General features: G+C 35.6%; 2 protein-coding genes across 4 annotated transcripts; one reads left to right on the top strand and one right to left on the bottom strand.

The window, feature by feature from the left end:
- Positions 1–13,482: 13,482 nt before the first annotated feature.
- Positions 13,483–38,321, top strand: LOC131144375 (DNA polymerase alpha catalytic subunit). 3 transcript variants are annotated; one of them, XM_058092987.1, is made up of 31 exons: positions 13,483–14,804; positions 15,293–15,463; positions 15,619–15,702; positions 15,828–15,902; positions 16,137–16,201; positions 17,054–17,144; positions 17,291–17,476; positions 18,344–18,507; positions 18,639–18,753; positions 19,340–19,519; positions 19,600–19,713; positions 29,465–29,584; positions 29,705–30,025; positions 30,160–30,252; positions 32,290–32,408; positions 32,533–32,605; positions 32,718–32,774; positions 32,896–32,988; positions 34,523–34,645; positions 34,787–34,884; positions 35,014–35,059; positions 35,445–35,555; positions 35,642–35,725; positions 35,875–35,988; positions 36,092–36,181; positions 36,272–36,348; positions 36,716–36,935; positions 37,300–37,353; positions 37,444–37,563; positions 37,661–37,735; positions 37,926–38,321. In XM_058092987.1, the coding sequence occupies exons 1-31, from the start codon at positions 13,641–13,643 to the stop codon at positions 38,070–38,072; spliced, it is 4,644 nt and encodes a 1,547-aa protein (XP_057948970.1). In that variant the 5' UTR covers positions 13,483–13,640; the 3' UTR covers positions 38,073–38,321. The 3 variants fall into 3 exon arrangements, with proteins under 3 accessions (XP_057948970.1, XP_057948979.1, XP_057948989.1); XM_058092996.1 differs by having other exon boundaries at positions 17,054–17,149; positions 17,296–17,476; XM_058093006.1 differs by lacking the exon at positions 19,600–19,713 and having other exon boundaries at positions 17,054–17,149; positions 17,296–17,476.
- A 1,241-nt stretch (positions 38,322–39,562) lies between these two features.
- LOC131144368 (nicotinate phosphoribosyltransferase 2-like) lies at positions 39,563–68,109 on the bottom strand. Its single transcript, XM_058092976.1, has 15 exons — positions 67,529–68,109; positions 67,077–67,224; positions 66,355–66,474; positions 66,069–66,203; positions 65,928–65,989; positions 63,576–63,651; positions 60,500–60,601; positions 55,914–56,030; positions 55,127–55,185; positions 54,101–54,275; positions 43,859–43,993; positions 43,678–43,776; positions 40,718–40,826; positions 40,082–40,194; positions 39,563–39,984 (listed from the first exon to the last, which is right to left on the bottom strand). Exons 1-15 carry the CDS (start codon positions 67,681–67,683, stop codon positions 39,907–39,909), a joined length of 1,683 nt encoding a protein of 560 aa, XP_057948959.1. The 5' UTR covers positions 67,684–68,109; the 3' UTR covers positions 39,563–39,906.
- Positions 68,110–72,089: the final 3,980 nt, after the last annotated feature.

Raw genomic sequence — 72,089 nt, 5'->3', positions numbered from 1 at the left:
AGCTCAAACCTTACTTGTAAACTCTAAAAATAATTTCCCCAAAAAGATTTTCAAGAAGAAGAGTAGGAAAAATAAGCTTTGATCTTCAAAAATGGAGTATAAAATATGTTTGGGAAAGAATGAATATGCAATAATGCTCTCAAATGGTTTTTCTAACATTTTTCAAGTATTTTAGGCTTGTATTTATAGGTAAAACTCATTACTAACCGTTTTATGACCATTGGGATATTAAAATATAATTTAATTTGAAAACTAGCCATTTTTCGACTATTGGGGTGCTTTCTGCGCGGATATGTTTCGGTTTTTCAGACATAAATTTTTGTACACAACTCAAAATTGGCCGTCCTTAGTATCAATAGAAAGCTAAGAAAAAATTTCACAACTTTCATATTGACCACTTTTTAAGATAAGAAGTTTTCAGTAGAGAAAATTGCTTATTAATGAGACAAAAGAAACATGAAGAGAATTTTTATGTTGTGGACACGCTTCAGTATTTTGAATTTAACCTTTTCTATACGACTCCAAATTGAACTTTCTTGGTATCAACAGAAAGTTAAGAGAAAAGCCCACAACTTTCATGTTGAACACTTTTTAAGATAAAAAGTTATTGATATAATGTCATAACCCGATGTACCCCATAAGTATCTAAAGATCCACTTGACGACTTCCTAATGTTATCTACCTGAATTAGAAAGAAACTTACTCACCACACTCACAGCATGGGCTAAGTCTGGTCTTGTACACATAATGACATAAATTAAACTCTCCACGACGTTAGCATAGGGGACCTTTGACATGTCCCGGATATCATCATCCATACTTGGGCAATCTGCAACAGACAATTTAAAATGACTCGCTAGAGGTGTACATACTGGTTTTGCATCAATCATGTTAAACCTATCCAATACCTTCTCCACATAATCACCTTGAGATAACCATAACCTCCCCGCAGTTCTGTCTCGGCGAATCTCCATCCCAAGTATTTTCTTGGCAAAACCAAGATCTTTTATGTCAAACTCTTTATGTAACAGTTCTTTTAACTAATTTACCTCAGTTAAATCTCTGACAGTTATCAACATGTCATCGACATACAACAACAAGAAAATAAGAGAACCATCATCAAGTTTGTTCACATACATGCAGCAGTTATACTCACATCTTTTGAAACCAAACTTGATCATGTAGGAATCAAATCTTTCATACCATTGTCTTGAAAACTGTTTCAACCCATAAAGGGATTTCTTCAACTTGCAAACTAAGTTTTCTTTCCTTAGTTCACTAAATCCCTCAAGTTGTACCATATATATCTATTCCTCCAAGTCACCATGAAGAAACACCGTCTTCACATTCATTTGTTCCAAATGTAGATCATAATGAGTTACCAACACCAACACTATCTTGATAGAAGTGTGTCGGATCACAGGTGAAAAGATTTCATCATAATTTATTCCCTTTTTCTATGAGTACCCTTTTGCCTCTAACCGTGCCTTGACTTTTTCTCCTTCTTTTTATAAAATTGCTTCCTTCCTATATACCCATTTGCAGCCTATAGCCCTCTTCCCATCTAGAAGATCCACCAATTCCCAACTTTGATTCTTATGTAGTGATTATATTTCCTCAATCATCACACCCATCCACCTACCTTTCTCCTGGTCATGCGCTGCCTCTTGAAATATAGTTGGATCATTACAACTGGTAAGGAAAACATAAGATACTAACTCTTCAAATCCATACCTTGGTGGTGGTCTGATAGTGCATTTGGATCTCCGTATAAGAAGATTGTCAACTTGCTGGTTTCCCAAGCTAGAACTCCCTGCAACCAAAGGACCATGATCATTGTCGATGCCCTGAGTTTCTAAGTCCACCTGCACAACATGTTCGTCTCTGCTCCAGTTTTCTGGCTCCTGCTTCTGTTCATCACAATCTTGAGTACGCTTCGCCATAGCCTTCTCATCAAAGACTACATCTACACTGATCACCATCTTGTTTGCCACTGGATCCCACATCTTGAACCCCTTCATACCCTTTTGATATCCCATCTCCTCACTAGTTTACTGCATTTTCCGTCCATACTTCTTTTGCCACTTTCCCCTCTAGTGATGCCCTTGATAATCGGTTTATCACGAAACAAGCTGTAAAGACCCGAAATATTAAAATGATTGAAATAATAATAAAAAAATAGATAAAATAACAAATAAATAAATAAAAGAAATGACGTGGGAAAAAGAATAAAAAAATTAAAATTAAATAAATTAAATTAAATTAAGATAAATTAAATAATTAAATAATTAGTTATTAAATTAAACATTTTAACATTGGATTTAAAAAAAAAAAACTAATTAAAATAAGAGATATATATATATATATAAAGTAAAAGAAGAAAGAAGAAGAAGAAGTCAAAATTTTTTTAAAGAACAGAGGTGGCCACCCCCCCATGAGATTTCTCCTGTGCGGCCACTCCATCTCCGTCTCTCTCATTCTCTCAATTTCTCGACGAGTTTGCGGCAGATCGGGAAACGGAAGGTGCTATTAGATTCCTGGTTTCGTTACCGACATTTCTACTGGAGTAGATTTTTCATGAGAACAGCATAAGCACTACTCTTGGGAAAAGGTAATTTTTTCCCATTTTCTCAATTTCGCTTTAAATATGCAGTTAAATTGACAATCGGGTACCACCACGTGGTCCTAATCACGGTTTTCGTCATTTTGGTGTAGGTAAACTTCCAATTGGGGTTTTCTAGGCCCCACTCCAAAGCAAGAGTGGGATTTGGAAAATTTGGCAATTTGGGTATATTTATGGGTATTACTATTTATTTAGGAATTATGGCTCTAGGAAATATTTAAATAATATTTTATTCACGAATAATTTATTGGAACTAGGAATTTAATTTTAGGGTCTGGGTGAGTGCCGCAGGCATCTTTTCGGGGGTCCTTGTTAGCGTAGTGCAAGAAACCAGGTAAGGGGAAAATTTATATATTAAATCAGGTTTTTCATGAATTAAAAATGACTACATGTTATTTATGTATATATGTTTTTATGTGGGTTTAAAATGTCAGACATGAAATTTATGTTTTCTGAGCCTAGGATTGTCGATATAGTTGTGTATATGTGAAAGTGAACGAATGGAAGTGAAAAGAATTTTCTGATGAATTAAATAAGAAATGAAATGTATTTTGAGCAGGTAAATGTTAAATATGGGTTGACTTATTTTATGAGAAATATGTATGAATTTTACTACTAAATTGTGTGGCATGAGAATCTGTGCAAATTATATGTTAAATGTATGAGATGCAGGCTAAGTAAGTAAAGCAATGAGAATAAATTATGATATGAACAATGTTGCCTGTGTATATTAAATGCAACCATGTAAAGGTACGACAGCTGAAAGCCGGGTTAGCAGATTCTAGCGCATTTCTATGTGGACTAACTGTAGTAAATTCTAGCGCATTTCTATGTGGACTAACAAATGACGGCTAAAGAGCGGCTGTAGTATAAATGAATGAAATGAAATGACAAGGAATGACAATGCAATGAAATGAAATGTGAAATTTGAATGATACAAATGGGAAAGAGTCACTTAAAGTGAAACACAAGGAATTGTTAAGTTATGAACATGAAAGGATGTGAATGATTGAATAATGATAGAAAGAATGATGTATTATGATATTAGAAATATGTACGTACGTAGAACATGCTATAATTGGGTGAGGCATACCTTTCGCCTGAGGGCTTGCTGAGTAAGGCGAGTGCACTAGTAGCAATAGATGTGGCAGTAGCCGCATAACGTACTAAGACAGAGGGAACCTACTTGTATGGACGGGTAGATTTCCCTATTCTTAGGGCCTTTGCCAATAAACTATTGTTGAACTGTGTGAGTACGAGATTAATTTTACACTTGAGGGTTTACTGAATAAGGTGAGTGCTATGGTATGTTTTAATTGTAACCTTAGGGTTACCTAAGTACCAAAGTAGAGGGGTGCTACTTGTATGGGCGGGTAATGTAACGACCTCAAAATTCTTATCATTTTATATATATATATATATATATGTATATATATATATATATATATATATATATATATATATATATATCTGTAACCATGTATCTAAAGTCATACGATAAGCATTCCTACGCAGCGGAAATAAAAAGCATATCACTATTACAACATAACTGTACAATACCAGAATCCAATATATACAGGTCATATCCATACAAAGTAAACCCCTCTATCCTCATCTTTCCCAAAAATACAACTCGTCAAAAACTCACCCAAAACCCAAGGTGACCAAACTTTATCTCTATCCGCGAGCCTGATCTGCTCGCCTATTTGGCTCATCTGAAAAATGTTAGAATAAAGGGGTGAGTCGACGCTTAGTAAGTGGAAATATGCTATTACTAGTGTGTGACAACTAAGTTAAGAATACTTTTAAAATAATGACTGAACTGTAATGTAATAAATCATCTATAAATCATATCTTTCAAGCATATCTTTCTTTCTTTATTTAAAACATATTGTATCATCTGTTTTCTACTTTTCATACTGGTAATATCATACTATACTGTAAAACTGTAACTATATATATATATATATATATAACTGTGCTTTTATCCCTGGGACTCTGTACGTCATGATTTAACCCCTCTTGACAGGGTTGTGCGGCCCGTAGGCGGGACTCTATCTGGTCAGCCCTCCAGATAGGTCATCATACTCTACACTACCTCAGCCCGGCCAAACTGCATCCTCTCCTAAGCTCGGGACTGGCTATTACCTCGTCAAACCGGCCCCCTCAACCCAGTGTACTGGGGAGTTGCATACTCTCCGAGCACGGCTGACGGTACCCACATACTATCTGAGTTATGTGGTTGCACTCTATCTATATCTAGCAACGGTACCTTGTTTTGTAATCTGTATCTGTCTGTGTAACTTTCCTCAGGGATCTGATACTATATGCATATATATACTCTTTTACTGTTTTCATCGAGTTCCCAAAATTATCATAACTCTGTCTTTCTGTACTGTAAACACTGTATCTGTAGCATCTTGATGCTACTTCTGTATATCTATCTATGTATTCTGTATATATACTCTGTCTGTGTTCTGTATGTTATGGTAATAGGAAAAACATGGCATGTTATAACACTGTATATATGTATATATCGTTCTGTAATAAACTGTAATATAAAATACTGATCTGAGCATTTGTATACATGTATTTGGATATATGTATATAACCATTTCATAAACTATTCATATAAAACTGTATATGCATGTACATTTCTCTGCGAATATAAATCTATCTCTGTATAATCTCATATGCTGGAAAACCATATCAAATGTATATACTATCTATATCTTTGTATTTAGTATAGTATGATGTTTCATAACAACTGTATAAATTTATTCTTCACATGAAAAGTCTACTTAGGCCACACAAACATTTATGCTCATTTTCTATACAAACTGTATAATATAATGACATAAAAATATGCTTATGAAATCTCTATTAACTCTATTAAAACTCCTAGCATAGCATATTTCCCTTACCTCAACTTTGAAAAGCCCCTATAAAAATCTAGCTCTATACATGCAGGATTCCTAACCCAACATTCTGAAAACACAATGTCTCAGAATAAAATATTATTATTTTTCCGCCTATGTCATTTCTTATAACTACCATAAGGCCAAAAACTCAATAAAAGACCTTACCTAGAATTTGAGATGAAATCCAACTTTGTTTTCCTGACAATCCGCTTCGGCAATCTTGTAGAGAACTCCGCCAGGAGCGTCGTGGTAGTTTCGGATCGTCGATCCGGCAATTGGTGGGACCGAAAACGAAGAAAGAAGGGAGAGAAAGTTGTAGGGAGAGAGAGAGAGGAGAGAGAGAGACTTTTTAAAATGAAATGAATCCCAGTTTCCGTTTATATATATAACAGGGGATTTCGTCGACGAGACCCTGTATTCGTCTACGAGTCCTTCACAAATTTCGTCGACGAGGCCCTGTATTCGTCGATGAAATTCAGGCTGCCTCAGAACCCCTCTCAGTATTTTCTTGTCGATGAAATTCTGAAGGCCTTTGTCGATGAGACCCTGTGTTCGTTGACGAAGCTTGGTAATTTTTTATTTAATATTATCTCCAAAATGCAATGCGCGTTCGTCGACGAAGTCTACGGTCTCCTTCTGTTTCTGTATCTATTTTCCTCTCTCTTTAATATTTGAATATGGATATTTTCTGGGTCGTTACAGGTAATCACCCCTATCCTTGGGTAATCTCGTGGGTTAAATATTTGCGTGTGATTGTTTAGGTTCAGAAAATGATTTCAATGTTATATGATGATTTGTAAATGAAATAAAAATGATATGTATATCTCATGTTGGCCACACGCTGTTTTAATATGTATGTTTCTTCCCTTACTGAGATGTGTCTCACCCGAATATAAATGTATTTCTTTTTCAGGACATCCTCGAGGTCGAGCTTTGAGAGCTCGAGGTTTTTATAGCATTATTGGGAAATAGAAAAAGAAAATGGTATATTTCTATGTTAATTTTGGGGAATGTAAATATTTATTTTTTATGTTTTTATGTTTTAAGGCTGTTGAGTAAGAAATGATTGTGAAAGTACTGAAATATTTGAGAGTTATGTAGATTTATGGAAATGCAGGTGATTGATGGTTTACTATGGATTATAGATAGAAATTAGTAAACTCTGGTATTATGGTATTGTGGTGTATGTTATATAGAGATTATGGTTATGTTTTTCACTGCGTATGTTATGGATCATGATTATTAGTATATTATCAGGTATAACACACCAGACCTGGGTTTAAGGGTTTGGGGCGTTACACAAGCCATACTAACTGCCTCAGCTTAGAAATTCTTCGGTGGCCCTGCATTAAGCCTAAGACACCAAGCTCTTTCAGTTAGAGTTCGATTCATCCTTTCAGCCACACCATTTTGCTAAGGTGTTTGGCGTACAAAGTGTCTCTTAATGCCCTACTTCTCACAAAACTCCATGAGCCTAGAATCAGCATACTCAATCCCATTGTTTGATCTTAGACATTTGATTCTCCTCTCCATCTGGTTTTGCACTTCAGCTTTCTACAACTTAAACCTAGCAAATGTATCAGACTTGTGTCGCATGAAGTATACCCAAACTTTTCGTGAGTAATTATCAACAAAACTCACATACTACACATGTCCACCTTTTGATGCTACTCTAACTGGACCCTAAACATCGAAATGTACATAATTAAGAATGCCTTCCATCGTGTTGATTCTTGTTGCTTTCAAATATACTGTGTGTGAGAATTATATTTCAGTGTTTCATTGTTTACTGTGTTCATATATTCCACTGTGCAATCTCATACTCTTTTTCACTCACAATATGCCCAGAAAGACATATTTAACAACCCCTTGAAGGCTTCCCTCCAGATACCCAACCGTCCCAACGTCTATATTCAAAATTTGAATTATTTCTCACAGCCTCGAGAGCACTCGTTGACGAACAAGGTACACTCGTTGAAGATCGGGGTTCACTCGTCGGCGCATGAGGCCCACTCGTCGATGAGTCACTGAATGTCTAAGATTTGCCTGCTCTCGATATATTAGATGTCTGAGATTTTCTGGCTTTTGGTATCTCCACGACGATTAAGGTCCACTCATCGACGAGTCACTACTGTTCAACACAAAGACTTCATTCATATGTTTTTCCTCCTTTGTTTATAAACTCCATTGAGTATAAGAGCCACACAAATACAACATTTCATTATATCTATCAATAACTTTTTTAAAATTGTGAGTTGTATCCAACATCATGTATGTAAATTCCGTTTAGTAGGCACATCGAAAGACAAAAAAACTTTTTACAATTAACCTTCTCCTTATTTGCATACTCTTTAAATTTTGCAGTTCTACCTATTGATTGCCTAACATATTTCATTGCTTGCCTAATTCAAAGTATCGAATCTCCTAAAAATATCTATCCATATTGCACAACTAAATTAATGAAATGTGCAACACATCTCATGTAAAAGAACTCATCATTTAGCACACTACCCTTCTAATTGTTCACCATCATCTTTAAGTAACAAACTTGTACCATTAGAGCTCACATTGTCCATAATAATGGTAAACAATTTATCTATTTCGTAATCTATCAAAACTTTCTTAATAGCAAAACCTACCCTCGATGATTAGGAACTGGACCAAAACTAAAAAAATAAAAAATATATTTTGTAACCTTCATTCATTGTCAATAAAATGCACAATCAAACACATGTAACTAACATTTTGTAAAGAAGTCCAGGTGCTTGTTTTAAGGTAAACTCATTGAAAATTATTTTCAAAAATTTTCTCAATTTTTTTTTTCTTTTCCACATATAAAAGAATACAACCCCTAACCATTATCACCCATGGTGGAACCATAAATGTATGTTCCATGAGGTTACAAAAATATTTAAAACTTTGCCCCTCCACAAATCTAAAAGGTAGTTCATCTACTATCACCATTTATGTCATGGTCTTTCTAAGAATACCAGCATCATATTTTTGGCATGTTAATTAATTTTCTTCCAGTTTTGTTTATGGTTTGAAGTTAATTTGTGATTGATTACAATTGTAGTAACCTGATCAAATAATAAATAAATAAATAAATAAATATTTAGGAAGAGATATTTTGAAAGGAAATATTTTGAGATATTTATATATGAATATCTTGGAGGAGATATTTATTTTGATTACTTTAAGGCTAAGTTAGGTTTTCTTTATAAACTCTCATTCTATCTCTCTCTCTCTCTAGACATGAACTTCACTCTCTCTCTCTCTCTCTCTCTCCAAATTTTTTGGGTTGTGTGTTGCCGGAATCGACGATTCGACGTCGCTACTTGGATTAGGGAAGGAATCTCTACAGGTTCTACATATCATAATTTCATTTCGGAGATTTCCAAGTTTTTCGCAAAATTTGAGGTAAGGGTCGGTTTTTGCTTTTGGTCCAGTAGATCTGTAGTATACGAGATTATACTGAAGTTTTGTTCTTCGAGTATTAGGTTTTGGGATTTATGTGCCGTTGTTTTGAACCGTTTAGGTTCGAGGTTTGGAAAGCTAGGGCTTGAGTTCTGAGTCGTTTCAGACTCTAATTCACACGCAAGTAAAGAGGTTATGTTAATACAGTGATTTATACAATATGAATCGATTGAAATGTTGAAATAACTTTTAGATATCGAGTTACGACAGTTTTAGAGTTTCCAGGCCTCGGTTCGGCTTTATTTTCAAAACCAACTGGTCAAATTCAAATGTTATATTTTTAGAATATTGTACTTGTCATTTCGGACCTTTTTACCGGTTGGAAATGTTGTTTTCGTTGTTTAAAACCCGTAGTGTGATATTAACTGTTTATATTTATTTTCGGGTTGTTTCCGAATGTGGGAAACTATGTGGCAGGTGTTGATGTTGTGAAATACTGGAATTGTTGTGAAAATGTAGGAAGTTTATTTCACAGTTACGAGCCGGATTTCACGTAATGATGTGTTTTGTGAAATGATTTCAAAAGAGTGTTTAAATTGCTTAAATTGCACGATATGCTTTAAGAACCCTAGAAGCTGATAGTGTAGGCACATATCCGTTGCAGATAAGGGCACCATACTTTTGATTTATATGAACCCAGGCTGTATTGAGACAATAGGGGTGGTCTTAGTATGAGTTTGCCTCTTGATCGTGTACCTAGGTTGTATTGAGACAGTAGGGGCAGTCAACCCCGATTGTGGGAATTTATACATGGTATAGAGTTTTAGGGCGTGTACTATCTTGCATATCTATACATTTATGTAGTTGTTGTTATATACTATAAAATTGTTCATATGATGAAAATGGGCTACGTATTTTACAATTACGGAAACGATGATTATATATGTTTATGTTTTTGTTAAACACTTAAAGCATGCTGGCCACACACTGTTAATGACTTAATCATCCCTTACTGAGGGGTGTCTCACCCTATCATATAAACTGTCTATTCAGGTCCTTATCGAGGTTGAGATTAGCAAAGACTGGGGCAGGGTAGCGACCTATTTTTGAGTGAGTGTCTCCACAAGCTTGATTTTGTAGGTTATGTTATAGGTTTTCAGAACTTGTAAAATGTTGTAAGACTCGAGAATGCGTCAAGTATCATACAATATTGTATATGGATGTTGGAATAGCTGTATGTATCTATCAGGCAGTTAGAACTCTGGTAATAGTTTGATGGATGTTTATGTTTTTCGCTGCATATATATTTGTTGAGAACTATATTAGGTACACAGACGTCACTACAGTAACACTCGGACCGTAAGTTGGAACTAGGGTGTTACAACAATCACGAGATTTCCTATAGGGATACTTAACATATGTATTCAAGTAATTCCACAAAACAATTGTTCCATTTCTTCTTGAATCAACACAAAACGCTTTTAGACAATATTTACATCAAGCTTTTAGCTCTCAAGTATCATCAACACACAATCTAATAAAATGATCTCATGCCTCTGATCTTGATCTAAACTTTTTCTTATCATCCAACTCTGTTTCTAAAGTAGTAATTTTATCTCCTGATTCTGCATTTGCACTTGGGCTTGGAGTTAGGTTTGGGTTTTCTTGTTGTATTGAGACTTGTGTTGTCCATGATTTTAGATATCCATAAATATCATGTATAGCTAAAATTTAAACACTTACAATTTCAAATGAGATAAACAAAGAATTGATTTTTTGAAGGAAATAAAAATAAGTGATACAAAAAATAAGACACTTATAATCTCACGTGACATAAACAGAGAAATTTGGTAATCTTTTTATTGGTTTCCTAGATGATTTTCTGGAAGACCCCATAATATATTTGGTTGTCTTATATTATGCACAAATAGAATATGAATTTAGGGAGCACCCAAAACTAAAAGATTTAAACTCGTACAAATTCATGCACTTTCATATATTTTATAGTCCTAATAAATACAAAACTGGCCATAATAACTTTTTTCAATAAGAAAAAAAAAGGATCAATGCCTAAACCTTGATTTAATATCTCTAATGCATAGCATGCCACTATTCGACGATGCGTTTTGTCCCACTTCCTTCTATTAATCGTAACCTTATAGAAAAAATTAATGATTTTCTACAAACGGAAAACAAACATATGTTTTTGCGGCAAGAAAGAAAGTTTGCGTCCTAATTTTCTTATTTTCCAATCAACATGGCACTTCCTTGGATCAAATGGTTGCATTCTTACAAGGTCTAGAATGTAAGTTAATGTTCTTACAAGGCTTGTGGTGAACACGTTGGGTTAGGCTACAGGGCTTAAGTTAACTTGAATCCAGCCCACTCATAATTCTTTGTGTAGTATATAAAATCAAGTAATTGGTTGGTACTTGGGTTCTTATTCGTTTTTTGCTTTTTAAATTTTTGTTTTTGTAGCAATAGGGTCTTAAATTTGTGTCTTGTTCATAACATTCACTTTGCTTAGTGAGCATAGAAGAGTAAAGAGGTGTAAATTCTCATAGCTTTAAATCAGCTGGAAACCAAAACTCTTTTAACTGGATAGGTCAGGCTGGCAGTGATGGCTGCGAGTAGGGCTGCAAACGAGCATGCTCAAAACTCAACTTAGTATAGTCAAATCTCCACTCGAACTTAGACCTAGGTTCGATAAATGACCTAATAATAATAGTTTCATCCACTTTTTTTGTTTGGGTTAAAATTTTTGCATATCTTTTTGGGTAATTGAACTATTGGACTCTTGGGATTTGGTCAACTTAACGAGCCTATTTATGAGTTTATTATTGAGCTCCTTAACGAGCCCAGTAGAGTGAATTATCGAGATGCTTACGAGCCAAGCTTGACTATGTTTGCACTTGGCTCGTTTACAAATCGAACCTAAAAATTGGGTTTGAGACTTGTTCATTTAGATGATAAACGAGACCGAATGAGCCCTTACCGAGCCAAGCTCGTAAGCTGCTCGTGAGCAGCTTGGTTTATTTGCAACCCTAGCTGCGAGATTCTCATGTTCACTGTTACAACTTAAAAAAAAAAAAAAAAGGATTTGCGGGCAGTTTGGTAATTTAACATGTTTTATGGTAATCTCGTTGAGGGCAAAAACTCTTTTAACACACCTATTTTATTAGGTGTGTTATAAATGGGCAAATGAACATTTACATGCTAGTTTTCGGTCTAAAATTTTGGTTCAACAAGTCCCGACCATTTTCATAGTGTGTAATTACCGAATACGATTCATTTAAATTTTTTTAAAAAATAGATTAGGTAATTTTTGGTTAGAATTTGTGTTCTTGGAATTGGGTTGAAAGTAGGGGTGAGCAAACGGTTGGTTCGGTGAAATTCAATTAATTAACCGAATTAATCAAAAATTTCGGTTAATTATTTCCATTAACTGAGCCGACCAAATAAGGTGTATTAACCGAACCTCGCCCAACCAAATTATCTGTTCGAGTAATTCGGTTAACTGAATTTAACCGAAATTATTTAAAACTAATTATTAAAAACATAATTTTGGTGAAGCTTAATTATTTAACATATATTAATTTATATTTTAAATTTAATTAATTATTAAATCGGTTAATCGGTTAACCGAATTTATATTTCCTATTCACCAAACCGAAAACCGATTCACCGAATGTTGGTAAAGCTTAACTGAACCGACCAAACCAATTTTTTTACTCGAACTGAACCGACCAATTTCGGTAAATTATGCTCACCTCTAGTTAAAAGGTGTGTGTAAGCACATGTTTATCTCCACTAGATTTCATGTACAAACCTCAATAGAGGATGAAAATTATATAAATCTTAAAAAAAGAACAAGGAGGAATTGAAATTAGATATGAGTAATCTCCACTATGCAGGTCATGCTTAGTGGATCAACAAAAGAAAAAAAAAAATTCTTTACATGTCAACCTTACTTTTTTTTTTTTTAAATTAGTGAAATAAATGCAAAATTTTAAACTAATAAAATATATTTTACTATTGCTAGTATCATGACTAGGGACAAAAGTAAAATATTTGTTTAAATTTTGGATGAGGCCTTTATAATTTTGACCAAAGACATGTAATGACTAGGGGTGTATTTGAGTCGGGTCAATACAGTAAAAGACTCGAACTCAACTCGACTGAAAAATATTAAGTTTAAAACTTAACTTGAACTTGATTTGACTACAAGTTCATAAAACTCGAGTTCGGATCAATTATAAATTAATATTTGATATATATAAATATATATAATTTACATAAAATATAAACCGTATTTAGAGAATATATATTATAAAAAAATAAAATTAAAAAATTAGGTTAGATTTGAAACTTGGCTTAATTATTATTATTAATTTCAAATTTAAGTACTCAAATCCGAGTAAAATTAAAATGACACTGGTTAGAGGGCTCCGAATAACGCTCGAGTAAGTTTTACTTATAACCCACCATATATGAATCATTACAACTGACATACACAGGCTACCGAAACGACGCCATTTACTATAGCTCAAATCAGTAATGAAATTATCAAAACCCTATTGGCGCCAAAACCTCGAGAGTTTCGCGCCATTTGATACTCAAAACCCATACCCTTGCACTCGTGCCGAGGGGGGAGAGAGAGAGAGAGACCTAAACGGAGAATGGAGGACGAGCAGCCCATAGTCGCCGGGAGGCGGAGGAGCAGAGGAGCCGAAGCGACGGCGCGTGCAGAAGCCCTCGAGCGCCTAAAGAATCTCCGCCGAGGTGGCCGCCGTTCCGAAGGTGGATTTCAGGTAAAGATGGAAGATCCGATATACGACACCGTCGGCGATGCCGAGTATGATGCGCTCGTTGCTAAGCGTAGAGAGGAGGTTCGCGGATTCATTGTGGACGACGACGGTCTCGGGTACGGAGACGAAGGAGAGGAAGAAGATTGGTCCCAAGCTGGTCTTCCTCTGTCATCAGACGAATCAGATCGCGAAAATGAAAGGCCTAAGAAGAAGAAGGCAGCGGAAAAGAAGGATCCGCAATCCAAGAAGCCCTCTCCCCTATTAGCGGCGGCGGCTATGATGGGTAAGCATCGCCTCTCCTCAATGTTCACTTCTTCGGTTTTTAAGAAGAGTAGGGACGATAATAAGGCCAAGGGATTGTCATGTGATAGTCTTGTGGATGATGTAATTGCTGAATTTGCACCGGATGAAGCTGATAGGGAGAAGCGGCGAAGGAAGCAACTGGGTTTGCTGTCGACTGCCAAGGGTTTAAGTTCTTGTATTCCTCATGTGAAGACTGAGAAACAGCCACCTATTGATGGACTTAATTCGATAGTTAGGCCTGAATCCACCAAGGTTGTTTCTACAAATGGCGAGTCTTTGATAGCTCATCCCCATAATTGTGACTTGTTTGAGGAAAAGGATGGGTCTGAGTGCTTGAATGATGAGAAGAATTTGAATTGTGCAATGCGTAGTGATCCAATCATACAGTTACAAAATTCTTCTACGAATGGAAATGTGGTTGAGGAGATCCCTCCAGATGTTGTAGAAACAAAAGTAGAGCCTTTAGTGAAGAGCGAGGAAGTTTATTCTCTCAATGCGAAGATTGATGAGGAAAAGGACCCGGCAATGAGTGCGACTGCTGGATGGCAAGCAGTAAGGAGTGGAGGGAATGTGGACGTTGGCTGTGATGTAGGGGAGGTGAATCCTAGTTTGAATTGTGAAGATAAATCTGACTTTGAGCTTCATCCCGATGGGTCACTGCCTTTCTACATGATTGATGCTCATGAAGAGATTTATGGTGCTAATATGGGCACTGTCTATCTTTTTGGGAAAGTAAGTTGACATTTTATAGCATGAACATGCTATATAAACATGAAGTGCCCCTTTATTTCCTTGCATATCACAATCATGAAGGTCTTCAGTGTCTCATAAATTTCTATGCACCACTAATCCTTTCTGTTAGGGCTATGCTTCAAACATGTTATGATTGTAAAGTTGGATCCAAACTAATTGCTGCAAGGTTGCATATGTTAGGGTAAATTTTGCTGCCTGTACTTGGTTATGAAGAATATGATCAGACGTGTTTATACAGTCTTGCAATTGTGAGGTCAAAACTCTAGGAAGGCATGTATGATTCAGATGCTAGTAGCATTCTGGTGTGTAGTAATTTACTACTACTTCTCCACATTCAAACATGTGCCTTGGTTTTTTATTTTTTATTTTTTTTTGTTTGATTTGTTGCTTTGTTGGGATATTTTTGTAAATTCATATACAAACAGTATTTTGATTGTTGATGGTTAATGTTTGTCACCGTAATTAAGGTTAAAGCGGGAACTACGTATCAGAGCTGCTGTGTGATTGTAAAGAACATGCAGCGATGCGTCTATGCGATTCCAAATCATTCTGTATTTCAAAACGATGTGGTAATTAAGCTTGAGAAAGATGTTGAAGAGTCGCGAATTTCTCGTGCAGCTTTTCTGACAAGTCTGCAAGTAATTTTTACTTATTTACATCCATAGATCATCTTCCTCCCTCTTCCCCCTTTGGTTTCCTGTTTTTTGATTTTTGTCTTCTGCTTGTTCACTTGTTTGTTTTACCCCCAGTTTTGCTGCTGTTTTTGATTCACTTTGGTCATTTTCTCTGTTAGGATGCTGCATCTGGTTTGAAGAGTGAACTGGCAAAGCATTTGTTGGATCTCAATGTTTCGACTTATTGCATGGCACCGGTTAAGGTTTGGAGATTCAGTTGTTTTAATGTGTCATAAAGTGCAGTGCTCGATTTTTGTTCTCCTTTTTCATGCTTTTATATATTTTGCTTGCTCTTTTTTGGTATGTTACCTTTATTGTGATGCAACAGAGAAGTTATGCATTTGAGCGTTCTGACATACCTGCTGGGGAAAATTATGTTCTCAAAATCAACTATCCATTTAAGGTACAATCTCTTAGTCTGCAATTAAAAAAAATCAGTCAGGTGATCTGAGCAGTCAAATATAAATTTCACTCTTCACATCTAACCTTTCTACATTTGGCATTACATGCAAAGTTGCAGTTGGGTAAATTGTATTTTTTTTTTTTGCAAAGTTTTCTGTGAGCCATATGATCAATGATGCTTGTATCTTTTGCCTGATATATTACAGATTATTACTTTATGATTCTATCATTTCAGGACCCACCACTTTCATCAGATCTAAAAGGAGAAACATTCTGTGCTCTGCTTGGAACTCATTGCAGGTATAAGTAGTTGAAGTTGGTTCAGCAAGTTTGTTGTTCTGTGTACGGATTCCATCTCTATTTGTGTGTGTGTATATTTAATGATTTCTAGCATATCTGCACATGTGTAGATTTTGAATCTATGTGAGGACATGATTTTAGCTTCTTTTGTGGGCTTGATTAATAGAACCTTATTGGAGAGCTTTTGATTATTTTTCGTATTTTAGAAGGGCATCAGTTTTGAAATGCAATCATATTAGTTGGAGGATTTTTTTCCCTACTCCTATGTACAGTCCTGCCAAAAGCTTTCTTATACAAAAATTGCCATTTCCTAGACAGAAGATGTTGGTCTCCCATGGAAATTTAGAACCCCAAGTAAACAAGAATTAATCAGCTTGTAATTCTTCACAAACTGATTTGACTTTTCTGTTTTATTATGTTTTATAACTTTTGAGCTGAACAATCACATATTCCTAATAAGGGTCAGAACTCAGAAAGTTGAAAACTAGAATATCTGAAATCTAAATGTTTTTCTAGGTATGTGTACTGGAGTTGTCCCAAAAGATTGCCTATTATTATGAACTGCCTAATAAAATAGGTTCTTTTTTTATTATAACTCAAGGTTATGCTTTGATGATCTTGAGAGGAGGTTTTAAGTTCCTACATGAGCACAAGGGTCCTGATTAATTAGCTATTATATGCTCAATATTTCTGCAACTGTTCAGTTTAGGAGTTAATCTGAAGTTCTTTTAAAACATGCCTATTTTTATTTATTGTCAATTTTTTTGACATGTTCATTTTGATGAAAGAAAGTCATATAAAAAGTTTCCTTTGATGAAAGCAAGAGCAGCTCACTTGAATCATCATTTACAGTGCCTTGGAGCTTTTTCTTGTTAAAAGAAAGATAAAAGGGCCTTCCTGGTTGTCAGTTTCAAGCTTTTCTAGCTGTCCTGCTCCCCAACGGGTGAGGTTTTAATTCTTTGAACACACTTTCATTTAAGAAATGCTAGTGAAGTCTAATTGCATATTCTAGTTTTTACTGATTGATGAAGTCCATGCTTAGGTGTTCTAGTCTTTTAACTATTCCAATTTGGTTGAATATTGTTGCAGGTGAGCTGGTGCAAATTCGAGGTTACTGTTGATTGTCCAAAGGACATAAGAGTTTCAACTTACAAGAATACAGTTGAGACTCCTCCTGTGGTTGTTACAGCAATAAATCTGAAAACTATTGTCAATGAAAAGCTGAATGTAAATGAAATAGTTTCGGCATCTATCATCAGCTGTCACAAGGCCAAGGTATTTTCCATATGGTTATCTGGGAATGCAGTAATTTTTTAAATTAAACAAATATGAAAACAGTAATTATCGTGTTTTGCATGCAAATATTGACATGTGAGACAGCATCAGCCTTGTAATTCTTAGAGAACTGAATGATGTGAATTCTTGGTAGATGCATTTGTATATATGTCATGCCTGGATTTGGAATATGCTCCATCAGGTCCATTTTTATTTAGTGGATGCTCTATCCTTCGCCACTAGACACTATGCTATTGAGTTTTGATGAGGGCATTTTTAAAGATCATTCGAGAGGTTAAGTGAATAAAACATTTTTATCACCACATAGGCAAAGCTTCTTCAATCTGTGAATGCCATATCACTGGCAACCACTTAAAAAAATTCTCGTTGCATCACTTGCATGTGTATATAGATGATTTGACCAAAGAAAAACCATCACATCTGTGCCGCAAGATTCAAGTACGTCTTGGTAGAAGCACTACATCTTGAGTCGTAACTGAACTTCATGAATTGAGGATATGGAAGGCATCTTTTAGTGGCTGAAACTTTGCTGATTTTCTACTAGGTTTCATGAATTGTCATTCACAGTTTAAAAATTAAAACATCTCCATTGGCTAATACACTTCTGCAGTGACTGAAATTCTATAGTAAAAGCTCTTAGGTGTTCTTTATATCCATTAACTTCCATGTTTATATTCTCACTGCACCCTGCAGGAGTCATTAAACTTTAAACCAAAGCAGCTATTTTCTGGCTGGTTATTGCTTGAATAGAAGTTTTTTTTTTTTTGACAGTGACTCTAGTTTGTCCTATATAGATTGACATATGGTACCAAGACCACTGACAGCTTGTACTTTTGAGCATTTCAGATCGACACTCCCATGTTGGCCACAGAGTGGAAGAAACCTGGTATACTTAGCCATTTTACCGTCATGCGCAAGCTTGAAGGAGGCATTTTTCCAATGGGATTTGCTAAAGAGGCTGCTGATAGAAATTCAAAGGCTAAATCAAATGTTTTAGGTTTTGAAAGCAGGCAAGTTATCATTTTTTTTTTCGGTGTCAAATATTTACTTTCAATTTACTAATGAGGTACCAGATTTACTCATAATATCAGTTCTTAGGGCCCCAGTAATTTATTTATTTATTTCAAACATTATTTTGCAGTGAAAGAGCTCTGCTAAACCGTTTGATGATCGAATTGTACAAACTGGATAGTGATGTTCTTGTTGGACACAATATTTCAGGATTTGACCTGGATGTTCTTCTCAACAGAGCTCAGGTGGGAATAAACTCCTGTACATTTTTATTAAGGAGCAATCTAATAAATTTTAAACATACTTTTTTGGTCAATTGGGCGGCTTATTGGGCATGGGCTACTCAAATGGGGTATTCCACTCCCCATCCCAAATCCCTTCCCAATATCAGAAATAGGACCTCTAAATATGGGAGTTCCAAGCTCTAACCATACTTTGCTACCATTTTCAGTTAATGATAAACTGGAAGTATATTGTTTGGCATTCTGCCATGAGTAATAGTGTAATACTAATGAAAATAATTGCGATATGGTTGGGGTGGATCCGACTGCTGACTTGAGCTGTTCATTGTTATACGTGCCCCCCTCAAAATAGGGGGCAGAAATGCTTCATAGTTGAGTAAATATCAAACAGCTCTGTATACGCTGAAAAGCCTGATAATGATTTTGTACATTTTATCTTGTTTTTCACATATTGAAGTTTTATGTTTATTATATATTTGTTGGCACACTCCCAATTTCAATGCACGAGACAGGAACAAATGCTGAATTTTTTTTTTTGAATTAGCTGCCATCCCTAAATTACTCATGCATATTAACCAAAATTATACAGGCATGCAGAGTGCCAAGCAGCATGTGGTCCAAGATAGGTCGTCTCAAGCGTTCTGTGATGCCCAAGCTTACAAAAGGAAGCACCATTTTTGGATCAGGAGCAAGTCCAGGGATCATGTCTTGTATTGCTGGTCGGCTCTTGTGTGATACATATTTGTGTTCCCGTGATCTCTTAAAAGAGGTATAATACTTTGCTGTTTGCTGCCCTTGGTAATATATGTATAGTTTGATGTCTCAACTATGCAAATTTGGTTCTTCCAGGTCAGTTATTCTTTGACGCAACTTGCTAAGACTCAACTGAACAAAGATCGGAAGGAGATCACTCCACATGATATTCCAAGAATGTTTCAGACTTCAGACTCCCTTATAGAACTTGTAGGTTCTCATACTTGCTTTTGGATGGTAGTTTGAATATTTTAATCAAGAGTATGGTAAAATTAAAAATAATAAGAAAAGAAAAAAAAGAAAAAGAAAATGCTTGCATGATGGTCAGTTGTTGTACTTGGTATGGACAAATCATGGCTTCTAAATGACTTAAGTCCAATGGCGGATTGCCATGTTGAAACTTGTTTCCATTATCTTAGTCCTGTACCTCCTGTATACATAGCCATCAAAATTGCACGATTCTCGTGGAATCATACGATTCAATTCACTAGCCTATCTATTTGAGTGTAGTAGGGAGATCGAAATAAGCGAGAATTGACCTTCCTCTATACGTTTTTGACAAAAAAGTCCGATTCTCAAACCTAATAATGTGATTCAATTTGCGAGTCTATCAATTTGATTCTAGTAGGAAAATCAAAATAAGCAAGAATTGACCTTGGATTGTTCAGTTCTTGATTCAAATCTTATGACATGCAATTGGAATCTAATGTTTCATGAGTTCATGACTCAGTAAGCATTCACATCTGACTCAGATCCAATCCATCTAATTGGTTCCTAATCAAACCCAACCATTTAAAAATCCAAAAATTCACTATTTAATGCAAAGATCCTTAAAACGTTGTCCAAGGGCTTTTAGAATCAAAATGGATAAAGTGTTTCTACTTTAATCTCAATTTTAAATTGTTTTTCTAGATTTTGGTTTCCTTAACTATGGAGTTTAACAATTCAATTAAGACTCCATTTGTTTGATTTTTCTCAAGAAAACTTTATTTTGAGATTAGAAGTGGATATATAGGGCATGTCAAAATTTTTATATTTCAAGCGTGAGTTACTTCTACATTTCAATTTTCTAACAAATTGAATACTTTTCATCTGTACACAGATGTGCATGTAGGCATGTTAGGATTTAAAGTACATTGTTAGAAGGGAATATGTTATTTTAGCAATTAAATTGTGCTAGTGGGGGGGGGGGGGGTTGTCCTTAAGACTTATTATTATTGATATATAAGAGGGCAGACCTGGAGCTGTACGTAAGACTCTAGGAAACTGCTGCCTCCTTTCTCCTGCTTTCTTCTTTTCTTATCTTCTCCTTTTTTTCTTCTGCCCTCCTCTGACTTTACAATGGTATCAGAGCATTAATCTCCTCCAAATCTGTTTTTTTGATTTATTTTTTTCTTTATTATCTTCCCTAATCAACTCTCAAATCTGACTTTCTGTTTGGTCTGAGAGTAGTTTAAGGTCACTTCTCATCTTCGTTTCGCTGTGCAGCATCCTTGGTAGGATGCTGTTTGTGTTCATGGTCATTTGTTGATGTGAAGTCACGCCCTGTTTCTGGTATACTGATGTTGCTGTGTTATTGATTGCTGGTTGGTTGGGGTGTGATGATCCTGAGTGTTCACAATTGATTGCTGCAATCTTGTATCAGTTGTTGGCGGTTTTGATTGGTGTTCAATGACTTTATTTCCTGCTCTTGTTGGTACTCAATACTAGTAGCTGCCAGCCATCAAACCTGTAGTTGCCTTGCTGCCTGGTTGTTTATCAAGTTGCTGCAGTGCTTGTTGTGGTTTGCCCACTTTTGCATGGTCCAGTAATTTCTTGTAGGATATTGTAACTTATGTCCCACGATCAAAGCAGCCCTCTCAAAGTTCTGCTCTGTGCTTGTGTGTGCTACATGATTTCGCATTGTTGTTTTGTTCATTCTTGATACTAGTGTGCACTTATTGTGGCGTATTGGGGGTGGTTTTGATGGCCTCTATGAAGAGATCACAACCATCAAATTGTTTGGATCCTCCAACTACCTATTCTGGTCTCAGGCAGTGCATGTATATTAACGTGAAAGAGAAGTCCACATATTTGCTGCATTCTCTGTTTCCAGAATCCAAGGATTATGAAGATCAGATGAAAGAGAATACCACATTTGTTGTGTGGTTGTCAAATAGCATGGAGCCATGAATTGCTGTAAATGTGATGTTTCATAGAACAACCAAGGCCATATAGGTTGATCTTCATGAAAGCTTCTTGCAAGAGAAAAATCAAACTTGTGTTTTTACCTATATGAGAAGTTTTTCAAATATGACCAAGAAGGTAAGCACATTAGTGAGTATTAATGCACTCTGATGGGTACGTGGGTGGAACTCTACATTTATGAACTAGTTAGTTCTGACATTGAGATGATTAAGTGGCAAAGGGCATAGTTCTTGGCTGCCAAGTTTTCGTTGAGTTGAGTCTAGAGCTTCAACCCATCTGCAGTTAGATTATTGCATTTGAATCCATTCCATCTATGACTGAAGCATATGCTAGAATCTAATGGGTCACCAAATATGGCTCTCAATTTTCTTCTCAAGATTCTTTATGTGGTAGTTTAGCATGGCTAGCACTATGTTAAATCATGGTTGGGGAAGTGTTGGAGGATGAGGATAAGGTTTGGATGGTGGTTGTGGCAAAAGTAGTGTATTAGGACAAGGAGTTCATTGTAACAATTCTCTAATGCACATTGTGGCAAGGACAATTATACTTTTGATCAATGTTGGGATCTCCATGGGAAACCTACTTGGATCAATAAGTCTCTTGCTGAGGCTGATTCCATTGTTGAAGGTTCAAGGGCATCTAGCCACTTCACTAGGAGTTGAGTACATCATCTACCATGTTTCGAGAAGAGTGCAACAATCTTACCCACATGGTTCAACAACTCTGAACTCATTCTTCTACATCTAATGCTATTGTGGCCTATTCAGGTACAACTGGGCGTCTTGCCTCTTCATCTTCTTCTAGTGCCTCCTTCCACATGACAAGTAGTCGTAATTTATTTCAGTCCTTGAAACCCATTACTTTACTTTCTAAGATTACTCTTGCTGAAGGTTAAGTTAAATTAATTTCTAGTTGTGGCAAAATTTTCATGTTTCCTTCTATGCCTTTTTTCTCTATGTTGTATGTGCCTAAATTTCCCTAGAACTTATTATCAGTTAATTAATGAACAAAATCTTCTTTCCTTCTCATTGTGTTATTTAGGATTTCTAGATGAACAGGATTTGTGGAGGGCTTGAGAAGGACGACTTGTACTATTATGATGGTGGTGGTGGTGGTTGCTCTAGTTTTTGTTGTTCCGCTTCCTTAATGTCTACTTATGGTGTTTCTCTTGATCAGCGGCACACTCGTTTGGGTCATCCAACCCTTCAAAAACTAAAATTTTTTCCCATGTCTAAGGTTTTTCGTTTTGTGTGCATTGTATGTTAGTTGCAAAAGCATGTCAGGATATCTTTTTTGTCAAGAATGAGTCTTCGATTTGAGTCAACATTGTTTTATTTTATTCATTCAAATATTTAGGGTCTGCGTAGAGTCAAGAATTTGAGTAGTCATCAACAATGTGTCCTTTGTGGATGATTTTTCGCGTATGACTTTGTTATTTTTTTTTTTGGAAAAGGATATATTTGAAATTTTGAATGCATTTACTTTGTTCTACCAAGAAATAAAAAATTAGTTTGGCATTGGTATTCAAAATTTTCAATTTGATAATGCACTTAATTTGTTCAAGATGAGTTTCAATCTTTTTGCTTGGACAAATGGATTATTCATCAAACATCATGTATACATACCCCTTAGCAAAATGGCATAGGTGAAAGAAAAAATAGGCATTTATTTGACATAGCATGGTCTCTGCTCCTTCATATGGATGTTCCTAGAACCTTTTGGACTGATGCTCTTCTTATAGTATGTTTTTTGCTCAATAGGACGCCCTCCAATGTTTTAGGGGACAAATTCTCTTCTTAATTGTGTTTGTTCATGTTTTTTGTGGTGCCTCGTGTCTTTGGTTGCATATGTTTTATTAATGTTCCACATACTACACAAGACAAGTTCTCTCCTTGTGATGTTAAATGTGACTCGTCGGGTACTTAAGTACTCATTAAGGTTATAAATGTTATGATCCCCACAATAATAGGAAAATGCTAGTGCAGATGTCACCTTTTATATGTTTATTTATTTTTTAAGGGACCACCGTATTTCTCTAATGCATGGTCCTCTTCGGATGAATCTATTTTGAGTCCATCAACGATTTCTAATTACCCCTCATGTGCTGACCCTTTGTTTCCTTCCGTTATCCCACTCCAAAAATCTTCTACTCTTCCAAATCTATTAGATACAAAGGTGGGGAAACAATTGAGTATTTATGAATAATGAAAAGCAAGTAGAGAAATCACTACCACCATGCAGCCGCCTCTCTTGCCCAATTTCGATTTTTGGTTGCGGAGATCCATCCTAATGGGACTTGGATTTGCCTATTGCTCACCGGAAAAGTACTCAAACCCATACCCAATCCTTAGTTACTTATCCTATTGCTCATTATGTTTCGGTTCTTAACCTTCTTACTCTTATGCATTTTTTTGCTTTGTCTATTTCCTTTGTTTCTGTCTCTTCCTTGAACGTTGAAGCCCTTGCTAACCTTGGGTGGAAGAATGCAATGGATGTAGAAATGGATGCCTTGACTACTCAAGGGACATGAGACTTGGTGGATCTTCCTCCTAGTAAAGAGTTGGTTAGGTGTTGTTAGGTCTACACTATTAAATATCTTCTTGATGGCTATACTGAATGGCTTAAGGCTTGATTGGTTGGGAAGGGATACATCCAAACATATAACAACAACAAAACCAAGCCTTAGTCCCACTAAGTGGGGTCGGCTATATGAATCCTTTTCCGCCAATTTATGTGATCATGGACCATTTCTTTTGATAGATTCAAAGATATTAAATCCTTACTCACTATCTCCTCCCAAGTTATTTTAGGTCTACCCCTACCCCTTCTACTGCCCCCCACAGCAACTAAGTCACTCTTCCTCACAGGTGCACTATAAGGCCTACGTTGCAAGTGTCCATACCATCTGAGTCGTCCTTCCCTTATCTTATCTTTTATAGGAGCTACACCTAACTTACCACGAATATGTTCATTCCTTAATTTATCTTGCAATGTTATACCACTCATCCATCTAAGCATCCTCATCTCGGCAACTTTTACTTTTTGGATATTATGTTTCTTCGTCGCCCAACATTCTGATCCATATAGCATAGCTGGTCTTATAGCTGTCCTATAAAACTTCCCTTTCAATTTTAAGGGTATTCTACGATCACATAGAACACTTGAAGAACTTCTCCATTTTACCCAACCTGCTTTAACTCTATGCATTACATCATCTTCAATTTCTCTTTCAGCTTGCATAATAGATCCAAGGTATCGAAATCTACAAGTGCTATTTATTTTTTCATCATCAAGTTTAACTTTGTCTCCAATATTCCTCCTATCATTACTAAAATTACATTTCATATATTCTATTTTATTTCTACTTATCTTAAAGCCTCTAGATTCCAAAGCTTCTCTCCATAATTCTAACTCAGCCTCTACTCCATCCCTAGTTTCGTCAATTAAATCAATATCATCTGCAAACAACATACACCATGGAACCTCCTTTTGAATACTCTTAGTCAATTGGTCCATCACTAAAGCAAAAAGATAAGGACTCAAAGCAGATTCTTGATGTACACCTATGGTAATTGGAAATTCTCTAGTTTCTCCATCTATAGTCTTTACACTAGTTATTACTCCATCGTATATATCCTTAATGACATCGGTATACCTACAACATACACCCTTTTTTTCTAAAACCCACCATAGAACTTCCCTAGGTATCCTATCATATGCTTTCTCAAGGTCAATAAATATCATATGCAAGTCCCTCTTCTTTTCTCTAAACTTTTCCATTAATCTTCTTAAAAGATAAATAGCTTCTGTGGTAGATCTCCCAGGCATAAAACCAAATTGATTTTCTGAGATCTTCGTTTCTAACCTTAATCTTTGTTCAACTACTCTTTCCCATAGTTTCATCGTATGACTCATAAGTTTAATTCCATGATAGTTATTACAATTTTGAATATCTCCTTTATTTTTGTATATAGGTATTAAAGTGCTTTTCCTCCATTCATCTGGCATTTTCTTAGTTTTTACAATTGTATTAAATAAATTAGTTAACCATATAATTCCGTTATCACCCAAGCATTTCCAAACTTCAATTGGGATGTTATCTGGTCCCATAGCTTTCCCATTTTTCATCTTTTTTAGTGCAAACTTAACTTCGTTAACTCTAATTTTTCGAATAAATCTTATATTTTTAGTCTTTTCTTCATTTGACAATTCTAAATTTAAGCCTTCTATTTGGTTTTCGTTAAACAACTTACTAAAGTAACTTCGCCATCTTTCTTTAATATCTTCGTCCTTAACCAAGACAATATCATCCTCACTTTTTATACATTTTACATTTCCTAAGTCCTTATTCTTCCTTTCTCTAGCTTTAGCAAGTTTAAATATATCTTTTTCCCCTTCTTTTATACCTAATCTATCATACAAACTATTAAATGATCTATATTTAGCTTCACTAACGGCCCTTTTTGCATCTTTTCTTGCCTCCTTATATTTTTCAAAGTTATCGCTGTTTCTACATTTTGGCCACGTTTTATACCAAATTCTTTTTGTCTTTATGATTTTTTGTACATCTTTATCCCACCACCAACTTTCTTTGCTATTTGAGAATCTTCCCCTTGATTCGCCTAAAATCTCTTTTGCTATCTTTTTAATAGAGCTAGCTAATCTATTCCAAAGAGTATTTGAATCTATCCCATCCTCTAAGGTCTAATCCCCATCTTTGATCATTTTATCTTTAAATTTTATTATATTTTCTCCTTTTAGGTTCTACCATCTAGTTCTCCTACACTGGTTTATTTTATCCTTTTTCTTCCATTTTTTAATGCATATATCTAACACTAAGACTCTATGTTGTGTGGTTAGACTTTCACCTAGAATAACTTTACAATCCTTGCATGATACACGATCTACCCTCCTAGTTAAAAAAAAAATCTATTTGACTTCTATTTTGTCCACTTTTAAAGATTATTAAGTGTTCTTCTCTCTTCTTAAAGCAAGTATTCATTATACTAAAATCATATGACATAGCAAAGTCTAAGATCATCTCCCCAGACTCATTTTTGTCTCCATATCCATATCCTCTATGTATCCTTTCATAATTTTTATTATCTCTTCCAACTTGTCCATTCAGATCTCCTCCTATAAATATTTTCTCAGCCCCTGGTATGCCTTGTATAATACTATCCATATCTTCCCAAAATTGTCTCTTAAGATTTTCTGCTAAGCCAACTTGAGGAGCATAAGCACTAATGATATTTATTATCTCTTGTCCTAATACCATTTTGATTTTTATAATTCTATCCCTTACTCTAGCTACATCCACAACGCTATCTTTTAAGTTTTTGTCTATAATAATGCCTACTCCATTCTTATGTTTTTCTTTTCCAGTGTACCAAAGTTTAAAACCTGATTTATCGATTTCTCTTGCTTTCTCCCCCACCCACTTAGTTTCTTGAAAGCAAATTATATTAATTCTTCTTCTAATCATTGTATCCACAATTTCCATGCTTTTACTTGTAAGTGTCCCTATATTCCAAGTTGCTAATCTAATCCTAGTTTCCTGAACTAACGTCTTTACCTGCCCACGTCCAGAATGATGCAGGAACCCTCACATATTTGACACCATACTCGGGCGCTGACACGGCGCGTCGCTTCGGGCCGAGGACCTAGCCCACCCTCGCCCACTTTTCGCTACACCCGGGTGGTTCAAGTGCAACGCGTCACTTGTAGGGGACGCCCCAGCAAATATTCGGTAAGGATTCATATCATAGTGATCTGACAAATTTTACGCTGGCTGTCAACTACCTAACGCAACCCTCCTCCTTAACCCAGGCTTGGGACCGGCTGTGTATGGAAAAATTAGGACATTTAAGTGCATCAAAGGCGGAGTTATACATCCAAACATATGGTATTGATTATTTTGAGACCTCTTTTGTTGCTTGACTAAAATTTGTTTGTGTATTGATCTCTTTGGTAGTTAGTTTTGATTGGCCCTTGTATCAGTTTGATGTGAAGAATGCCTTTTTATGTAGAGATTTGAAGGAAGAGGTATACAGGGAGTGACCTCATGGGTATGTTGCCTGGGGGGAGGATGGTAAAGTATGTAGTTTGCATAAGGCCATTTATGGTCTCAAGTAGTCTCCTCAAACCTGATTTGACAAATTTAGGGCGGTGGTCTTTACATTTAGCTTCATCCCATTCGGTCCTTTTTCGCAAAAAAGAGACAAGTATGGTACTTCTAGTAGTTTATAATCATCATCACTGGCAGTGATCAGAGCAGGATTGTTAAGCAGTGGCTTCAAGTTGAATTTCAAATCAAGGAATTGGGTAGGTAATTGGTATTGAGACTGTACTGTGTAGGAAAGGGCTGAGTTTATGTCAGTGAAAATATACATTGGACTTGCTAGGTGAGACCGGTTTGTTGAGAGTAAACCAATTGATACTCCTATGGATCATAACACAAAGCTGTCTAGGGATGTTGGACTGAACTGTGAAGACTAATGTCAATATAGGTAGTTGTTTGGCATGTTGATCTATTTGATTGTCATTACGCCTAAGATATCTTTTGCAGTGGGGGTGGTGAGTCAGTTAAAGGAATATCCCAAACAACCATATTGGAATGCTGTTTGAAGGATTTTCAGTATTATAAAGGCTCTCAAGGCAAAGGTTTGATATATAAATGTAATAAAACGGTATCATGGGATACTTTAATGCAGATTGGGCTGGCTCTGTTGATAATTGAAGGTATACTACTGGATACTATATGTTTGTGGGAGGTAATCTTGTAACCTGGCTTAGAAAGAAACAAACTACTGTAGCAATATCTTGTGTTGAAGCAAAATACTGACCTATGACACATACTGTTGGTGTGCTTGTGTAGTTGAAGTCTCTTATGTTAGAGATATGGTTTTTAGTAACAAAGCCAATGGATAAGTTTTGTGATAATCAAGCTGCCATTTTATATCTTCGGCTATCCAGTATTTCATGAGAGGATAAAACACATTGAAGTTGACCATCATTTTGTCAGGGATGCTGTGTTGTCTAAGAACTCCTTTTGTGAAATCTGTGGATCAATTAGGCAGTGCTTTCGCCAAGCCTTTGTTGAAGCCTTCCTTGTGTAATGATTGTAAAAAGTTGGGGTTGGGTGATATTTTTACACCTTCAGCTTGAGGGGGAGTGTTAGATGTGAATATGTTATTTCGGCAATTAGGTTGCATGACTGGGGGTATTTTTTCCCTTAAAACTTTCATTACTATTGATAAGAGGGCAGACCTGCAGCTGCATGTAAGACTCCAGGAAACTGCTGCCTCCTCTCTCTTGCTTTCTTCTTTTTTTTCTCTTCTTTTTTCTTTTTCTCTCCATATCTAACTTCACAAACATAATCATTCAATTTTCATCAATATTTTTCATTTTTAATATATTTTGTTCATTTCAGATGTATACATTCGTTGTATGACAGATTTTTAGAATTTTTGCTGGCTGACACACGATTCAATTTGGTTCTTGATTCACTATGATTTCAATTCATGACTATCTGGTTTGACAAGTATGCCTCTGAAAAAACATTATACAATTTGTCAACTACTAACGTGGATAAGTTGATATCGACATTCAGTAGCTTGATGCATTTAATTGAGGTATCTTCGGGCCGCACAGAGTTGTTCATCTTCTGGCCTGAAAAATGGTTCAACTGGGCAATTTTATTTACCTACTACATTGCTGCTTATTGCCTTTCCATGCGAAGATTCTTACTGTTTATTGTTTCTAATTCATTCAGATTGAATGTGGTGAGACGGATGCATGGTTATCTATGGAACTCATGTTTCATTTAAGTGTTCTTCCCCTTACACGTCAGCTGACCAACATCAGTGGTAACCTCTGGGGAAAGACTCTCCAAGTGAGTCTTGATGATGTTCTTTATTTACTTATTTAATGACTATATTTTGAAAAAAAGAAACTTCTTTTTACAGACACTGCATATGAATTGTAAGCTGTCTCGTCAATAATGTTTTTTCAGGGTGCTAGGGCACAACGAGTAGAATATCTTTTGTTACATGCATTCCATGCAAAAAAGTACATGGTCCCAGATAAGACTTCTTCTCATGGGAAGGCAGACAAATTGGCAAAACGGAAAATGAATCATGGCCTTGAGGATGGAAATGCTGATTTAGATATTGATGATGCAAATTTTGAAAATAATAGTGCACACAATGATCACGGAAAAGGCAAAAGGGGTCCTGCATATTCAGGTGGGCTTGTTTTGGAGCCAAGAAGGGGTTTATATGACAAGTTAGTACTACTTTTGGACTTCAACAGTCTATACCCTTCTATCATTCAGGTTAGTCAGCTACCCTCTCTCCCTGAGCATGAAACTGGTGTTAATTGTTTGTAGTTTCCAAGGGGATAACAATTAGTACTGGTCTATTTTTCATTTGTTATGGTTCATGAACATTTTATGTGCTTTCTGCACAGGAATACAATATCTGCTTCACAACAGTTGAAAGATCTCCAGATGGATTAGTTCCACGTTTACCGTCTAGTAGGATGACTGGAGTTTTACCGGAGGTATACTCCCCTTAAATCTAGTGCATCCTTCTTTGTGACTACATTGATCATTGAAACAAATATTTCAAAGCCTTGGACTTACTATTTGCATCTTATGGAGCAATTGACGCTTCTACTACAGCTCCCATGAAAGAAAAAAAAGGGAATAAAGTAAGAATGAATATATCAATTCAAATATTAAAAATTTATTAACTCAGTACAAGCATTGCAAATTATTTTTGGTGGATATTGTTTTTCTAGCCATTGGCATGATTTGGTGTAATGACTTCCATGTCTGATGTGCCCCTTCTAAGTGGTAGATCATTCAATCGTGTAGTATGCATTCTGAAGCTTTGAATGTGCCGCAGTATAAGAAGAAAATATCGGGTTTCAGCATTAGGGTAGTTTGTGTAGTTAGTTCTTTGCATTTCTTCTTTGGATATGTTGAATTTTCTTTATGAATATTTTGGTTGAATCAAGTGACTTTTAAAATGTTCTAGGATTAGTCTTTTGATGATTATTCCCCCTTACGTACATATATTTTTTTTCTTCGGTTTTGCAAAAACGGACCTTATTCTTTGATTGGAGCAGTGTCTCCCCTTGACACTGCATATTGGAGCAATGTGCCCTAGTTAAAAAAGTCAAGAGGAAATTGCACTTGTGAGAAAAGGAGCTTAGTTTGTTCAGTCCCAATCAATTCTTTATTCTTCTGGCTGAAGAGCGTTTTTTCTCAGCCATTTGAACTGCCCTTCTCACTGCCTGCCATCTTTGTGAGAACTAAATATGGAGCCGTAGTCTCTCATTTCTCTAATCAATAGGGAAACAATTGATTTTAATTCTTAGCCTAATTTGCAGCAAGCTAAAATTTTGACTTGATCTTGCTTTCTTATTGAAAAGTAAGAAGAAAAATGATAAGAGATAGATAGTGACCCTTCCAGTCAGTCAATTCAGAGTAAGACACTGGCTTTGACTAGATTCCTTCATCGCTCTGCTGGCCAACAATATTAATTTCTCTATTTCATACAAAAGCTTCCTGTGCTGCCTAAAAACCCGGTCACCTCTACATGCAAATGAACTCATAGTGCTAGTGTAGTTTATTGCAATTTTATAGCTGAGGGTGCCACTGTCATGGTACTATTGTTTAGGGGAACTGTTACTCCAATTTAAGGATGAGGTTTTTTTTTTTTTGTTTTTTTGTTTTTCTAAAACCCCAATAAGATAAGGACTTGCTCTAAAAATACCTCAAGATATTATTCGTTTTTAAGGTGCAGTGAACTATTTACAATTTAAAGTGCATCCATTCCTCAATTTCTGAATTCAGGAAACTTCGTAAGATTTCACTGACCTTTGCTTGGTTACCTTTATACTGCGAGCATGCTGGTTTTACCATTTCAAGTGAAGATAGGTTTATTTTGTTAAATAATGAATATGCTGGCACTAAATCATGCAGCTTCCCGACTTCATGCAATCATGCTATGTATTTGAAACTCATATAAATTAAATTCCTGCTTGCCTGCCACTTGAAAAGCCTGTCCACAATTAGCTCAGGTCATAGAGGTCTTTTGGCTGAGCTGTTGAAGAGCTATAATGGCCGTTTTGTTAAGTGGTTGATCTTTTTTTTAAGACTTCTTTTTTACATATTTTCATTAGCATGTATTTTCGATCCAAAGCCACCATTCCAGTTACTTGAACCTCTTGCATATTGTTCTTTTACATGTTTTAGTGTTTATGATTTACACTAGTTTCTTTTACAAGATTTTTTTTTGGCTGCTCACAAGAATTTCCATTTTAAGAATTCTGATAAGCTGCTGTTTATGGAATGTTATATACGTAATTTCATTTCGAAATCCACTTTTCTCATGCTCAACTTCTGCTCTCATTCCAAATTTTTTGTTTGAATTTAAGACTTATTGCTTGGCCAGAGAAGAGGAATGCTCTTTTTGTTCTATTTTTCTGGATATGTTTCATGCATTAAGTATGAAAATTTTTATCAAAACCTGGAATGCCATATCTTTTGTTCCTCCACAGAATTTGATTTTTTCAATATTCTTTTTGTAGTTGCTGAAAAATTTGGTTCAGCGGAGGAGAATGGTTAAGGCATGGCTAAAGACTGCATCAGGTCTTAAGGCCCAGCAGTTCGACATTCAGCAGCAAGCTCTGAAGCTCACTGCAAACAGGTTTGTGTTTGTTGTTTGTGCACTTTTTCTTCCCTTTTGATTTCTGAAGTGTTACTCAACATTGCTATTATTTTTTGGTATATGACATTTTCTATTATTTTGTGTGTTTTGACATGCAATTCAGTATGTATGGATGCCTTGGCTTCTCCAATTCAAGATTTTATGCAAAACCACTTGCAGAATTAATAACACTACAAGTAAGATAAATTTCTGTTGCATATATTAAAATCACAAAAAAATTCATGCATTTATATGTTGGTATATTGAGTGCTTGTAATTAGTGTTGACCAAGTCACATTTTTTGTGCAGGGAAGGGAAATCCTACAAAGTACTGTTGATCTTGTTCAGAATAATTTGAACTTAGAGGTGATCTCTTTTATACTGAAATTCAAATTTTATGTAATCTAATAATGGTCATATCTACATTACTTCCTGATTGGTTAAATAAGTTAGCTGTTGAAAGGATGCATTTTCTTGCATCTGGCAGGTGATATATGGTGATACCGATTCAATAATGATTCACAGTGGACTTGATGATATTGCAAAAGCCAAAGCAATTGCAGGGAAAGTCATCCAAGAGGTAAACTAAGTTTTGTTGGAGTAACTATATTTAATTATGTAGTGGTAAAAAAGCCTAGAATAAAGGTTACTTTTCTTTTTTGAGACAATGAGGTTAATGAAATTTCTCTTTCTTCTATCCAACATTTTAACTGCAATCAAATGCACCTCCCGTTCTGTGCTTTAAACACAGTGCAAATCAAATGCGCACAGCCAGAGAAAAGGATTAGTCCTTTATTAAAGATTCATGATCATATTTTGACCTAAAGATATTTTTTGGAAGCTAGGCATATTCATGCTTTGTTTCATCCGTGTCAAAAGAATGAGCAATCTTACCAGCTTGATAGATGACCTAAACGATTGATTTTGGCCTATGCTTTTAGCTGGTTAGAAGGAAAAAAAATTCATTTTTGGCTAGCTGGCATGGAAACTGCAGATATGTGTGTTATTGATGATTCCGTTTCATAATTTTCAATGTTTTAAAATGCTCGATGAAGGCTTGCCTCAAGATGAGGCAATGCCTAAAATGCCTTGAGGCTCATGCCACTCAATCTAAAATACTAAATCCCCAAAAGGCCGATGCATTGAACATTGATGCTTACACATTTGTAGGAAAGACATGCCTTTTTGTGCCTTTTTAGTTGAGGCTTACACATTTTGGGAGTGTGATTCTCAAGTTAGATTTGACTAGAAAATTTTACTTGTTTATATGAAATAAAGGTCGTAATAGGAGTTGACTTCTCGAACTCTTAAACCTCAATCTTACCAAAATAATTGAGAGTTGCATCTTAGATCATGAAAATAATTTGAATTTTGTAATGTTGTAACTATCTTTTGGTATGATTAATGAATTCAAGTTAGTACCTTTTTTGGATGGCTAACAAGCAGTTTACAAATTATATATATATATATATATATTTTACATTTTGTTTGAAAAAACCTTAAAGGAGCTGAATAAAGCCAAAGTTTCATGTTCAGTTTTGAATTAGAGACGTTAAAATGATGAATCAATGTCGAATATAACCCCTAGCCTGTCAAGCTAATAATGCGGGTTCGATTCCTGCTATCCGCTCTATACTATATATTACAATATTCTATAATAGTTTAATATTTTATTTATATAGTTAATTTATATAGTTGTATATTCTTATATCTAATATATTAATTGTATAAATAGTAATATAATCAATATTACTATAGTAATAAATATAAATAAGGTTGTAAATAATAATAATAACTATTATACAATTACAACAATTACATAATAGCATGAAATGCTATCCCCACTCGGGCCAAGAAGTAACTTGTTCAAATAACAATCAAGGTGAAGCAGGGTCAGGAATTTCTTAATTATTATTTTTTTAAATGTGTTTCATTTATTGACATATTGTTATTGAAAAATAAAATTCTCAAAAGGCTTACATTTTGCCTCTTAAGGGTTAAAACACGTCACTTATGCCTTTGCCTTTTAAAACAATGATGCTTCTATATTAAAAAAAATGATTTCATTTAATGTTTTACACTAATGTTTCAGTGTCACTTGCCCATGCTTTCAGGTAAATAAGAAATATAGATGTTTAGAAATTGATCTCGATGGTTTGTACAAGAGGATGCTGCTTTTCAAGAAAAAGAAATATGCAGCTGTAAAAGTGCAGTTCAAGGATGGTACACCATATGAGGTAGCTTGTTTTTATCTTTTCTATCCCCCCCCCCCCCCCCATTGTTTTGTTTTGGTTTTTTTTTTTCCTGTTTTCTTTTTGGATTTCTTTAATAATATTCCATTCTATCTGTTAATCATTGTAATTGTTTTATTGTTTCAGGTTATTGAACGCAAAGGTCTTGATATAGTTCGTCGAGACTGGAGCTTATTGTCAAAAGAATTGGGAGATTTCTGCCTCAGTCAAATATTGTCTGGAGGGTATGCTTTTATATGTAGTGCATGCAAATGCATTGGTTCTTTAGCTTTTGGCGAGTTTGCAATTGGAGAAAAGCCAATGAGACAGTTGCATTTTAAAATTTTCATAACATGAATGTGTTTTGCTTATAGGTCATGTGAGGATGTCGTTGAATCAATACACAACTCTCTCATGAAGGTACAGTCATGATTTTGTGCATTATCGTCATCTGAACCATATACATTTTGATTGACATGCAGACATAAAACAAATCTAGCCTTGAAAAATTGATGGCACACCAAAATCCAACTGAAGTTAAAAACCAAGAAAGAATGAGAGGGTTTCCTAAAAAGCTTTAGATAATAAAAAAGATTCCTACTGTTTTTGCTGTCATTATGCTAATGTGGCTGTGATTCAAGGGGCCTTGGTCTATTAGTTTTCTTACTGATCTTTTTGAAAATGACAATACCATTATGTTTGTCATTTCTTGGTGAAACTTTGACTGATTAGCACAATCACACATCAAACTGTGTTCTTGCTGGAAGATCTAACAAATTGTTATTAATGTGTACATAAATAACAGGTACAGGAGGATATGAGGAATGGAGAGGTAGCCCTTGAGAAATACATCATCACAAAATCATTGACTAAGCCGCCAGAAGCCTACCCAGACAAAAACCAACCACATGTTCAGGTGAGTCTGGATAACAATATTTGGTCCTTTGTTGGTTTGTGATTTATCTGGTCATATCACTCTTTGACTTATGAGCAATTCTCTAGGTGGCTTTGAGACTAAAGCAAAGTGGCTACTCTGCTGGCTGTTGTGCTGGTGATACAGTACCCTACATTATTTGTTGTGAGCAGGTGTGCAGCTTTTTTTTCTGTTTTCTTCTACATTATCAGCTAAGCTTTACTGTCTTATTAAAACTTGGAAAAACTATAGAAGGAGCGATGGGGAGAAAAGAGAACCTTTTATCAGAAGTTCATCACAAACTTTGAGGATTTGGTTTCAGGGTACTGGCTCAGGTACTTCAACTGGAATTGCTCAGCGGGCTAGACATCCTGATGAACTGAAACGTGACAATGGAAAATGGATGATTGACATTAACTATTATTTGTCACAGCAGGTTCTGCTTTCAATCCATTATTACCTGATCCAATAAAAGTGACAATATTTGTACCTTTTTTTTTCTCCAGTTCTTTTAAGCTGGGTTTTTTTTTTTTCTGCAGATTCATCCTGTGGTGTCACGTCTATGTGCTTCAATTGAGGGAACGAGCCCAGCACGTTTGGCTGACTGTTTAGGACTGGACTCATCCAAGGTAAATATTACTTGACTCCTGGTAAGTTTGACTTTCAATACTGTATAATTTTCTAGACTGACATTGCATATATACAATGTGTTTTCCTAGTTTCAAAATAAAACAAGTGAAGCTATCAGCAGTGATCCTTCCAGCTTACTCTTCTGTGCTATAGATGACATGGAAAGGTAACCATTAAAATTGTTATACTTGTTTGCAATAGATATAGTAAAAATGCCTACAATGCTTTTTGTTCTTAGATTATGCCCACAATTTTCAATGAGGGCACTGTAAACTTCATTTTACTGCATACAGTTCAATGATACCCAATTTTTAAAAATATTGCAATTACTAATAATAAACTGATTGTTTTTGAAATTCCTATATCATTCTGACTAATTTATGATGAGAAAAAAAATGCATTTGTTTTTCTCAGTTAGGTCGCTGTTTACCTTTTTGTTTTAACAATTATCTTCACACTTCAAAAGATTTCTGGTTTCTTCAAAAAGGGAAAAAATAGTAATGAATGAATGCTTGCATTGAATTGAATTGCAGATATCAGGGTTGTGAGCCTTTAATCTTGTCATGTCCCAGCTGCTCTAGTAGTTTCAATTGCCCACCTGTGTTCACGTCCGTATGTAAATCAATAAGTGAAAAGCCTACTCACCTTCAAGCAGGGGAATCCAATGATGATTTCTGGCTTAAATTGCGTTGCCCCAAGTGCCCAGAAGAAGGTGACTTGGGTAGGATGTCTTCTACATTGATGGCTAATCAGGTAGTATTGAAGTCTGCTGTTTTTGCAATATATTTTTATTCATATGTTGTACTTCTAAAAGATTAGACAATTCAACATAAGGCCTGAGGCCTCTATGAAGCACTTGTGCTATACTGTACAGAAAATAATTTTTTTGGGTGGATGAGATGGCAATCTTCAAAGCAGGCTGTTTGGAATTGTTAAATCAGATTTAAATATTCATATTTCTTAACTGTGGACCATGAGTGGTGAATCTTAAGCTATTATTTTCCACGTTAGCTATGTTACTGTATAGTTATTGCATGAGAAGATATGCGTTTTGGTTTCATGCATGACTCATCATCTACCAAATATTTGTTTATTTGACCATGCTTGCGTCTGTCAGGTTAAAAGGCAAGCGGAAGGGTTTATCTCAATTTACTACAAGGGCTTAATGATGGTATCTACTTTCTGCAGCTTATGATGTGGAATCTTAAAATAGTTAGAAGTAATAAACAGGATTTGTTTAATGGTTGATTTTTGATTTCAGTGCGATGATGAAACTTGCAACTACAGTACTCGCAGTCTCAATTTGCGGGTGATTGGTGATTCTGAGAGAGGAACAGTATGTCCAAGTTATCCTCGTTGTACTGGGCGTCTCGTAAGAAAGGTTCTTATCATGCCTATATATATCCACATGTCCACACACACACACTTCGAATGAATTTATTTGCTAAGAAACTTGGTTGTAATGCATCCTGTACCAGTACACAGAAGCGGATCTATACAAGCAGCTTACATACTTTTGCCACATTTTTGATACAGTACGCTGCATTGAAAAGGTGGTTTATATTTCCCCAACTCATATTTCTTTATCTATTTTACTATTTCAGGGATTTCTGTTTCTGGTTTAGCAAAGATATTTTGTTATTTAATCTATTATAATGCTTCAGGGATTTTCCATTTCTTATATAGCTAGATGTTTTGTAAGCTGATGAAGAATGTACAATTCTCTTGTTAATGGGGTTGCAGATGGAGGTTAGCAGTAGAATACCACTGGAGAAAGAGCTGGCCAAAATCAGACCTGTGGTTGATTTAGCAGTTTCAACTATTCAACAGATTCGGGACCGGTGTGCCTATGGGTGGATACAGCTGGAGGACATTGTCATTGCAGTTTGAATTGCTAGGCTATAAGCGCAAGCACAACTCATCATTCTTTCATCTCCTGCATTATAGTTATAGATGCTCCATATACATGTTGGTTCATGTTGATGGGCAATGGCTGTGGGAAACAAAAAAGTCAGTGAAACCTATAGTCTCATGCGAATGTAAATATTTGCAATTTTGCACGTTCGTTCATAGGTAGAAGAGTTGTAACAATATTAAGAATGATAATGTAATTAAATATTCCATTCTTGTGTGAGTTCATTGTTGAAAGTCTTGCAATGATATTATTAAGATTAGTCAAAGAACCCTTCACGCCTTTTGCAATTTTAGCGAGCCAAAACCTCACCAATAACCAAACTTCATTTCCTAACTAGTACTAATGTTTGAGCCAAAGTTTTCAAGAAATTATAGTAGGTAACAAACCGATCACACCTGAACCATCTACTAATTTTCACCCTTGAAGGTTCATTGTCAAAGTTTAGAATTTTCAAGTTAGGCGTTGCTCTCTTCCAAACCATACTTGTGATGGAACTTGTACTCAGAAAATGAATGAGAGATTCCTCCTTATCCATGCAACAATTGCAACATGAGACCATATCAATTCATAGTTTCTGCACTCTCTCATCTACAGGAAGACATTAGAACATGACTTTCCACATATACATCGATACTTTCTTAGGAAGAAGATTATGCCAGATCCACTCCATCCACGGGTATTGTTTCCCTTTAATTCTTATACCTCCCAAGTTGAGGCAGTTGAAAATTTACCATCTATGGAAGACTTCCAAATAAACACATCAGGTCTCGAGGAGATATTTTACAGGTGACGTGCTACCGAGTAAAATGAGAAGTCTAATTCGTATGGATAAGATGAGTATTCTAAACTTTCGTTTTTAATTAGCATCATTTGGTTCTCCTATGTTTTCTTCGAGTGTTTTGTTTTGCGAATATTTATCAGCAGTTTGCAGGTATTTTAATTTTATTTGTGTTTGTTTTGTTTTGATTAATATGGTCTTGTTTAGTTTGGTTTTTGGGTCGTGTTCTGTAGGTTTTTTTTGGTCTTGTTGCTTGTGATAATTTGAATTTTTTCAAAAAAAAAATAAAAATAAAAAATTCCATCCTTGTACGAGGCAATTGTTGAAAATCTTACAGCTTCATTTCTCGTTTTTAGATTCTGGGTCCTATAAGGTTGCTTCAAGACCCCAGCTCTTTCAATTATTAATGTAGTGTCTCGTAATATAAAACAAGTTCCAAGGAATGGTATATGAGGCTAAAGTAGGTCTACAGGTAGGGTTGAGCACTCTGAAGCCGCAGATTTAATGTAAACAACCTTCCTAGAAGTATTTCCCAAAACTTCAGGTGTTTGCATATTCTGAAGAAGTCCTCAAAGAGGAAAACTAATTAACTTGTGCTTCAGCAAGGCAAATGTTCTCTGGATCAACAAGCAATTTTCCACTCAAACAAGAAGCAGATCTGGAGCATTAACAATGCAAAACTGACCATTTTCCATTAAAAACTTTGGAAAAAAATATTTTCTATTACGTGATTTTCCACAAAATAAACGTAATTCATACATGTAGAGCAGCCAATGCCATCCGTAGATATTCCACAATAATTTGGATGAGATTCATGGGAAACACGAGCGGAAAGGCAAAGCAACTTATTATTATATTAAGTTAAAAAATATAAGAGTAATGGCTTCAAAAGCTCAACCACAAATACTTATTAGAATTTAACACCTGTAGTGCTGACATTTTTTCTTTTCCAAAGCTCCAATTTTATTGGAATCATTACTTGCCTTCCATTTGGAATGGTGCCCCATGCGACTCATCTAATCCACACATGCTCACTCCAACTCCCCAACAGGTGCCTCATTGAGCCACAGGAAATGAATGAACTCGTACAACTTCGCACTTACACTCACCTGCTTAGAAACAAACTAATTATTTTTTTCGGTACAAGAAGCATTTATTCACCGGTCACACCAGGAAACAGTGCAAGCAAGAGATATATGACATTACCTTGTAGGGTGTTGGGTTCAATCTCCTCATGTGGTCAGGCCGCATTTGTTCTAGCTGTTTGATGCAACGATCCCTGATATCCTTGAGTGGGGGTAACTCCTCTCTTGGTTTATCTTCAAGAAGCAAAGACAAACTTCAGAATTCAAATATCTTATGATAAATAGTCTGCAACAAATTGATTTTGTCCCATTTAAATGCTAAAAAATTTCAATCATGTGACTTAAATTTCTGAAAGACAATAATATTTCACTTGACACTCTCAGTCTCGAGAACATTTTGTGCAACATTCAAATACTATTATTACAAAGTCCAGTTTCAAAAAACATATTTGGAGTTTCATGAGTAGAAATTCAATCGGGTGTTAAAAACAAGTTTGAAGGGGATCATTGATGATGTCTATTACCTCCCCCCTTTTGGATGCTAGATAATTAATGTTGAGTCAATTGAAAATGAAAGTGAATATAGTTGGGTTAAGCACCGAGTAAAATCGTGTACAACAATTGACAAATACATACAATTTATAACCACATATTGAGTTCTTTCCCTCAAAAACAAAGAGGTAAGAACAAAAACTCAAAAGAACCTGCCATTGAGTTCCATCTCTGGAGATAAAATCGCATATTGTAATAATCTCACCTGGGCTTCCAGGCCAATAACACTTCAGGAGCTCCTCAACATGCTGAGGCACCACATATGCTCGCTTAGATTCATTGAAAGGGTGACGACACAGAATCCGTTCTGCCATCTAGAAGTTTAAAAGTGAGATGAAAAAACAAAGACTTCCTGCTAGTTCCCCCCACTCATCTGATAGTGTAAGCTCCTAATACATATAAGAATTTTTTTTTTTTCTTAAAAGGAAGCAAGCATACAAAACACAGCAATCAATGGTTGATGACATTGGCATTCAACAGGTCACAAAACAGACTGCCATGAAACATCTATATCCTTATTCCTAGATTGTAAATGAGTCACACCTTGATCCTACTCCATGTGCCAATGAGGCACCACCGCACAACCTCATTGACTTTACAAAATTTGTTTTATTTCTCCCTTTCCTACTTACAGTTACAACCAAAATGTAATGTAAAAATCTACGAAGTTAGAAATATTTTTTTAAAAAAATCACGTACAAATGAGCCTGATTCAGATGGTGAAATACAGAAACAGTAGAGCAACATGACGCTATTGGATGTGTTATAAATCATCAAGTCAAATTGGCAAGCTATTAAAGTGGCATTTACATGGCAATAGACTGAATGGAGCTGTCATTAGGCAGCCTAGGTCCTTAGAAGCAGCAACATGGAAAACAGAAACAATAAAAAGTAAGTCTTTTTCCCTCATTCTTGTGTGGCAAACACAACTCTGGTGCAGTTTTCCAGAACTATTTACTTGAAATAGAAAATACAGCTAAATTTTCTGTACACTAGATTTAGTTTCCAGCAACACATGTAAGGCCACACCTTAAACCAGAGCATGAAGAAAAAACTATTGAGTCCATGCAGACCAGTTCCCTCATAAAATTGACCAAGGGGTTTTTTTTTCTTCTTAGAAATACATGATAATTGAGTCCATTTTGCTGGCCAATATCATCCTCGCAGTGCAAATTAGGACAAATTAGCATGTCAATTAAAAATGAAGTGACTCCAATTCTCATAAGAATTTTTCATGCAGCAAAGATTCCATCTTTATACTACTAGAACAACAAAGGGACTGTTTGGTATCACACTATCACTGTAAAAAATTATTAAAGCAAAAGCTAGACATAAAAACTAGAACTTAGAAACAAAAACTAAAAACTGAAAAGCAAAATTAATATTTCTAAAATTTTAAAAAATAAAAAATTTGATTCAGCAATGCACATTTTTGTCCTTGAACTGAATAACAATAAAAAATATGATTAATATAATAAAAATACAAAAATATAAAAATTAAAATAAAAATTACAAAAATTATTTTACTTAATTATTTTATTTCAAACCTCATTTTTTACTGCTACAAGAACACTCTTAATTTAAAAGACAATTGGAAAAATAGGAAAAAAAAAGGACAGCCCAGTGCACAAAGCTCCCGCATATGTGGGGTCTGGGGAAGGGGTAGACCATGATGGGTTTATAATACGCAGCCTTACCTTATATTTTTAAAAAATATTTTTTTATTTTTATTTCAAAATTTTAGAAAATTTATGGATATTTTATTTTAGTTCCATTTTAAATTCACATGGATATTTTATTTTAATTTATATTAGAAGTTATGCATAAAATTAATGATTTAATCCACAACTTAATTTTGGATAAAACAATTGAAAACCATAAAATCTTATTTTCCAGTTTTTTTTTTTTCAAAAACTAAAAAGCAATAATAAAAATAGAAAACTAACAATGTCTGCAAATGCATTGTCATGATATGTTTATTCACTGTACAGAATGATGCCAAACAACCCGTAAGCTCTAAGTCCCATTAGGTGGGGTCAGCTGTATGAATCCTTTTCCGCCAAGCTTCGCATATTAAGGGGGAAATTCTAAGATACTGTGCAATAATAAAGCATATAGAGATACAACTGCCAAAATGGACCAGAAGGCCCAGAACTGAACCGGTTTATTAACAGAAACCGTTATAACACAAACAGAAATGACAGATGCTTCCAATCAAAGGTGCAAGTGAAGAACCTGGCAGCCTATTTCATACAAGGACAATAAGGAAAAAGGCGTAGTAAAGTTTTTATTATGTACATCTGTATATTTTGGTTTCAGTTGACTTGAGTGGTGCAAGTGTATGGGAAGACCTTAATAACTTAATATGCTCATTATATGACTCTGCTAAAAAGTTCATGGTTCATATAATGTGTCATGTAAGTAACTAAGTATATAACTGAGTTTAAACATTAATAACTGAATCTCAATCAGCATCCCAGGAAATATCCCAGGAAATACTGGAAAATTTCTATTCAAAAGATAGAATTAATTTATGTCCTAGATCAAAGCTTTACTGTTATATATCCATCACGATTGAGATGCAATGCCACACAACAAATTGTATCATATGACTCATCATAACTTTAACCTTGCATTTGGTTCGTGGAATGGAATAGCTCTTGTCAAGGAAAATAATGGTTTACCAAAAAATAAAAAAGGCAGTGGCATGGACTATGGCAAGATAAGTGACCATGTACAACCAACATGGAGTAAACAAGGAATGATTATTCGCAAATCTCAATGTCGGATTATCTATTCTAAAGCTACTCCATTTTGGTTTGAGTAATATCAACTTGTGCATGGTCATCTGCCTAAAGTAACACCACTTTATTCCACTTTTTATTTTTCGGTAAAGTGTAAACCATTATGTACTAATGCAATAGCCGGTGCATCCCACTCTATTTCATTTTGCAACCAGATGTAATGTAATTTCTTGGATAGATGAAATTAACACCCTCTGCTTGCCATAAAATATTAATAGTTTCAGCTTAACATAGTACAGGTTAAATGAGATCAGGCACAATTAATATGGAGAACACTGCCACACATGACACCTCTTAGCACCAATAAGCTTCAGAACATAAATAAGCAATTTCATAGGAATGCTATAGGTTGATTGATTACCTTTGGTAGTGGTTCATTTTCCCCCGTCATAATGTCTACCAATGGGTAACCTTCCCTCCCGTACAATCTGTAACACCGTTTTTTACATGGAATGGAGACCTAGAACCAAGAAACTATGAAACTCTAAAAAGAAACAGAAAATGCTACAATGCCAAGAAATTTCTTCAGTGTGTGGTCAAACCTTTGTAACATCTTCAGAAAGTTTGATACGAGGTTGATTATTTATCTCAACAAGCTTGAAGACACAGCCTAATGCTGCTTGAGTATAGCATGTGACCAGATAGGTTCCAATTCCAAATGCATCTACTTCATGACCCTGCATGGGAAATACTCATCCAAAATGAATGATCATCCAGTATATAAATGTCTATCAAATGAATTCCTCTATTTTATTTTATTTAAAGTGAATAACTTTTGACGCTAAAAAACTCAGACATTTAAATGTCTTATCTGTATGTATGCTCAGGCCTCATACAAAGTGTTTCACTGTAAACATAGACAAGTTGCTTGCTGAATGATTATGCGTTCTGAAAACCTAGTACAAACAATTAATATTCCACAAAAGAAATAGCACCGAGGGGCATAGACAAAAAAAAATATAAAATAAAAAATCAAGCATAAACATTCTTTGTTCCGCCATCCAGCAGTCCAATTCCCCATATTCAATGATTTAAGCATCATATCAACTGAATCATGGAAGGGCTGATAGAAATGATATTTTATATTCTTAGAACTCAATAAGCATGGAAAGGAATGGAGGGCATTGCCAAAGGAAATGACTACAAGGTGTATCAAACTGAATAGTTGTCAAAATTCAAATTTTCAGTTATGGCTTATACATGATGTGATGATTGTGTCATATGGAACACAAGGAGCACAACAAAAAAATATCAAGGAGCTTTGTGAGGGTCAAGGCTCTTGGCAATTTTGGATCCAAAGAGAACATGAGTTTCACAAACTTATACACACCAAACATGGTTCGTATCAATTGAGACAACCACCACTAGAGAGCGTCATCCTATATGTGAGAACTTCTTGAAGAAGCCTCGTAAACTTACGTTTTACAGACACAACTTTCCCTAATATATTCTTGTCCTCCCTTTTTCTTTTAAAAAAATTTATTATTTTCTACCGTTTATTATTCAACTTAGCTGCATCTAAATATTTATGCTGTGATATATCACCAATGTGTCATTAAGTCCAACTATTCAGTCAACAATATTGAAATATGTTAGTGTGTGTGAATTGATAATAAAAAAGGGTATATTAGATAAAGATAAGTTAAACGAAAGAGGATAAGAAGTCGAACCCATAAAATAAAATAAAATGAAAAAAATAAAAAATAACAATTAAACAAGGAACCCATTCTTCAATCCTTTTCCTTCATAACTCATTGAGCACTTCTAGCTAACTCCCTTTGAACCTTTTTTAGCTCTGTTTTTTACACCCATCAAAACACACTTTATTCACCCACACAAAACTTTAAATCCAATTCATACATGAGATCTTGAATTTCTAAATCCTTCCTTGAAATCTCCTCCATTGGTGTTGGTAAAATACCGTCTTTGTGCTGTTGACCATTAACCAAACTTCCATTTTCAAATATAGAGACCCCCTCCAATCCTTCCAGAGGGGATTGATGTACATATGATAAGTCCCCTAGGACGTCACTAGAATCAGAAACATATCCATATTGTTCACTGATTTCATCCAAAAGTAAACCCCCACCACAATCAAACTCACTAAGACCATTTTCATTATCTTTTAAACCCCCCAATTTCATTACATTCTTCCCTTTGCTAACCCCATCACAAGAATTGCCCATCTTCTTTGCATTTTTATCTTCCACAATAACTCTCTTTTTAAACTCCTCATTAAAATCTTTCACTACGTCACTAGAGTGCCTTTTCTTTTCTTTTCTTTTCTTTGGACAATATTTTTATTTCCACACCCATCTGCACAATCTTCTGATGAGTATAAACCTTGGGGACCCGTAGATCCCTCTGCCTGAAGGTCCGAGGCAGCAGATATCCTGCACATGACACCATCACCTTTGTAAACCTATGCTGCAGCATCCTCTTGCCCCTTCTGCAAATCCAGAACCTTTAACTACTTTTAGCACTTTTAGTTATTTCGTTTTTTTCGTCAAGGGACTTTTCCAAACTTGAGCTGCCAGCTTCCAGAACTTGCTCCACAATATGATCTGTTCCACATGAATCTCGGGGAACTGGAGGGAGATTTTGACCTTCATTTACAGATGGGTGAAAATCCTTTTTCCTTATATTGTCCACCTGCATATTAGGCATCTTGGGCTTGCCCATTATGATTGGCCTGATCACCCTTTCCCCTAGGATGGGCATCCGAAATAGGGCCCCCAATACACTGGGCCTGTTCGATTTATAAGCCCATTTTTATCTAAAAATGAAGCCCCTCCTTTTTCCATTAAGGTCCAATACAATAACAAATTGGCCCAGCCCAGAATCTTTATCCTGCTCTTCCCCTACCGTAACCCTAGCGGCCTCAACTGGAGCTGCAACCTCATCTGAAACCCTAGCCACCATTGCAGTTTCAGCGAGCCTGACTGCCTGAGCAATATAAATGTGCATCTTTAACTGGAGATCTTCTGGCGTCAGCTCCCCTGCAATCTTCGGCCTGAGCTCAGCCCCACATCAGATGCACATCTCATCAACTGGAGCTGCAACCTCATCTGAAACCCTAGCCACCATTGCAGTTTCAGCGAGCCTGACTGCCTGAGCAATATAAATGTGCATCTTTAACTGGAGATCTTCTGGCGTCAGCTCCCCTGCAATCTTCGGCCTGAGCTCAGCCCCACATCAGATGCACATCTCATCTATCCTATTTGCAGCAACCTGCTTTCCTTGTTGAAGCTTGCTTTCACAGCCTTCTCCATCAACACCACTCAACTCAACGATCTGGGCACAGAAGGACTCCCCACACCTGCGCCTTGTGATTGAAACCCAAACTCTTTGGCTAGTTAGCAGAACTTGCTCGCAAAGCTACACCAGCCAGCCCCTTTGAGCCACCAGGAATAAACACAGAAAATATAACCTTTCCATCCCATCCGCAACTCCAAAAACTTCCCCACCCTAGTCCACTTAATCGACATCTAATACAGCATATTACCCATTCGGACCTTTGAGAACCCCCACCCAACCTAACAAAATCTGGACGGTCCTCTTTTGGAAGTTTAATCCATCTAGTCCAAGATGGATTTTTCTTGAGCACGAACAGAAACTGGTTATCTCTCACCTTGTCTAATCTCAAATTGAAGGTTTTCCCTTCAATCTAAAATGAGAGCTTTGACATCTCCAGCTATATTAGAAGCCATACGGAGATTCGTGAGAGAGAGAGTGGAAGTTGTTTCGCATGAGAGAGGAAAGATACAGCGAGAAAGAAACAACTTTAGCTGGAACTGCTGATTTTCGCATAGCTTTCTGTAGATTATTGAACTATATGTAATAAAAGCAGGCACACAGAGTATAAGCTTTGTGCTACTAGCTGGCAAAAATCAAATTGAAGAAGATATAGATGCACTAGACCATAGTTAACGCCATGAAAGGGACATGGAGAAACTTAGTAATTCTTTGTCCATAATCCATATGCATATAACACTTGAGGTAGAGAGAGAATGAGAGAGCCAATGCAAATTATGCAATGCATTTGAGAGGTGGAGATAAATTGCATTCTTATGAGAACTTATTCTGAAATGGCTTTCAAATATATCTGGACTTGAGAAAAGCCTAATCCTGCAATGTTTCCAAGGGAAGTTAAAATTTTTTGCATCATCAGGCAATTAACCATATTTTTTTTCTCTGTTACAGCATTCCAGTTTCCAACAAAGATTATGGCATGTCTCAAATATAGCTGCTCACAACTACATTTGTAACCAAACAACAGAAGTAGCTGCCTATGCCAACCTTGAACAACTTGGCAGAGTCCAAAAAAGTCAATAATTTGATGCAGTCGATGCAAATTAAGAAAGCCATTTTAGAGTTGGAGGTAAATTTCATTCTTATGAGAAATTCTTTTGAAATGGTTTTCAAATATTTAGGACATGAGAAAAAACCTAATCCTGCAATATTTTCAAAGGAAGTTAAAAGTCTTGAGCATCATCAGGCAATTAACCACATTTCATTCTGTTACAGCATTCCAATTTTCAATAGAGATTATAGCGTCTCTCAGATATAGCTGCTCATGACTACATTAAAAACCAAACAAACAGAAGTAAGTGTCCATGCCAACCTTGAACAGCTTGGCAAAGTCCAAAAAAGTCTGATCCTCAGAGTAACAAAGTTTAGATCATTGGAACACCACCAATGATAGCAGGAGAGATAGTCCCCTGCGGAAAAGTGGGGCAAACCCAGAAGCCATATGCCTCATTTAGGAAAAGAAATTAATTTTAATTCACTTGATTCATTTTTATTCCACTTAGTGATGCAGAAGCATAGAGCAACTTTCATAGCTATAAATAAATTCAATTAAAGAGTCTTGAATTAATGTGGTTTGAATTTATTTGAGGCATTTAATGTTTATTGCTGGCATTTAAGTTGTTTTCCAGTAACTAGTAGAACTATACATAAAATTCGCTTTTTTTATGTGGGGTATTAAAAGTCATATTCTGTATAAATTCAGATAAAAACAACAGCAGCAGCAGCAAGCCTTACATCCCACTAGGTCGAGTTGGCTACATGAATCCTTTTCCGCCAATTCAGCCGATCAAGGGCATTTTCCTCCGCTAGTTTAACAGCTACTAAGTCCTTTCTCACTACCTCATTCCAGGTTATTTTAAGTCTACCCTACCCCTTTTAATACCAGAAACAATTCTCAACTCACTCCTTCTCACACGTGTACTTCTTGGCCTGCATTTTAAATGCCCAACCATCTAAGCCTCCCCTCTCTTATCTTGTCTTTGACTGGCACTATGCCTAGTTTATTACGAATATGTTCCTTAATTTATCTTTTAATGTTATACCACTCATCCACCTTAACATTCACAATTCAGCAACTTTTAGTTGGGTACACGTTTCTTAGTTGTCCAACATTTTGATCCATAAAGCATGACTGGTCTTATAGCTAACTTATAGAACTGTCATTTCAATTTTAGGGGTATTCTACAATCACACAGCACGCCTAACACACTCCTCCATTTTACCTATCGTGCTTTAACTCTATGTATTACATCCTCTTCAATATCTCCTTCACTTGCATAATAGATTCAAGATATCTAAATCTACTACTACGACTAATTTCTTGATTATCAAGTTTAACCTAATCTCCAATACTCCTCAAATCACTAAAACTACATTTCATATATTTTTTCCTTATTTCTACTCATCCTAAAAATTTTGGTCACTAAAGTGATTCTTCATAGTTCCAATTAGATCCCATTCCACTCCTACTTTCATCAATCATGAAAATAATATCATCTGCAAACAGCATACACCAAGAGATCTCATTTTGGATATTCTTATGAGTTCATCAATCACTAAATCAAAAAGATATGGGCTCAAAGTAGAACCTCAATATACACTGATTGTGATTGGGAATTCTCTAGGCTCCCTTCCTACAATCTTAACGCTCGTCATTACTCTATCATATGTATCCTTAATGACCTCAATATATCTATTGCAAACTCCCTTATTTTCTAAAACTGACCAAAGAACTTCCCTAGGCACTAACATAGGTTTTCTTTAGGTCAATAAAAACCATATTCAAGTCCCTCTTTTTTTTCCTAAAATTTTCCATTAATCTTCTATTCTATATAAATTCAATCAAGTGAATAAATCCAATAGCACTTTTTTGATTTTGCAAGGATTCTTGCTTGGAGTGAGTATTTTCCTCCTTATAAAATAAAATGTATGGCTTAGTTCAGTGGCATTTGTCACCCCTAGTTGAGTGACATCTCAGTTTATCTTTTCTTTGTTCGAAACTCTACTGGTCTTTTTCTTTTTTGTGTGTTTTTGGCTTGCATCAAATCGTATCAGAGCAGGTTGTGCTCTGTCATGTTGATTCCAGTTCAATTTCTTGGATTGAACTATACTTGATGCCTCCCAAGCAAAGAAGAAACGTTGAAGAAGTCAATTCGCAAGCTAAAATGGATGAATTACAGCATTCTCATGAGGTTATGCAGCAAATGTTAGCATATCTTCTTCAAAGGATTCTGGGTTCTCTTGCTAGAAGTTGCAGGAGCAATTCTGATAGTGCGAGTGAAGAAGGAGATGTGAGATGAATTCTTCCAGTTCTGTTGCAAAGTCAGAACCAGTAGTTGGTGATTGTTGTCTCTTAGATGAATTGGTGAGGACTCCCAAAGGAACGGACAGAAGTGTTCAAGTTAATGTGCCAGGTTTTGAAGGCAAACTTGATCCTAATGGGTATTGTGACCGGGCTGCTTCTTTAGAAGCATTTTTTTGAGTGGAAAAATCTTACCAACGCATGAAAGGTTCAGTACGTGGCAACTAAATTGAAGAGTCATGCTTTAATTTGGTGGCTAGACTATCAAAGAAGCAGGGACAGAAGGGGAGTCCAAGTTCAGTACATGGACCGAAATGAAGTTGAAGCATATGAAAAGTTTCTCCCTTCGGATTATCCTCAAATTCTTTATTGCAAGTTTCATCAGTTACTCCAATGTAGTGATCAATCAGTTGCTAATTATACTGAGCAATTTCATAAGCTAATGAGTACTGTAAGTTTGAATGAAAGAGATGACCAACTTGTGGCAAGATATTCTAGTGGGCTGCATTTTAGTCTAAAGTTTGAATTATTGAAACATTTGATTCATTCTCTGGAGGAGACAATCCATTGGCACTCAAAGCTGAAGAGAAGAACAAATTGGGTTTTTTCAGAAACTGAGAAAGCTCTATGGCTGAAAAAGAGAAGGTAGTAAAACAAGGAAAGAAAGGAATAGCATTGGAGTGCCGATACCCACACATTGGTGGAGGAAACAAAGAGCAAGGCAAAGCTGCCCCGTCTTCAAATGCCAAGCGTTTCAGATCATCATTCCTATGAATGTCCTAAGAAGAAGGCTAAAGTTAATTTTGCACAAGAGGAGCGTGAAGAAGAGTACGAGCCTATCTATGATGAGGAACCTGAAGATGAAATTGAAGAAGAAAGTTGTGGAACAAATTTTGATGCTGAAATCTTGGTATCCATTCTGTCATGGCTGTTCAGGAGGATGATCAATGGTTAAACAATATCTTTTGGATCAATTGCTTTTGTTATGGGAAGAAGTGTGTTCTCATGATTGATTCAGGTAATATATAAAAATATGGTTCAAAGATTATGGTGGACAAGTTGAAGCTTGCATTTGTTTGGCATCCTAAACCTTACAAGGAGTCATGGTTCAGGAGAGGAGAAGAAATTCTACTAACTCAGATATGCAAAGTTAAATTCTCAGTTGGAAAGTATGAAGATGGAATTTACTTTGATGTTCTTCCCATGGAAACATATCATCTACTTCTTGGTAGACCATGGAGATTTGATCGCAATATTCAACATAATGGGAGGAAGAAGTTATTCTCTTGTCAAGAATTGAGTGAAATTTGTTTTGCAGCCCTTGAAGCCAGCCACAACTAATGTGCAACCCGAAAGCAGAATTAGCTCGATCAGTTCCAAAGAATTTAAGTCTCTTGCAAGGAAGGAATGACAACTTATGCTTTGGTGGCTGTTGTGAGACAGTTAGAATAATGTCCACGAAGTTCCTAGGAAGTGAAAAAAGCTTACTAGACTGATTTGAAGGCTTAGCTCCTGAAGAACTTCCAGCTGGCTTGCCTCCTCTCAGATATTCAGCATTGAATTGACTTCATTCCAGGTGCTACCTCTCCTATCATGCCTCCTATAGAATGCCTCCTAAATAACATGCTGACTTGCAAAGTTGAGAAGATTTGCTCTCCAAAGGAGTAGTTAGAGAATCTGATGTAGGACGGGAAGCGGCTATTTGGATGGAACATTTCAACCCAATTAGGAGGCCTATGTCAAAGATTAGGGTGAATGGATTATTGGGTACGAAACCCAAATGTGAAAGTTATTTAGTTGTTTAAGTATATGTGTGTAGTTTGCTTGTATTAGGATTATTTACGTTGGGAGCTTGTTTGTAGTAATTGTGTATTCTAGGGGTATGTTTGTAATGTAATGTAGTTTTAAGGGTATGTGTGTAATTTCATATGTTTAGAGGCTTTCCTATAAATAGTGTGTGAAAACCATGATGTAGGCAGTTGTTGATGAATTTGAATTGAAGTGAGCGTGAGTTTCCCCCCTGGTATCTCCTCTGTCCTCCCTTTCCCTTCTCTTCTAATTTCTCAATGGCTGCAGAACCTTGATGCTGCCCCTGCATCATTTGATATCAGAGCTCAACTTCGATCTCCATTCTTCCATTTCAGTTCACCCATTCTCCCTCACTCTTCTCCTCTTCTACCTTCTCTTCTTCTCTTTCTTCTCTGTTTCTGATCTCCTGTTCTGTCCATAATTCCCCGCTGCCCAGCAGCAGTCTGCCCTCTTCTTCTTGTCTGTTTCTCTTCTCCTTCTCTTCTTATTCTTCTCTTAATTCTCTCCCATAATTTTCTCAACTCTCTGATTTCTAAATTCTGTTGTTGAATCCTCTACTTGCAGCAGTCTCTGTTCAGCTATTAATCTCTCTGTTTCTTCCATCTTCTTCTTTTCTTTTTCATCCTCCAATCTCTCCATTAATCTCTTCTTCTCTGTTACTCTCTTGTCTCATCATTTTCCAAGTGGAGTGTGATGCTTCTAATGCAGGCATAGTGCTGTTCTTATGCGGGGAGGGAGACCAATTGCCTATTTCAGCGAAAAACTCATGAGCTGAAATATTCAACTCATGATAAAGAGTCATATGTGGTAGTCCAAGCTTTGAGACACTGGGAAGGTTACATCATTGGGGCGGAATTTATTCTATATCCCTACATCAAAACTGTTCATGAACAGGTTCATGAGCATTTGAAACAAGCTTTTCAATTCAATAATCAAGCACTGATGTTCATAGAAGAATAAGGAGTTTGAAGAGGGTGATTTCGTCACGCTTTATCTTCACAAACAGAGGTTCCTTGCTGGAACATAAACAAGCTCAAGCAATAAAAGTTCAAACCTTGCCGAACACATAAGAAGCTTGGGCCAAATGCCTGTTGTTTGGAACTTCCAGATGGCTTATCAATCAGTCCTGTATTTAATGTGAGTGATTTATATCCATTCTATGGTGATGCAGATAGAATAACAATGAAGCTACATGACTTTGAAGCAAAACTCACAAGTTCTACGTTGGAAATGATAGATGAATTGGATGCGATGAGTACTACAACTAGGCATGGAACTTATATTCAATAATTGGTTCATTTCAATGGTAAACCAAGTTCAGAAGATGCTTGAATTTCATCTCACGAATTCAAGGAGTCGGATGAATCACTTTGGGAAGATTTGACTTCAAGAACTAAGCTGAATTTTTTTCAAGCAGGGGAGAATGATGCAGGAGCATAAAAACTTTCATAGAAATAAATAAATTCAATCAGTGTGTCTTGAATTAAAGTGGGTTGATTTATTTGAGTCATTTAATGTTTATTGCCGGTATTTAAGTTGTTTTTAAGTAACTAGTGTCTTGGAACTATACATGGGCTATCTAGAGACTTGTATTAAAACTAGATTTTACTATGTGGAGTCCAAGAGTCATATTTTGTATAAATTGAGATTAAGTGAATAAATTTAGTAGTACTCTTTTGTTCCATAAATTCATTTTTGCAAGTATTCCTGCTTGGTGTGATTGTTTTCTACCTAATCAAATCAAGTGTTTGGCTTGGTTGTTGAGTGGCATTTGTGATTAGTGATGTTGCCACCCCAATTTGAGTGACATCCTGGATTATCTTTTCTTTGGTAAAAACCCCACCAATTTTGACATTATTTTTCTTTCTATTTTTGTGTGTGTTTCTGGCCTGCATCACCTAGTTTAAGCAAGTGTGTGTCCTTAAATCTTTGGAAAGTTCTCTAATATATTTATAAGCATTCTAAAGCCATTAGGGTTGGCTATGGTTTTGAGGATTTGAATTCTTGAATAGGAGTCGAGGGTCGTTACATGAGTTGTGTGCACGTCTGTATCAATTAGGTTATCATTTTTCTTTAAAATAGCAAGAGAACCGTCAAACAATTAACCACAATAACAATCACATGCGCCATATGGCAGATAACATCAGCAGGCCTATTATGTCAGACAACAATTCATCATAGCAAGAGAAACTCTTCTATCTTATAGTGACATATTTTTACTTTCTATAGAAAATATACACATTTTTTAGTGTTTGAAGAACTTTGCAGTTTTACTTCCTTGGCATTTCTGGTCCAAAATATGAAACAATGTGCACACATAACAGTCTCAATTCTCAAAGAACCTTTGTCGTAGAAAGATTACCTGCTTGTTCAAAGCATCTAAAGTTTCCTCATTGAGGTCATTGCTAGCAGTAATAATCATCTTTCCAAAACCAGGCACTCCAAATTCTTTCTCAATTGTGCAAAAGAATTTACGAGCTTCACAAGACAAATATGCTAGGTCACCAGAGTCCAATCGAATGCCTAACGCTTTGTACCTGCAGAAGACAAAATGCAAAGTCACTGAATGCTTTAGTGTGTGTGTGTGCGCTTTGGTTTTTTTTTGTTCCCTTTGGAAGATCTCCTTTCCCCATCCTCTCCTCTCAAATAAATTTCATCAGCTTCTTTTGGTGGTTTTCCTCAATTTCTTTTTACTTGTTTATTGTTTCTGACGGAGGGGGTGGGCTGGGGGTGTTATGGAGGGTGAGGAGTTGGAGGAGCTTGACTTGCTCAGTCATCCCTGATGTTTTTTTCCTTAGCAGTCATCCCATCACATTTTACTCTTTTGTTCACACAAATCTCAAGCAGAGCTTTGATAAGGCAAGGCAAACTTCAATTATACGAATTTCTAAAAGGTTAGATATGATTGCTATAAGTTGGAAATTCCATTTTGAAAATATTTTGCTAGTAGGAAAGCCCTGAAATTTAAGGAACATTGGTTGGCTACTTTGTATGGGATCAAATTTATGCCAACAACAAAATACAACAGTAATTATTATAGTTTGATAACAACATCAACAAGAATTAAAAATAATAGTAACAATAACAAAAATAACAATGGCAATCACAATGATAATAACAGTAACTGCCACAATAATGAAATAATGATAACAACAACAATAATAGGCATGCTACTTGCTAGCAGTCTGAAATTCCAAACCAAACAGTTTAAACACTTTACATGGTACCACATGTTATGAACAACATAAACGGTCATTTAAATAGGCAAATGCAATAACATCATGAGAGAGAGAGAGTACTAATCATACAGAGGCCTATTGTCACATAAATGGAAACTGTCCTATCAATTGAAGAGGACAACAGATGCGTATAAACACATCAGACTTACCCCAAATCACTGAGTGCTAAAGCAACTGCACAAAAATTTGGAATGCCACTCCTCATAACCTGGTAAAATAGATGTCAGTTCGATGTTTGTAAAAATACTCATTACAAACAACTCAATATTAGATGTAATAAAATGATGAGAGCGAACTAGTAGTGAAAGATAACCTGGCTTGAAAAAAAGCAACATATGTCACACATTGAAAAAAATACTTAACCTAGTATGGACATAAATTATACATAATTTGATAATTTATTTGTTCCTAGTGTGATAGCAAGATTGACATGAAAAATTCAAATTTGAGAGAAGCATAACAATCATAATATAATGAGTTTTCTCTTTTGGAAGCAGCTGCATAACTAAGTGAAAAATGTGGTTTCGTCCTCACAGTTGGCTTAGTAGTATGAAGAGCACAAAACATTTTAAGGAAATCACCAAAAGTGAATGATGCCAACTACACAAGTAACGCAATAGAAAACACAGATTCTTAAGCAGCTGCAGTTTGACCTTTTCACAGATCAACTTGACTGGTTATTTATGCTATGCACACCAGGGTTTAACCAGCTTGAATGCACCCAATCCTACCAAACTATATAGTTAACAGTCACATAGAATAGGAAGCCACAAAATATTAGAATCAGCCGCAGGAACAGCAATGTCAGGTTCTGATGCAAAACCAGTGGAAAACAGAACACAACAGCCAGGAATATCAATAAGAGTATTGATAAGGTAGAAGAGTCTTATCAACAGTAAATGAACAACTGTGTCGATTACATAAGTTTTTACTTACATCGTATGTGTCGACGAGCGCGAGAAAGCTATTAGGGAAAGCCAAAGCATATGATGTGAAAGCTGCTAGCTCGCTTTGATTAGTTTCACCAAAAATGCCACGTAACGAATGAGACCACTAAGAAGTGCCGAACAAAATAAGCAATGGTAAATACGAGGTACTTACAGAACAATCAACATCAAGGGCATTATGAAATAGCAATTCAGGACTATGTATTCGCGAAGCTATCATAATTCAAGTCAGAGGAAACAAAATACAAAAAACAAAAAACAATTTTTTTTTTCTTTGGATAAGAATAAAAAAGGTGAATATCAACATGTTCTTTAATAATTGCATAAAATTTAAAACTGGCATGAACTAGTCAACTTGAAATATGATACAAGCGCCAAATGGAAAGAACATCAATACAACATTTAGACATGATAACATATGCATGCATAGTTGCATAACTATGTGAAAGTGGGAGAGGACTAAGGTCCAACAACATATGCATATGCATGAAAATACATAAAATCTTGCAAAATGATTTTAAAGTGCTTCAAAAACAATGTAGGAACAAAATATGCTGAAAAATACGAAAGCCCATAAGGGAATATCTATTATAAAAATCATAAATAGGTGGTTAGGGGCAGCTTGGTGCACAAAGCTCCTGTGTATGTGGAGTTTGGGGAAAAAGCGCACCACGATGGGTCTATAGTACGCAGCCTTACCTTGCATTTTTGCAAAAGGCTGTTTCCATGCCTCAAACACATGACCTCCAAGTAACACAATGACAACTCTACCATTGCGCCTAAGCTCCCCTTCAAAGATGATAAATAGGTGGTTAAATAGATATTTTTGATATTTGTTTTCCTTTTTTTTTCTTTTGTTCCAAGGAGATAGTGCTGTGAAAGATCAAGCTGCTGTGGCTTTTTTTTTTTTTTTTTCAAGTAAATGATTTGTTGTACTTGGGTTGGCACCCCCTTGGTGCTGTTTGGTGTTATTATCTCTGGACCTATAAAGAAAAAAAATGTTGTTCAGCATTCTAAGAACATTATTCACAGAGCTTCCTCCTTTTCTACTCTGTCAATACAGACAACGAAGAAGACAACTCCACCATCTCCCCATCACTCAAAGGTCTCTTGAAATGAAGATTCTAAGAGACTGGAAAACCCCTCCCATTATCCACAAAGAAAGAAATAACTTTGTTTGGCTCAGAGCATAATCTAAAAGAAACAGAAAATAAATGGAAAAGAATCTTTCCCGAGCCCCGAGTCTTTCAAAAACGAATCCACGATCCCCTCCTCACTACAAATTTAGTGTGAGGGGTAAAAATAGAGTAAATTTAAGAAAAAAAATCTCCATGGACTCCCCAAAGAACATCTCAAGCTAGCATTTGTATCCCACCCCTTCTCATCCAGCCCAAACTTACTGTGAATAACTCAATGCAATAGAGAATTATCTTCCAAGGGGAAGCATCACAACCATTTAGCTAAAAGAGCAGTGTTTTTAGACACGAAGTTACCAAGACCAACTGCCCCTTTCCTTTTTAGACTTACTAACCTCTGCCCAGTTTACTAAATGGTCCCCACGATCCCCCAGACCAGACCCCAAAAAATCCCTCATAATTCTCTCAAGCTTGCTTGTAACTCCCACAGGAATTCTAACAACAAATAAAAACACAAAAGGATACTAGAGAGACAAGCCTGGATAAGCGTAACTCTACTGTCAAAAGAGAAAAAGGCACCCTTCCACCTATCTAATCTCTTCGCAATCCTCTCCACTACAAGATTCCAAATCTGCCCCTTTAGGATTCCCACCCAGTGGAACCCCTAAACAAGTTAGGGGCCATTCCAACGAACCACACCCCACATCTGCTGCTGAAACTCTAATCCTCTCATCGGGGACACATGGTGCTGCTAAACCACTTTTCCCCATATTAATTTTAAGCTGATAAACTCTCTCTAAAACATTAAGAATACCCAAAATTCTTCTAAACAAAAGATTATGGTCATCATGTTAAAAATATTAACCAAACAAGTTGCTTGTTTCAATTTTTAGTTTCTGTTTTTGGTTTTTAGTTTTCGTTTTCATAAATTTTTACAGTTATATCAAGCACCCCCTAAGGATTTTGTGGAGGGGTTCTATTTTAGCTGTTATTTGGGTTATTTGTAAAGAGAGGAATACCTGGATTTGGGGTCATATGAGATCTGATTTGGGATAACAATGTGTTTTTTGCATGGTTTTAAAGCTTGGACTAGTGACCAACTTGGTGAAGACCCTCACACTAAACTTGTGGTCGAGAGGGTCATGTATCTGCTTCTGGAAAGACCCTTGGCTGGGTAATGTAGTTCTATCCACTTCTTTTCCTCGTCTCTTTCGAATTGAGCGCTGAGCAAAATAAAGCCATATCTTGTTTTGTTGAGGATTTGAGTAGTCCTTCGGTTTCCTAAAATCTCCATTTTAGGAGACCTCTTAATCATAGGGAGATGGAGGAGTTGTCTTCTTTGTAATCTTCATTGAACAGAACTAATCTTTCGTCAGGGAGGGATGTTCGCTCTTGGTCCTTGGATCAGTTGGGAGCATATTCTTGCAAATCTTTTTTTGAATTCTTGATCTGTTCTAATTCTTCTTTTCCACTCTTTCATATAATATGGAAGGCTAAGGATCCCTCAAAAATTAATGCTTTCACTTGGTTATGCTTAATAAAATAAATTTACTGACAACTTGTTGAAAATCAAGACCTTTGAAGGCTCTTTCTCCTGATGTTTATGTGCTCTGTTTCAAGAACTCTGAGACAGCTTCTCATCTCCTTTTGCACTGCAACTTCTCTTGGAGGTTGGGTATAAGCTGTTTGGAATTGTGGGATAGAGTTAGGTATGCCCTGTATCAGTGGAAGATTTACTAGCCATTTCTTTTTTTCCTTTTTTTTTTGGATAGCAAAATAAACTCATTAATAGGAAGAAAATTTAGAGGAAGAGAAAATGCATCTCCCAGAAAAATCTGAAACAAACCAGAGAAAAACTAAAACTTAAAAAAAAAAAAAAAAACAGAAGTCAATCCAACCAGTTCCTCCAACCCTATTTAAATCCCGAAAGCTAGCTTCGCTAAAGATTCCAAGCCTGATACAACATGAGGAAGTCAAGAACTGAATCTTTCCCCGCACAAAATACGAATTCAACTTCTTCCTGGAAAAAATCCACGCATTACATTCTAACCAAAGACCCCATAAAACTGCATATTTACTACACTTCCATAGAACTGCCCTTTCCTTCCTTCTTCCAAAGCCCACAAAAGAAGTAATTAACAAATCTTCCACTGGGCATACCAACGTTATTCCATAACACCGAACAATTTATTCGAACTCCTCCATGAAAAATCACAACACAAAAAGAGGTGAGAGGCTTTTTTGGAATTCCTATAACAGAGCACGCAAACATCTGGAGAGAGAATTTTCAAAGGTCTCCTAATCTGCAGCAAGTTACTGGTATTAATTTTGTTAAGCACAACCAACCAAATAAATGCTTTAATTTTTGGTTAACTCTAACCTTCCAAATAACTGAATAAAAAGGAAATGGATAATTTGAACAGGTCAAAAATTCAAAGAATGATTTACAAGAAAACACTCCTGAATGATCCAGACACCAAGAACGAACATCCCTACCCGAGGATAATTTGCAATTGTTCAATACAGACAACAAAGAAGACAGAGTGAGCTGGAGTTTATTCGAAAGGGAAAGACTAGCCATTTCTTTTACAGGTTTTGGTAGAAGGAAGGATGGGGCATCCTTATGGAGGAGTTTTTTTTTTTTTTTTTTTCCAGTTTTATGAGGGATATAGATGGAAAATAACTCGTGCATATTCTCGTGGAAAAAATTAATTCGGGAGCTCGTCTGGGATAAAATCCAGTATTTAGCATCACAGTGGCATGTAGGATTTGGGTTTTTCAGGGGAAATAGTTTCCAAGAGATTCAAATAGATTGGAAGAATGTGTTGGCTTGTTGAGTTTCTCCTTTTTCTATGGTTTTCAGTTGTTTTTTCTGGTTTTTTCCATATTTTCTTTGGGAGATGTCTCATTCCCCCTCTTGTAAATTCTTCTCTCATCAATACAATTTTCATTTGCTATAATTTTTTATCCCCTTTATTGATCGAAGATCTATTGTTCTCTTTGTTGTACATTATTATTATTTTTTTAATATGCTTTATTTTTCTGTTAAAAAAAATATTAGTATCAAAATTTGCAATCAAGGTGCAGATAAAAAGTTTCCAACTGTGCAACCAAAATATTTCTCAATAGAATGCAGTGTGATTGCTCACTAAAATTAGACATTCGCCATAGTTGTCCAGAAAGCAGGAAATAATCCAAAACTGAATGGAGAATAGAATGAGGAGGATCATATAGCAAGTCAAAAAATAAATAGAACAATCCAATGCAGTTGCAACACAGACATAATAGCTAAGGCTGTACCATGTTAACGTTTTGCGACACTTTACAAAAACTGTGGAAAAATTTATCATACAATATTAAAATGTCAGATTCAGAAGCTGGTTACTGAAGCAGTTACGTATCATAATGGAGTCTACAGACAAGGCCCAATTCACATTACCTTAATTTTGCTCAACCAAGTGTGGACCAGATTTACAAAATCCTCACAAATTCTTGAGCCATCGCAACTACGAATTGATTTCTCCACAATTTCATCAGGGCTCTGCAGTTTAGACAAATAACTAGTCATGCAAGAAGTTAATTACAGACCTGCAGTAAAAAAATTGTGAGATAGAAATATAAATTATGAGCCAGAAAAATATTTAATACATGTTTGATGACTGCAAGGTCAAATCACAAACATTAACAGCAAGAGCAAGCAATTTAAAGATAGTGTTGCATTGTGGCGAAGGTTGTGGCAGTCATAAATGCCCAAATAAATGCAACAGATTTGCTAGTGGACAGAAATAAAAGGAAGGCATGAGACAGAAAATTTTGATGTGCTAGGGTAGCTTCTGGAAAAAAAAAAAAAAAAAGAGGGTGCAGAAAAAATTAAAAAGAACAGGGAACATATCAGTGCTGAATTAGTAGACATATCAATGGTGCTTAGTGCTTAGAGAGTCACTTCATGATTCATTGGTCACTAACCATCATTAACCAACTACGTATGCAGCTTGGGCAGGGCAGGTCTCGTAAGAAATAGAAAAGAGAAAGGTACAGGTGACCAAATGAAATTCTGTTCGGCTTAATTATTCTTTTCAGTTGTTACCAAGCTTAACAACTAGCACATCTTCTATATAGACCTTCAACTGGAAGTGCATTCTTATTTTAAAATGAAATCAGCAATGTGCATCATTAGTCCTGGGTGCTGAAATTTATTAAACCTCAAAACCTCAATACAAAGGCACAATAACTTATCAAAAGGCGTACATGTTCTTCACTTGCACTTCATCTCTCTCCATGCCAAACGTTCCTTTCCTAATCTCTTCCTCAAAAAGCCTCTTGCATAGGCTCCTACCTGGAATAAGACACCAATCCAATCCCTCTATAATAGGCCTAAACAAAACTTCATTTGAATAACGGTTCTAATGTATCTCCTTGACAATCAGTGTAGGATACTTAGCAACAAAAATTAGCAAGTTTCCAACACCTTAATCACATTCTTCCTCCCCATACCATTAGTGACCTTGTGAGAAATACTAGAGTTATAACCCCCTTCCTTAAATCCATTTAAATGCAACCCCTACTTTGAGCAATATCCACCTTCAAAAGCAAATCCTCCAACTCTTTTTTAAGGAAAACTTTCCTTATACACAAGTTTGGAATCTCATCAAATCATCACCCTATTGTGCAATATGTTAGTCTTTGTAATCCTTGTATCACCAAACACCTCAAGATTGAATGTCTTAAAAGCCTCCTTATGGTATTTCAATTTTTTCATGTATCTGTAACTCTCCTATGCCAAAATTAGGAAAATTCTCCAACTTTCATCAACTATAGCACAAAAACGAATGATCAGTTGATCAAAGTTATATTTGTTTTAAAATGCATTTCAGAGAAAGCTTTGAAAACCAATCATAAGTCATTTTAGGTTTAAATTCAATTTTCAACACCATGATGTGATTTACTATCCAAATTACTAAAGGCTAACATACAAATAATTTTGCATCATAAAAAATTCCCTTCAGAAAAAGAAATTTGTCTCAAATGGGCACTATGTGGCATAGCTAATAAAGTTGTTAATTGTTGTATGGCTTTCCTAAGACCAAAATTGCAACTTTTTAGGCTAAAACTTACACAGCAGTGTGTTCATTGATAAGCAGAAACATTACGTGAGGTTGTTTTAGTTTACTTTAATTTTCAAAGATACTGATTCTTTTGTTCATTTTATGAAATTAAGGTTAAACACTGTGCCACTTGCACCATGAGCAGCTCATTGTGATTGGTTTGATTTATCATGTTGTAAATTTTTACAACAGAACTATACTGTAACTCTACCACAAGTTGGAATAAGTAGGTGATGAAGAAGAGTTCTCTTTAATTGGGAGTCTTGGATACTTTATATTGATTGTAATTGATATAATTAGTATAATCAATAAAAAAATTCCTTTAGTTGAAGAAGATTTTAATTTAATTGAAAATTTTTATTAAGAGGACATTAACTCTTATTCGACAAATTTTCTATGAAAAATAAAGAATTTAATGATTAGTTTATCCTCTGTTATCTGCACCTACTTAAGAACCTCGAGGAAACTGATGGAAATTGGAGCATCCCCAGCTCTTGTCATAAAAGAAGAAGGCCCTAGCCTTTTTTTATTGTATCTGCAGCTTCCTCTATTTTTTGTTATGTCAAAAGCATGCCCAAAAAAAAGAGTAAAAATTATCGCTTTTAGGCTTAGTTGAGTCAATGGAAGTAGCCCTTCATTCTAGGAGCTCCTTTTTTTTTTTTTTTGTTTTTTCATCTTTATGTTTTTTCCCCATTCACTGATGATTAGTGTAATAGCAGCTTGGTGTTTTTTTTTTTTTGGGTTGATTTTGCATAATAGTTTTTTTGTCATGTTTGCATCATCCCCTTTCTTGGTTGATTCAATTGATCCTTTCTAACCATAGCTACAATGCATTGTCTACATTTATGAGTCATATTTTTTCATTTATATAATGTTAAAATGATGTTTAAATTTTATATCATTGAATGATTTGAGTGCTATATTACGATAGAATTCACTTGTGCGTGCGTGTGTACGTGTTGAAGCTAATTATTTTACTTGTTTCAAGTTTCATTTATATCTTTGAATTATTAATTACTTGTACTTTTGGAGTAACATACAAGGGACCCATGTCAACAGTTTTCAACAGAAAATTGATAATAAATCATTAAAATTTTAATTGTAAATAATTATTTAATGCTTAGCAACAAAAACAAATTCCTTCTCAATTTACATAAGAAGCAAATCAAAGTCATGCATAAAATTTTTTATGTTCAAATCTTAACCTATCAAAATTAATATTCTAAATTTAATTTATATAATTCTGGTTTTACTTAATTCTTTTTAAGGATTCTGTTATTTTTAAATGATAGGAATATTCTTGTCCATAATTATTTGCACTATTCTTACATCTATATATAAACTAGATATTTTATAGATTAAACATAATAACCTTAACCCACAGAAAAATTGCTCATAGTAAATACGAACCATAAATGAGCTAACAAAGGCATGCGAATGTGTTCCACGAAGTGGTATCCCAAATAACCTCCCAGCTGCAACATTGCTGTCAATGAACAACACAAAAAGAAATGAGTCACATCCATAGTTAACCTAGATCAGAAAAAAAGGTAATTAAAGTTTCTCTTTCATTTTCTATAATAACACTGATGAATAAAAAGAACAAAATAAAACTGATGAATAAAAAGAACACGAGACTAAATTGTTGTGTAGATTACTCTTTTTCTTTCTATGTCCAATACTTGTTTGGGAAAATTAACGACACCACCAATATAGTTTATGTCAAATTGTAATGTTTTTGGGAGTTTTCCTTTCATTGAATTTGGATTTGAGTGTTGGTCTGAAAATTAAATGACTTTCTCAATGACAAAAAAAAAAAACTCTCTTGAGCAATGGGTTCACTCCTTTAAAGTTAAACTGTCTTTCATTATCATTTGTGTGGGGATAAAAGATCTCTCTGTTCACAAATCAGATGACACAAATTCTTCATAAGCACACAACAATAAAGAAAGCATGCATTTAACAGAGTAAAAGAGAAATACAGCAGGGAGCAGCCAATAGTTGGTGATGACAACAGCTCAAAACAGATTGTGGTAAAAATATCATTCCTTAATTCTTGTTCCAAATGAATCAACAATTTTTTTTATTTTTTTTTATTTTTATAAATACATCAGCTATTAATTGAATCCTCAAATTACAGGATAACCTCCTGGCCCCCACACTGATCACAAAATAAGAGATGAGGCACCACCTACTTATGGGCGAATATCATTCTAGGAATCAAATACCCAAGCTCCTTTAGGAGAATAGCATTTCATGTTAATCTGCAGTTTTTGCGTTCAGTTTTATTTTATTTCTCTGCTCTACTAGTGTTGAAAGTAGGTATAATTTAAAGTTACTGTAACAATAATGCTGGACATCGTGGTCATCAACCTAGTCGATTTGGCATACCATAATATACAGGCATTTGCATGATGTGACATTAAAGTAGCAACTCTTGCCAACCTAAGCCTAAATCCAATGGAGTGGCAAAACTAGAAAACCAACTAGTACAACTACAAACAAAGCTTTTAGCCCAACTGTTTGAGTTCGGATCTTTGAATCCCTTTTCTCTACTCAGTACAATTCATTGCTTATCTACTTAATTTAAATTTCAACCAAACCTGATTTAATTAGGTGAATGCTCTAAAAAGCCTTGATAACATTCCACAATGAAGGCTAGCTATGGAAACTGGATAATATAATGTGAAACAATGTGAGATGTGCAATTTCTAATAGCAGAACAAAATACCCAACAATTATGCAGGTTAATGGAAAGTTTGTGATTCTTTGCCTGCATTACTTTACACTCAATATAGTTTGTTCGCCTTCATTCTTATTGCTTGTGATATTAATGTTTATGAATTCAATAACCCAACATAAAGCAAAAAAAAAGAACACAAATACCAAACTGAAAGAGTTCCCAGGCCTTTTTTCTTCACAAATTAAATGTTGCACACATAAACAACATGCATGTCCAAACACCTTACTGAAACTAACTCAATTTTTTTTAACATTTAAAGAAGATGGATTTCAGTTGAACCACGCCACCAATAAGGACTTAATTACATTATGAAAATTTTACTTGAAATTAGTCTTAGCAAGTTAGCATGAAGAAGTTAAACTGAAGAAAGTAGTAGAGTCCCAAGGACGACTTCCCCCCTCCCCCCCATTTTACCCTCAACTTCTCCTTTTGAAAGGTAAAGACTGGATAGAATGAATTTGGTAAAAAGTTTTTTCAGAGCTTTTTACGAGAACTTTTAAAAGCTAAAAAGCTAGTTTTTTCTCAAATAAATTATTCTATTTCATTGTTGTCCTTAATTTTTTTTTTTTTTTCAAATATTACAAAACTATCAATAAATTAATTTTATTTTCTAAAAATACATATCATTTTAGTCATTTTAAATACTTTTAGAACTTTTTTACCAAACACTCAAAGCCAGCTTTTTTTTTTTAACAGCTCCTTTTTCACAGTAGGGTCAAACAATTTTTAAAACAATGTCAACAAACTCCTTTTCATTGGTTTTAAAAGTTCCTTTTGGGGTGACTAAGCATAAATTGAGTTAAATAGACAAAAAATAGTCCTCTCTTAAATAGTTGTGGTTCTTGTTGCCACTGACATGGCATTGTGGAGAACTGATTTTTAATGTAACTTACTAACCACATAAAATAGAAGCCTTCAAACAAAGTATTGTAGAAATCCAACTGCAGGAGACATTGATAAAACAAAATGACAATTGCACTCTCCAAAGTAATGAAAAATGATATTTCAACAGTTATTACCTTGTTGCATCAAATCCTCCAATATAGCAGTATCTTGATGCCCCTATTCCACCATCAGGCCCCTACATACAAATGAATTATAATCTTCCAACAAAGATAATCATAGATAAGCATTTCAAAACAACTCAAGCAATCAGCAACCTGTGCCCGTCGAAGCCCAAATTCAAGTAAAATTTTGGACTTCCCAGCAACAAATCGATGCCTTGCAGCATTTGTGGTTACCAAAGATGCAAAGTTGATAAGATTCACAAAAGGTGTTTCCAGCAATTGAACCACCTGAACAACAAAAGAAGCATCAAGTATGTTGGAATTAAAGATATAAGTAATCCAAGAAAAGTGGAATTGGAACCTAAATAATACAACATAACTAAACAATATTTGTAATAGAAATAATCATTTTCTGAGAAACCAGTACACTGGTACTTACAGCAACTGGACCTTCAACTCTCATCAGGGGTACCTTTGGGAAAACAACTGTTCCCTCCGCAATAGCATAAACTTCAACATCAGAACAGTCAATCCCTCTAAGATAATCATAGAAGCCATCCTGTAACATATCAATAAGCATCAGTCAATCATTTTTTCTTTATGTAGATTTCATGGTCAATTCAACTCTAGCTTAATATCTCATAGAAACAGTTTAAAATAGCCACTAGCAAAGACAAAGTAACCTAATGAGGGTAAGGGAAAGTTCATTTGCCATAATCGTAAGAAGAAAACAATTGTAAAGCACAGTGCAAAGGTGAGCTAACAATTTTAATTGGACAAATAGAGGTAATGCATATAAATATTTTCTTGGCTTTTTTCATTCATTATTTCATTTCTAGATTGGTAAAAAATCTTCTCTTTCCAGTACACTTCTGAGAGTCATACCACTTGCATAGTTCCATTTTTCAATAGCACTTGTTTAGGTGATATGCATCTAACAGGTGCAAATTCATGTAGCCTAAAATACCAAATACAGAACAGCGGGGACAGCACAAGCAAGCCATGGCAGTCGTAGTTGTGGCAGACATGACAGCAGATGGGATAGTGAAGTCGCTATATTTACTAATTATAATTTATAGCTCTTAGATATGAATTTAAATTTTAAAATAAAAATTACTCCCACAACGACTACAACTAGAAATGGTAAATGAATTGGCTCACCTCGCATTCACAAGGCAGGGACGAGCGGATAAAAGATATTTCTTCCTCTGTAAATTTAAAATTAGCAATGAATCTTATACATTCCTCTAAACCAGCAAAAACTGTATATTCACCACCAAAGGGGTTCTTCCGAAAATATAAATCAAACCTGAAACGCATTAACCATTAATATTAATTTTTAAAGAAGAAGAAGAATCTCAATCTCAAGTTTCAAAATTCTTCAGTTCCAAATAAAATTCAGTTCCCAAAAATTAACTGGGCCACATGATTTATGGAAAAAATTAGTTCCTTTAACTCAAAACAGTTTTCTGGGAAAGCCATAACAACGGAAACACAAGTGGGTTTCAATTCAATTCTCCAATTTTCTTCTCCAGGGACGAAAGAAAAGAAGTAAAGGGCACAATGAATGCAAGAAGAAGCAAGCAACAGATCAATCAATCAAACGGACTCACACGGCTCGTTCGTTGTGCTTGCCGGCCTTCCAGTAAGCATAAGCCATGGTGAACTGGTACTGGTCCGTGAGGAGAGGCGTAACCATTGGGTTGGTGGGTCCGTCCAGAACTGGACGGCACCGCTCTTCTTGCATACCATTAGCTCTGGGCTCCATTAACTCTGCAAAAATTCTAGTGTTTCAGCAAAAGCCTTTGGTGGCTATTGTGCTCGCGCTTTTGGTAGGCTCCTGGGGAGCTGAACTTTATATAGAAGAAGCGACAGGCGTGAGGAAGACGGAGACGGAAGCAGCAGAGGAGGAAGAAGAAGAGAAAAGGGGAGTCGTTGGTCACGGCCGAAAGGGAGAGAAAGAGCTGTGGAGACCGTTAACAATGAAGGATGGAAGAACGATAATCATCATTCCAAAATGGGAAGAGACCGCAGACTTGATGATGGTACACCGAAAGACCCACAGACCAGAATATGTCTCCTTCCTTTTCAGAAATATGCGTACCGGAGGAAAGGCTGCCGCCCCAACTGTACTGCAACGCAATCTAGGGTGTGCAATTGTTAGGTTAGGTCAATTCGGCTAATTAATCAAATTAATCAAAATTTTTTAATTATTTTTATCTTATAACCAACAGATCAAATTGATCTTTTTAACCAAAATGTATCCGATCAAATTAAATTATGGGATAATTTGATTAATCAAATTTAATTGAATTTATTAATGTATATAACACTTATCCCACATTGAGTTAATAAACAAATATTTCTCTTAGAATAGACTATAAATAGAATACCCCTCTTCTATATTGTCTCACTCTCCCCCTCTCACTATGGTATCCCAGCCACTATTTCTTTTTTAGTGGTCCTTGGCCTATCAAGAGTTGAGTATGCTTTGTGATTGCAATTATTATTAGTTTATCCTTCACATCAGAAAAAATTCTTGTATATCCACTCCATACCTGTCCGGCTGCCTTTAGCCACTGCCCGCAATGGCCAGACCCGCCACTTGGCTCAGAGTGCTAGTAAAACATACATATACATATATATATATATATATATATATATATGTATATATATATATATATATGTATAAATCTCTCTGATAACAATTGTAGTATATATAAATGCAACCCGTCCTAACTAGGGAATCGCAGGTGCACCTGCCAATACTGAAATTAAACCATACAGCAGAAGATTTCTAAAGCTTCCAAACTATTTACCAGAGTTCTATCTGTTTCCAAATACACACACACACCACTATCTAACTACATATTACAATCCCAAAATAACAAAATAATATATCTGGTATCTCACCAGTTCTACCAACCACTCCCAGAAGTCTAATCCCAATCTCGAGGTAAGTTAGGTACGGTTCCCGGAGGGCCTGAAAAAGGATTTGTATAATGGGATAGGACACTTCTTAATAAGACGAATTATATTAATATCAGTGTGTGACTAGCATGAGTTCTCGTGTGAATATAAAACTTTTATTATTTAACTGTATATGAAATGACTTTTAAAACTGTACTACACTGTATATCTGAAGATACATAATTTCTGAATAATAAACTGTCAGCTCAATATAGTCATTTTATAGTAAATTTGACTATATATGCATAAAAGATACAACCTGAACTGTTGTATTAGCATCGTCACACTATCATATACTCATACGACATGCTTTCCCCTATGACGGGTTGTGCGTCTTGAAAACTGGACTCAGCATATGGTCGGCCGACCATAGTTGAGTCAGTAAAGGTAGTAAGTACGATTGTGCCTACCTATGGTCACTCAAAACTGCCTTGGATGGGGCCGCTGGCAAAAACCTCGGAGTAGTATTGTGGCCTAGGTCTCCAAATCATCTATCCATCATCACACTATCATCCCAATGTGATTGCACTCCCTGCCAACATATAGTTATGATACCGTACTCATAACATCACATTTCATATCCACAGGGCTCTAGAATCATATATAACAATTTACATAATAAAGTTGTATTATATCTCATTTCATAGAAAACCAGTCATTTAATAACTCTCAGCCCCCAGCAGTTATATCAAATCTCAGCCCTCGACCGTCATATTAAATCTCGGCCCTTGGCCGTTATATCAAATCTTGGCCCCCGACCATCATATTAAATCTCGGCCCCCAGCCATCATATTGTACTGTGTATTATCAATAAAAACATTCTGTTCATATATACCATTTAAAAACTATTCTCATGCCACACAATTTTTTTTTTTCCTGATAGATTATAAATAAAATAAACTGACAGGGAAAGACATAAATTGCTAAAAATAGGGTCTGAGTATCTCCAGGGTTTTATTTAACTTAAACTATTTATTTTATAGAAAATAGGAGATTTCAAGCCAATCATGTTAATTTTCTCCAAAATATATAACAATCAAAACCATCCATTTCATATATCCAATTTATTCAGAAAAATCACATATACTATTTCTGAAAATATACATTGCCATTAAATCGGTCCATAATTCAAAACAACTGACATAATATAATCCCCTTACCTGGCTTACTAGGAACCCTAAATCCACGCCCTGCTGCGTTCAAAGATAAAAACCCTGAAATTACATTTTCCTCAAATTAATCAACTCAACCCTCAGAATATTTCTCATTTAGCATTTCCTAGGCCTTATATACTCCAAATTAACAATAAAACCCTAAAATACCCTGGTTTTGGAGTGGTGCCTGGAAAGCTCAGATCAAAAATCCGCTCCGCTAGACTTAGAAAAATGCCCTTAGATCCTCGTGGCGGCTTTCGATAGTCGATTTGGGTGACGAACGACGAGAAATCGAAGAGATAGAGTGAGGGGTGCAGGTTTAGAGAGAGAGAGAGAGAGATATTTATGTTTACTTAATGAAGAAGTGATTAAAAATCTATTTATAAGCTATTGACCTGGCACAATTCATCGACGAAATGGAGCCTTCGTCGATGAATTGTAGAAGGACGTTCGCCAACGAAAGAAAGGGTTCGTTAACGAACCATATGTCTGAAATTCCTCTCGGTATCTCTTCGTTGACGATGCCTAAATTTTGTCGACAAACCACAGAAGGATATTCGTCGATGAAAGCAGGGAATTCTTCAACGAACTATTGCTTCCCTTTTTAAAATTTTCCCTTTTCCTTTTCTTTATTTATTTCCTTATTTCCAGGGTTTGGGTTTCTACAATCTCCCTGCTTATAAAAATTTCATCCTTGAAATTTTCTAATTGATTTCCATTACATCCCTTGAATTATCACTAATCAGCTGATCCGACTCTAAGAAAAGCCGGAGGCCACCCATATAGAAACCTCGTCCCAAATTTATTAAATATCCTCATTTATGGCGGAGGAATACCGTGGTTACACATACTGTTTCGGAAGATTACAATATCCACACAAAACTCTCCCGAATACCAACTATGAACAAACAGTACAGCTAAACAGACCTACTCTAAGAAATCTAAATACAAAACTAACACTTACCTATTTTGTAATGACTTGAAAAATAATGGTATTTAAATAATAAAGAGAGAGGGAAATGGAAATAGAAACTGAAGGAGGCAATAGGCTTAGCGTTCGTCGACGATGTTGCACTTTGGACGTAATAACCTGGAAGTTTTACATAAGGCCTCGTCGACGAGCTCATAAGTAGGCTTCGTCGACGAAGCCATGCCTTGTCGACGAGAAAATACCGAGAGAGGTTTTGGGGTCAGTTTGAAATTCGTCGACGAAGAAGGAAGTTCATCGACAAAATTCCTTAAAGACTCGTCGACGAATCTGGGGCTATAAATTGCCAAAACCCAGATTTTTTAACAGAATTTTGGCGCAAAAGGGCTCTTTCTCTCTCTCTCTCTCTCTCTCTCTCTCTCTCTCTCTCTCTCTAAAACGCCTCTCCCTCATTCTCTCTTCGATCCTGGTCCTATTTCTCGCCGGATCGAAAATTCGAGGCCACCACGACGCTCCTAGTGCAATTCTCTGCAAGTTTGCAGGAGCTGATCGTAGGAGAAGTTGGTTTGGAATTCATCCCAAATCGAGGGTAAGGTATTTTATTTAGATTATGCCTTTCTTGTAGTTATAAGAAATGTTGTAGGTAAGAAAATACTGATGTATTATTCTGGGGGATGTTGTTTTCAGGGTGTTGAGTGGAGAACCCTGCGAGTGTAGGGCTAGAGTTCAGTGAGAGACTTTTCAGAATTAAGGTAAGAGAAATATGCTATGCTAGGAATTTTTATAATGTTAACAAAGATTTTACACATATGTATATACCGACTTATTACCCCGTTTTACAGAATAAGAGTCTTAAATGCTTGTGTGGCCTAAGTAGATATTTATGTGATGAAAAACTTATATAGTTTTTATAGTATATCATACTATACAGAATACACAAATACATATTAGTATATCACAGATATTTATCCAGAATAGCATATTACAGTTTTACTCAGATCAATATGCTATAGTTTTATACATATCAGTATATCACAGATATTTATCCAGAATAGTATATTACAATTTTACTCAGATTAGTATATTACAACTTTATTCAGAATAGTATATACAGTATTTACA

The sequence above is a fragment of the Malania oleifera genome, chromosome 1 (genome assembly GCF_029873635.1).
Source record: "Malania oleifera isolate guangnan ecotype guangnan chromosome 1, ASM2987363v1, whole genome shotgun sequence".
In the NCBI taxonomy this organism is placed as follows: Eukaryota; Viridiplantae; Streptophyta; class Magnoliopsida; order Santalales; family Ximeniaceae; genus Malania; species Malania oleifera.
This window is presented reverse-complemented; position numbering and strand designations above follow the sequence as displayed.

What these genes read in the sequence shown, in the direction of transcription:
- LOC131144375 (XM_058092987.1), top strand. Translation starts at nt 13,641, where the DNA reads ATGGAGGACGAGCAGCCCATAGTCGCCGGGAGGCGGAGGAGCAGAGGA. An exon ending in AAATCAACTATCCATTTAAG is followed by an intron (nt 15,903 to 16,136) that starts GTACAATCTCTT and finishes CTATCATTTCAG; the next exon opens with GACCCACCACTTTCATCAGA. An exon ending in AGGATGGTACACCATATGAG is followed by an intron (nt 34,646 to 34,786) that starts GTAGCTTGTTTT and finishes TTATTGTTTCAG; the next exon opens with GTTATTGAACGCAAAGGTCT.
- LOC131144368 (XM_058092976.1), bottom strand. Translation starts at nt 67,683, where the DNA reads ATGGAGCCCAGAGCTAATGGTATGCAAGAAGAGCGGTGCCGTCCAGTT. An exon ending in TAGATGCTTTGAACAAGCAG is followed by an intron (nt 43,994 to 54,100) that starts GTAATCTTTCTA and finishes TTTCCCATGCAG; the next exon opens with GGTCATGAAGTAGATGCATT. An exon ending in AAAATGAACCACTACCAAAG is followed by an intron (nt 40,827 to 43,677) that starts GTAATCAATCAA and finishes TTAAACTTCTAG; the next exon opens with ATGGCAGAACGGATTCTGTG.